Genomic DNA, 60948 nt, shown 5'->3' on the forward strand with positions numbered 1-60948 from the left:
CCATGCGTATTATTTAAACTCGCACCTTTCCTATATTTCAAAACGAATAACAAAGGACGAGGTTGAAGAGAAACTTTCCGTTTATCACGTGTATTTATGGTATGTAGATTTTTGTATGTGGCTATCACGGTTTTTCATATTCATGACTTGTGTTTAGAAACTCTGAATTAATTTAGTATCCATATTGCACAATCAGAGAAAAACATAGCGTCAACTTTCATTGAAAACAGATCAGAACACATGGAAGAGCCATCATATATATAATCTCTAGTTTCAGATTTTTGAACATAGCGCCCGTTGATACCTTACGCAAAAGAAGCGCCTGTTGCTCCTCTACAAGACCTATATAGTCATACCCCGTGACACTCCTCAGTATTTTTCTCTAGAAGCCCTGGTATAGGCCGACCCCCCTTTTTTTTACCTTTTTTTTTAGAATTTTGAGCTCTAGTTTCAGATTTTTCAACATAGCGCCCTTTGATACCTTGCGCAACAGAAGCGCCTGTTTCTCCTCTACAAGACCTATATAGTCATACCCCGTGACACCCCTCATTACTTTTCTCTAGCAGCCCTGGAATAGGCCGACCCCCCTGTTTTTTACCTTTTTTTTCAAATTTTGGGCTCTAGTTTCAGATTTTTGAACATAGCGCCCTTTGATACCTTGTGCAACAGAAGCGCCTGTTTCTCCTCTACAAGACCTATATAGTCATACTCCGTGACATCACTCATTATTTTTCTCTAGGAGCCCTGGAATAGGCCGACCCCCCTATTTTTTTACCATTTTTTTCAAATTTTGGGCTCTAGTTTCAGATTTTTGAACATAGCACCCTTTGATACCTTGCGCAAAAGAAGCGCCTGTTTCTCCCCTGCAAGACCTATATAGTCATACCCCGTGACACCCCTCATTATTTTTCTCTAGAAACCCCGAAATAGACGACCCCCCTGTTTTTTACCATTTTTTTCAAATTTCGAGCTCTAGTTTCAGATTTTTTAACATAACGCCCTTTGATACCTTGCGCAAAAAAGCGTCTGTTTCTCCTCTACAAGACCTATATAGTCATACCCCGTGACACCCCTCATTACTTTTCTCTAGCAGCCCTGGAATAGGCCGACCCCACTGTTTTTTACCATTTTTTTCAAATTTTGAGCTCTAGTTTCAGATTTTTGAACATAGCGCCCTTTGATACCTTGCGCAACAAAGGCGCCTGCTTCTTCTCTACAAGACCTATATAGTCATACCCCGTGACACTCAAATTATTTTTCTCTAAGAGCCCTGGAATAGGCCGACCCCCCTATTTTTTTACATTTTTTTCAAATTTTGAGCTCTAGTTTCAGATTTTTGAACATAGCGCCCTTTGATACCTTGCGCAACAGAAGCGCCTGTTTCTCTTCTACAAGACCTATATAGTCATACCCCGTGAAACTCCTCATTATTTTTCTCTAGAAGCCCTGGAATAGGCCGACCCCCCTTGTTTTTTACCTTTTTTCAAATTTTGAGCTCTAGTTCCAGATTTTTTAACATAGCACCCTTTGATACCTTGTGCAACAGAGGCGCCTGTTTTTCTTCTACAAGACCTATATAGTCATACCCTGTGACACCCCTCATTTTTTTTCTCTAGGAGCCCTGGAATAGGGCTACCCGCTTTTCTTCAAATGTGTATGTTAGTTTAATTAAACAAGACATCACAGGTGCGATATTTTACATGGTAGGACTACTTCTACATACGTTCTAAATTGAAGTGGGTGTATTGGTGACCCTACACCTACATATAATCCGTTGAAAGATGCAGATTTACTGTGGTACATGAATATTAGCCTTACGGAAGAGATGTGACTTGTTTAATCAATAAATGGTATAAAAAAACCATTTCAAGATTGAGTTGCAATTGCAATATTTGGACTGATTGTCTGCCTATTTGAATATTTTTTTTATTTAACGGCCGTTGCTGTCTTATTCATTTTTTTGGTTTCTCGATATATCGCCTTATTGTTCGCTGGCTTATTGTTCGCTAGCTATTGTTCGCTAGCTTCTGCCTGATGGAAATTTCCAAAGAGTTCACCAGTGATGATTTTTTGGAATTAAACTCAAAAGCAATTTCTTTTTTAAATGAGTACAATGTTTCAGAATATGATTTTTATTTTTTATTTATCAATTAATCTACACCTTTCTCATAAACACACACATGAAACTATCACCCCTTCTAATCACTCTCACTTTTGTACAATAAATTAGAGGCACCCACCTCTCACATTTCTCACACTGTGTCCACTTTGTAAAAATCAAGCTGCTACTCTGCCTCCTGTACAAACTCTTTACACATACAGCACTTTTCATCCTCTCTTATTTCAGACTCACTCTCACTCTCACTGCCAATTGCCCACTCATTCACACATCTACTCACTCCACTGGTTCCTGGCTTCTGAGAATCACTCTTTAAACATTTTATCGTTTGTTTCTTCTCTTGCCCTCTCTTCCTCTTACTTCCCACAGATCCATTCTGGCCTTTCTCACAACTTGTTTCACACTTTCACTTGCATTCTTCCGATGATTCTTACTCACGTGCTCTTTCACCCTCTCTAACACATCATCCTCTGTCACAGTCTTGCCACTGATGATTCTACTCAACACATTCCTCTTTTTTTTCTCACCTTTCACTCTTTTCATGTGAACTACTTTCTGTACAAAAAAAATCACTCTTACTTCCTTTGTCTTGCACTGCTACATCTATCCTTCTGTCGACCACACTCACAACACTGTCATTCTCCTAATCATTCTCAACTTCCTCTCTATAACTCACACCGCTCCTACCTACCTCCAAACCAATCTCTCCTTCACTCACAACACCCACATTATCCTCATCACTCACAACTTCCTCTCTTTCACTCACATTCTCATTTTCTCTGACAAACTATCAGTGGCAATTCCATAATAATGTATTTTGTGAAAGGATAAATGCCTGTTTTTCTAAAAGCTGACTGCATATTACTGACAGATAAGGCATTTCCGTAAGCTTTGCATGCCATGCTGCAAACATCATAACGAGTTAGTGCATATTGTTTTGTTCTGATAGATCTATGACAAAGGCTGTTGTACATATGTTGCAAAGGACCATAACAACCTACATCAAATGGTTGCTAAAGATGACTGGTGTGTGCTGGAAGTAACTGTATTACAATGTTATGACGCCTTGCATATTCAATTGTGCTTACAGCAACATGAGATTTATGTCCATCTAACAATACCATCACATGCCCATTACCTGGATCAAATTTCTTGAAATGATTGCTGAGAAAATCCATAAACAGTTCCGAATTAGACCACCCCGTCTTAGAGACAGTGCCTGTTCCTGGTGTAGACCTCTCCAGCAACTGATCATTCATTCTCTGTCCTAAGAGACAAAATAAGGGGGTAATGCATTGGCAATTGTTTTTCCAAACCCTAAGATAGTCACGGTGTCACCCTTCCCAGATGAACCTCCTGCGGTGATGTCTCTACTCCTGACACTATCTTTGATGGGTTGTGGTTGATGGTTACACCCTTCTTATCAACATTGTATATCAAATGAGGTTTGTCCATAAGATCATATTACCCTTCTACAACGAAATTTGTTGTACATGCACACGTATAAAAATTGCGGTTTTTATCCAACGCAATCATAGGTTTGAACGTAGTTTTCAATTTAGACTTGTTTATATTTTTTCGTTTGGGCTTGTATCATATTTTCCCTCCTGTTTATATGATCCGTTCATCCTATATTGACTCTTAAAATTCAAGGGTCTATCTCAAATTGAGGGTAAATTACTAGTATATGGCTTTCCAAATACCGTTTCGATGAAGAGACATTTATTGTCGAAATCCGGATCCGGTGTAGTGAGCAGTGATGGTGATACATGGCTGTGTACATAATGTATATACAACTCGTCTAAACATCAACCCTACAATGTTAGATCTGTAAATTTGCTTTCGCAAATGGTTGTTCTTCCCTCTCCGGGATTCGAACCCATGCTGTTGAGATATCGTGACACCGAATCGCCTGCACTGTAGCCGTCCCGCTAGACCACACGACCGACCGGGCTTCATAAAAATGAAGCTTTCGGTGGCCGGGTGTTACCTTTCCATTTCAGTTTTAATCTAGCGTCGTACTACAGTACATGACGTATAAGGCATGGAGATGTAGATGCATTGTAGAAGGGTCTAAATACAGCACAAACAACATTTTCCAAAAGACCAAAAAAGTGAAAAAGTATATTTAAACAACACCCATTTGACTAACAGATCGAACAACTAATATTCGTTAACCCTGCTGGCTGCCATTGGCGATTGCTAAATAAAATTGATCACAAGATGAAACAAAATGGATCTTAATATAAATTCGATACTAAATAGAAAACAATAAACTTGTGGCCAAGATGTTTTATATATATGCACAATGACATAAGCTAAGCAAATAAATAGAAATAAAAGCAAACAATAAACAGAACATAGGGCCAGAAGATTCCAGCTCTGAGAACAGCAAAGTTAATGTCTACATGAGCTACAGAGGCAGTTTTCTAAAGAACACCATTAGAAATAAAATGTTTGAACTGTTCCAAAGTTGAGAGGCTCCGTGCATGGTAAGGCAGGGAGTTCGGGAGTTCCACAACTTTGCTGCCTCAACGCTAAAAGTTCTTTATATATTAACATATCTCTGCATTCACAAAGTGTTCTTCATAACTATATGTTCAAGTTAAAACAAAAAATCGTTTTTATGAAATTTTATATATTTTGTCATTTCAAAATGATGTTTTTCAAATGATTTCTCGGATCGTTTTTTAAATATAGCTGGGAACAGTATATCTAAGATTATAAGTTCCTGAATATAGAAAGTCCTTTCTCCAGGCGAGTGTGCAACGTCTAATAAGCCATGGACGTCAAGTTGGTTACCTATTCCCCATTCCCTATTCGTTACCTATTCCCTATTCCCTATTCGTTACCTATTCCCTATTCCCTATTCGTTACCTATTCCCTATTCCCTATTCGTTACCTATTCCCTATTCCCTATTCGTTACCTATTCCCTATTCCCTATTCGTTACCTATTCCCTATTCCCTATTCGTTACCTATTCGTTACCTATTCCCTTTTCCCTATTCGTTACCTATTCCCTATTCCCTATTCGTTACCTCTTCGTTACCTATTCGTTACCTATTCCCTAAATTTAGAAATATCAGTTAGATAAACAATGTTTTTTTGCCATGTTAAGAGACTTTTAAAGCTTACTATAGGCTATGGATTTTGCTCATTGTTGAAGGTTGAAAGGTGACCTACAAATTGAATGCACAATATTTGAACTCTGGTGGATATAAATCTCAGTGGCAATCAAACCATATCTCATTATTCCAATAATTATAAGCATTCAATGTAGTGATTATTTTGCAGAATCATATTAGGTACACTTGATAGTGCTCTTTCTTCATGCTCTTTGGTTTTAATATTAAAATGCAATTTTTAGGATAAGTGTTTCTAGTTTCAAATTGTATTTTTTAAGGGGGTTTTTATGTCAGAAATAAACAATGAAAACGAAATACATCAAATAGATACAACAAATTTATTTTCATGGTATTGTCAGAGGCAGATTTAGAGGGGGGCCAGGACCAGGCCTCCCCTTTTCTGGAAAAAAATTTGGTTGATTATATAGGGAATCACTGAAGCATGACTGGAGTGGGCCAGACCCCCTCTTAGGCAGTCAGTGGGGCCCAACTTATGAACATTTCTGAATCTGCCACTGATTGTGTGATAAAGTGCTTATTAATGTACTGGAAACAAATTAGAAATATCTATTTTAAATCGCACAAACACCATACTAATTGTCTATTTAAAACTTTAAAAAAAGTACTTGCTACTTCATTCAACAATGATCTTTGTCATTTGTTTTTTTCAACATTCTACTCCATTTATAACAAAATAGTCTTTTTAGAAAATCATACAACCAAAATAACAAATGCAATTTATTAAGAAATGAGTGGCATTGACGACCAAGATGATAATTCTGTGGATGCTGTAATGTATTATTATATGATACATGTACTACAATGTAGTATGGACATCAATTACAACTATTGCACAAGTATTGTAAGCACAGTTGGTCAAATGGTGTCTACTCTTGTTTCTTGATTTCTTCACTAGTTTCTGAAAAACAAAGTAAATTCTGTGGTTATAATCAGACTACACAACATTTTTGGTAATGGATATCATGAAGTGGCTAATTGTTATTACATGTACAATTGTTACAGAAATATTAAGTTAATAAAGTCAATCAATAATCACCAATCAACTGATAGAAGCCAATTGAGAATTTCACTAACATTTTCATTGCAATTAACCCCACCCCACATTGTAACTTTGGATCTCTAAGTGTCTTCCCTGTATACATGCATGTATGTTTAAATGGAAAAGCCTTAAAGCAATATGTCATGTATGTGTTACCTGTTAGATTAATTTGACCTGTCACCATTATCAGGACTGTTGTTCTTTTTCTTCCGAGATGAAATACATGTATTGGATGGCAAAGCCTTTTGCTGAAATATAATTTGGCCAAGATTAATAAAATGCAATTTGTATGAGACTAATGTCTACAATTATACATTTGTTTAGAAATTGTACTAAATAAAGAGAAATGAAAAGTAATTTAGCAAAACTAAGAAACAAGTTCAAGTAGATATGCAAGGTTTAAAAACATTTAGTCTGACTTCATGTATCTGTATTGGAATAAAACCAAAGCAATTATTTTTCTTATTGGTAATTCATGTCCTACCGGTATTAGGGTACAAAAAAAAATATTCTTAAAAAAACCTTTGGTACAATATATTCAAGATATATTTCATATGCTAAAAAAAAAAGTCAAAAAGTGATAAAACATATATATAGTGTATGACATTTAGTTAAGTTCACATTATATGTCTGATGAACATGTCAGTAACTGCTAGAAGTCCTTTGTAAATTTATGTATCGTAATTTTGCTTAGTTTGTTTTGTTTACTATTCTGACATAGGACTAAATATGACTTCTTTAAACTGAGATTTACTGTGCCTATTGTTTTTGTTTTTCTACAATGGCTAGCTGGATAGGTTGAGATCTTGCAAAACATGTTCAACCCCTACGCATTTTTGTGCATGTCCCAAGTCAGGAGCCTCTTGCCTTTGTTAGTCTTGTATGATTTTTAATTTTAGTTCATTTATATATTTCGTAGTATAGTATAACATTCATTATCACCTTGACCCCATGTTACCAGGAGTAGTACACATTTTTGTTTAGGTGGCAGCTGAAGCATGCCTCTGTGTGCATGATTTTCTCAGTGTGTTGTAGATCTAATGGTGGTCTTTGGCTGTTTTCTGCTCTTTGGTCAGGTTGTTGTCTCTTTGACACAGTCCCCATTTCCATTCTCAATTTTTTATTAATAATAAAATTACCCAATGACAGTCAGTTATATGTGAGGCCTCTTCATTCCTCTATATACATTTGTACTAGGTTTGTATTCTCCAGCCATTCAATACAGATAATTGACCTGGAAAAGATATAATGTCAGTATTTTACTATATCAGATGCAACTCAATGCAGATACTTTATACATAGATTACAATGCACATAGATTATAAATAGTTATAATATACTGTATTCTGTTGGTCATATTTGTTATTTCATTCTCAATACTAATCAGCCTTTTATGGCAATCAACAATTGTTACAACAGTAATCCTGTATTTGTTTAATTGTTAGTTTCATTAAGTGCATTCTTAATGGCATAATCTATATATATAGCATGAGGATAAATTATCTTATTGTAAGAAGAATTTCATATTCTCTTGCACCGTCCCTTGCATTGATGATCTTTGTGCTTACTGCAGATTAGTCATATTAAATATCCTTTATTAAGTATCCTTGTGATTTGCAGTATACCTCAAGACTCAAGAGTCAAATGTGTGGTAGTTATATTAAGATTTCAGCTGAGACTACTGTGTTATAGTAGTCTAAGATTTCAGTGATCGATGCATGAGGTAAAATATTCAAAACTTAACTACATACATTGTACATGTACCTAATACAAACTGTCAAACATTTTATTTTATGATACTACTACTAGTTGTTACAAGGATTTTGCAATTTTGCAAACTAATCCTTGGTTGTTTCAACCTACTGTTTTTGTACATAAAGGTGTACAAAAACAGTAGGTTGTAACAACCAATGATTAGTTTGCAACAACAACCCCCACCCCACCCCCCTTTTCTGAGTTATGTGTAAAAAACTACCTTTTCCCTATCCTATTAAAAGAGACATTCGTAAACATGAACCTTGATAAGTTAATTGTCTAGTTTCCACGCTGTTTAAACGTTTCATTTTACACTGAAACTCAGAACTCTGGTCAACCACTGCCGCATGTTATCGTCAAAATTCCTGAAGTTTTTACTTTCCGGGAACATGTGGTCAAGGTCATTACCAAATTTTAAAACGCCATCTATGAACGAAATCTAAAGACACAAAAATCAAGACGCTATATTCATAATGCATCTGGGTGATCGAGACCACCCAATCCTATACCTTTTAGCTTATAATATAAGAAATGTATTAGGTTTTTTAGCCTTCTTATATAACTAACAAATTAAGACCGTGGGACCATACGGTCTAACAAATGTCTTATAGAAGCAATAATAAGTATCATAATCCGTACTTCACCAGCATAACTGTAAGACGTTACCGCATCCGTTTTAACTTTTATATGGTTTTATATGAGCAAGCTGTCGCCATTATCACGAAGACCAATAATATAAATGGCAGTATATTGACAGGGAGAAACAGATAAATAGTGAATATAGTTGTAAATTATACTATAAATTATAATTCAGTCGAAAATAACACCTTGAGGATCGAGATTGTTTAGTCTGCATAGTGGGTAAATAGTTTCGTGAAATCGGTAAAACTAAAAAGAGCAACGTGCAAGAATTTTTTTATTCCGTTCTGTGTATTTTTTTGTGGACCAAAAGTCTAATAAGAGAGAGCCCGCTGCCCTTCGGAAATTTGTAATGATTCTCGTTACTGACTTTACAAATGGTGTACTCTTAAACTTAAGATTGTAGAGAGACATGATTACATAGGCGGATCCAGGGGGGGGGCCTGGGCCCCCCCCCCCTTTCGTGGGAAAAATTGGTTGATTATATAGGGAATCATTGAAGCATGACTGGAGCGGGCCCCCCTTAGGTTAGTCAGCGGGCCCCCCTTAGGAAAAGTTCTGGATCCGCCACTGGATTATGTTTTATTGTATGGCATTGGATCTGTCAGCTGTCATGCATGTTGTTGAAGGAAGTTTAGGATTATTAATTAACCAATTTTAAGCATTGTACAAATATACTTCCCCAATTCAAATGCATTGATCTTCAAAAAAGGGGGAGTTCCAACCTCCTGAACCCTCCCTCTGGATCCACCACTGCCACTGGTATATATGTATATTCATGATATCTTTTAAAATTGTATTGTTAATAAGGGTAATTTACAAAATGTAGGCTACACAACTGAGTATATAATACCAGAACTCCATTACTAGAGGAGTCTGCAAGCTGTGTTATATATAGTCCGCAGGCAATTAGGTCACATTGTCCCAGCCTATTCACAGTGGAAATCATTGTACAATTTACATGATGTAGGTGGCCCTCCAAAATCTTGTTTTGCTACTTATGAATCATGGGTTTAAAATATTACCATAAAACAGACAGTTACTAAATAGTCTCTCTCAGTTTTAAGCTCACCTTTCCTAAAAAAAACATGGGTGCCAAAGCTAAATACATGTATAGAACATAGGGGTAAAATGTAGTTTTGGGATTATATCTGAAAATTAAAGCATTTAGAGCAAATCTGACATGGCGTAAAAATGTTTATTAGCTGTACATCTATCACTAATCAGCCCTGAAATTTTCAGACAAACCTGTCAACTGATTGTTGGGTTGCTGCCACTATATTAGTAATTTTAGGGAACATTTGCAGTTTTTGGTTATTTTCTTGAATATTATTATAGATAACGATTAACTGTTCACAGCAAAAATGTTCAGCAAAGTAAGATCTACAAATAAGTCAATATGACCAAAATTGTGAATTTATCCCTTAAGGAGTTATTGGCCTTTAAATATAAAAAAGAAGATGTGGTATGATTGCCAATGAGACAACTATCCACAAAAGACCAAAATGACACAAACATTAACAACTATAGGTCACCGTACGGCCTTCAACAATGAGCAAAGCCCATACCGCATAGTCAGCTATAAAAGGCCCCGATAAGACAATATAAAACAATTCAAACGAGAAAACTAAAAGCCATTTTACACAGTTTGTTCATTATGTTTGTTAGCTTTCAAAAATCTTCTCTGAAACTACTGAACAAGTTGCAGGCAAACTTATTCTAAATGATCCTAAGTGTTTAATTTTGTGTTTTGTAAAAAAAAACATGGCCACCATGGCTAAAAATAAAATAGAACATTAGCGGATCCAGGGGGGGGGTTCCAGGGGTTGAAACCCCCCTTTTCTTTTGGCTGATCAATGCATTTGAATGGGGACATATAGCTGGAACCCCCTTTTTATCCTGGGTTTGGAACCCCCCCTTTTTAAAATGGCTGGATCCACCACTGTAGAACATAGGTAACAAGAATGTGTCCTTAGTACACGAATGCCCCACTCGCACTATCATTTTCTATGTTCAGTGGACCGTGAAATTGGGGTAAAATCTCTAATTTGGCATTAAAATTAGAAAGATCATATCATAGGGAACACGTGTACCAAGTTTGAAGTCGATTGGACTTCAACTTCATCAAAAACTACCTCGACCAAAAACTTTAACCTGAAGCGGGACAGACAGACGAACGAACGGACGGACGGACGAACGAACGAACGGACGCACAGACCAGAAAACATAATGCCCCTCTACTATCGTAGGTGGGGCATAAAAATGCAGTTTTTGTCTTATGTTTCAAAAACTGAAGCGTTTGGAGCAAATATGTTATCAAAATTCAATTGTTCATTAGGTCAAGATTTATCAACCCTGAAATTTTCAGATGAATGGAACAACCAATTGTTGTGTTGCTGCCACTACATGTATATAGTAAATTTTGGAAAAATTGCTGTTTTTGGTTATTTTCTTGAATATTATTATAGATAAAGACTGTAAACAGCAAAAATGTTTAGCAAAGTTAAAAGAACAAAATTGTCAATTGACCACTTAAGGAGTTATTGCCCTTTAAAGACAATTTTGCACAATTTGTTCATCATATAAAATTAAAGATGTGGTGTAATTTCCAATGTGACAACTCTTCACAAAAGATCAAATGACACAGAAATAAACAACTATAGGTCACCATAAAGCCTTCAACAATGAGCAAACCCCATACTACATAGTCAGCTTTAAAAGGCCCAGAAATGTCAAATGTAAAACAATTAAAAGGAGAAAACTAACGGCCTTATTAATTTACAAGTAAATGAACGAAAAACAAATATGTAACACAGCAACAAACAAGAACCACTGAATTGCAGGCTCCTGACTTGGGACAGGCACATACATACATGATGTGACAGGGTTAAACATGTTAGCGAGATCCCAACCCTCCCTAACATAGGACAGTGGTGTAATAGTACAACATTGAAACGAACAATAAAAATCAGTTGAAAAAGGCTTAACTCATCAGATGGATACAAATAGAAATATACCTAACAAAAACATAGTGAAAGTGGCTGGGCACTTATACATCCGAACAACAAAAAGACCATAAGTACAGATCTGAGAGTACTCACAGTTACTGACAGCTAGTTCAAAGCCATTAACAATTAATAAAAAAAATCATGCATCTAAGACTAAATTATCAATCATTACACATCCAACATCACATGGATTTAGTGTAAAGACGTCATAAACAGTCAGAGAAAAAGATGACCTTGTGCTATGCTAAGATAAGGTATCAACAGATTGTAGATCCATGAATGTGCATATATGTATATTATATATAACAATAATATTTAGTTTGCTTTTAGTTTACTGATAACAAAATCAATATTAATACCAATTCTTTTAGAATAAGTTTGCTAACTTTAAATAATCTTAATATTCCTCTGAAATTACTGAACAAATTTCAACCTAACTTGAGGTGAATTATAATTAGGGTATCTCCAATAAAGTTTATGTTTTATTTTCTGTTTTCCCGAGAGAAAAAAACATGGCCACCATGGCTAAAAATAGAATATAGGGTAGAATGCAATTTTTGGCTAAATAATTAATTATTTCAAAAACTAAAGCATTTAGAGCAAATCAGAGAAGGAGTTAAAGTTTAATTCATTAGGTCAAGGTCTACCCGCCCTGAAATTATCATCAGGGTAACAGATGTTTAGGTTATTGCCCCTGAATTGATCATTTAAGGAAAATTTGCAGTTTTCAATTATTATCTTGAATATTATTATAGATAAAGATATTAAACTGTAAACAGCAAAAATGTTAAGCAAAGTAAGATCTGCAAATAGGTCTTCTGAACTAAATGTTCAATTTACCCTTAAGGAGTAATTGCCTTTTAAATTCCATTCTCAATTTTATTATTTACAATTTGTTCTCTTAAATATTAAAAAATCTTCTCCTTTGAAATTGCTGAATTAAAATCCGCCAAACTTAGGCTGAATGAGCTTTAGAGTATCTAGTATAAATTTTGTATTCTATTTCCTAGCATATAAAAAACAGCCCTATGGCTAAAAGGAAACTAAGGGGTAAAATGCATTTTTAATTTGAAAAGCAAAAATAATAATTGATGAAGATTTAAGCAAAAAATTACAGTTGAGAGCCTCTTGTTCATTAATTACAATGTATGTATTATATATTCATTAGAATCTGTCATTTTATTAGTGTTTTATAAGCATCCGCTTTTAATTTGCACATTTCCAATTCAATGGACCATGTTTTATCTTTATAAACGTTCGATGTGACTGTGTCACTGTGGTCCAATTAATTCACTGTGTGCTATGCATAAATTATCAAGACCCAGAATTGCAAAAAAAATATTGCTACATGTCATTTTCAATAGCTTTTTTCCCTACTGAGGACTGTCTATAAAGCATGATGAATTTATGTCTTTCCTTTTTTTTTTTTTTAGATAAAATGCCTTTGTTTAGGAAAAGAGGCAGACCTTATGCCCATGTTACATATGAAAGAGGTAAAAGGAAATTAAAGAAAGGTGTTCAGGTCATAAAAAAAAAAATCAAACAGGAAACAAAACCTACATCTGGACTCTAGCTTGCTTCCAAATTTTCAGGAAATGACCTAAATTCAGATCCTCCTTGTTCAAGTTCAGTGCTTTGTATAGAATATTGCCATAAAATATTGGATGTGAAATACCTGAAAGTATAAGATGTCTACATGTTGATCTTTAATTACGAATGATGTTCTTGTACTATGATAACATTTTGTAAATGTTTTGACTTGTTTGTGATATCAAGAACTTTGTAATAATTTTCAATAATTCAGAGATTAATTTTTTTTTCATTAAAATCAAATATTTTGTTACAATACATACAGGAGCAAATCGAACAAGTTGAGATATATGTATAAACACAATAAGATGTTGACAGATTGTTTCTGAATGTTTCTTATTTATTTCTTGAATAAATTCCAGTAGTACATTGTGTACTAGTACTGCTTTTTTCAAAGATAATATTGTAATGGTTTGGGAAAAAAATCCCTCTTAACTATTGAAAGTTAGATAACTATTCACATACATGAATGAATGTTTATTTTTTAGGTACAGATGCCCTTAAAGTTTTTGATGAAGTAAAGAGCAAGATACTATCCCATCCGGCAGTGATACCTTCATGACACTGTATGATTAATTTGACAAAGAATAACAATAGGACACCAACAGTTCACATATGAGAAGATGTTTTAGGGTAAACCACATACTGTGTAGGATTTAATAATGTCCCCTATGAAATGATGTCCAGAGGACATTATTTCATAGTAAATACATGGACAATATTTACTTATTTAGATGTGTCCTGGACACAATTTCCTATGAAAATATGTCCTTGGGTATGAAAAAGTGTCTATGAACATGAACATTATTTAATACTATAATTCTGTACAGGTGGACACTTTTTTTCAGGACATTATATCCATCAGGACATTTTTTTGATATGATCAAAATATTAAATGATGTCCATTGCCTTGTTATTACTGGACATATTTTAACTTTAATACAGTGTTACCGTGACAGAGAGTTGTCTCATTGACACTCATATCTTCCTTATCTTCCTATTTATACTTTTAATATATATATACATGTGTGATGATTTAAATTGAAATAAAAAAGTGACAGATGCTGTTCAGTATTATTTTCCTTGAAGGACACAATTAAATAACAATTACTACAACAAATTGTCCTGTAGGTGGACCATATTTCATAACTGTTGCTGTAAAATGCTGTATACGTAGGGGACAACATTCCATGGCAATGGACAGTGTTTAATACCAAAATTCTATATTTTCTATTGCCTTCTTCACATAATAAATATAGTATAGCTCTATTCATTTGATTTTATACTTTACACTCTTCTTCCTTTTTGTTCTTATCATTAGCTGGGCATTTCTTAAAACTTTAATTTCTCTCTATTTACTTCCATCCTTAATTTTTTGTTTACATATGTATATTAATCAATTTATAATCAATCCTTCAGATTTTTATTAATATTCAAGTGTAATAAAACTTTTTAATGGCCTTTGTATTACTTCCCTTGGAGGACACAATTTAATAGTGACTACTATGACAACTTGTCCTGTAGGTGAACACTTTTTCATAACTTTTGCAGTAAAATTCTGTCCAGTTGAGGGACAATATTTCATGGCAATGGACATTATTAAATACCAAAATTCTATGAAAAATTGTCCACATGGACACTATTATGTCTTACAACTGTACAGAAATTATTTAAATAATTTGAAAAAAAATATTAAGCAAAATTTTTAAAATATCGTTGGGCTTTAAATGACACAGAATTAACCACTATATGTCACTGTAAGCCTTCAACAAAGAACAAAACCAACACCACATAGTCAGCTATAAAAAGCCTCAAAACAAAAAATGTAAAACAAACGAGAAAAATAATGGCTTAATTTATGTAAAAAATGATATGTAACACAGTCACAGCAACAAAAATCCACTACAGGTTCCTGACTTGTGACAGGCACATACGATTGTGAAGGGTTAAACAAGTTTGAAGGCACTAACCCTTTCCCTAACCTGGAAAAGTGGTGTAACAATACAACATAATAACAAAGTATGAAAATCAGTTGAATTTTTTTTTTAACTCAGCTCAAGGATACAAATAGAAATACATCTAACAAAAAAACAGAAAATTGACATGGATGGGTACTGGTACATCCCAACATAAAAATAGGAAAAAAACAGCCTAATTAATGTACAAAAAAAATGAACGAAAAACAAATATTCACAGTTACTGACAGCTAGTTCAAAGCCAATAACAACTTATAAAAAGAATCATGCATCTAAGACTGATTTGTCAATCAATATACATGCACCATCTACTGGATTTAGTAAACAGGTGTCATAAAGTAATTCAGAGAAAAAACATGAACTTGTGCAATGCCAAGATACAGGTATTGACAGATTGTAAGATCCATAAATGTGCATATGTATATAACTATAATATTAAGTTCGATTTTAATTAAATAATAACAAATCAATATTATACCAATAAATACAAAATTTAAAGACCTAATTACAGTGTTGATTTGGTAACCGTTTCAAATAAGTTTATTTAAAGGATCAATAATTTTACCTGGATCGTTTCTAAATTTCTGTGCTCGGAAAACAACATATGATCAACATATACATTTGTACTCATATTTGTTCTTTTTTTCATATGAGGCAGACTTCATACATGTACAGGAGCTTCTAAAGAGGTTTGAAAAGATGGAGATGTGGTATGATTACCAATGTGACAACTAGTCACAATTGATTTGGGTAGAAGGGACAATAAGTAATGCCTTCAACCATGAGTATAAAAGACCAAATCAGGAAAAAATAATGGCTAGATTTAGGACCAAATAAATTGAAAACAGTTTTAATGGAAACCAACCACTCAATTTCAGGCTCCTGGTTCCAGATTTGGGACAGGCACATATTAAATATTTTAATTTGAGATAACTTGTGAGCACTTAACCAAGAAATATTAACAATATGTAACAAAAAATCGCCCCTTTGGCTTACATTCTTGCATAGATTTTCCCATTTGAAACTGACTGAATTAATTAAAAAAATACACATTTATTGCTTTTTATTTTTCTCTTTCTTTATCAACTTTAATTAATTTGCTATCATGTTATTGTTTCTTTGTTATTTTTAGGTGAATGGTTATAGTAATTTAGACAAGCAAAGCATGCATTAAAGACTGACAGTGTTGCTTGGATTTTCTTCAAATGGTAATATCTATAGTAACGTGTTTAATTCATACAAATGTTTTCATTGGCTATTTGTGTTGGCTGATAGATGTATCAATTCGTGCCATTTTTAGCTCATCTGACCCAAAGGGTCAAGTGAGTATTTCTCATCACTTGAAGTCCGTCGTAATTGTCTGTTAACTTTTACAAAAATCTTATCTGAAACTACTGAGCCAAATATAAGCAAGCTTGTCCACAACCATCATTAGGGTATCTAGTCCCAGGACCTGACATGCCAACCATCATAATTGCCATGCATGGTTGTAAATAGTACAGAAGGGCAAATTCAAGTTTTTTTTATTGTCTTAATAATGCTATAGATAGAGAAATTATGGAAATTGCAGAAGTATTTAGGAGATATTGAACTTAAATATAGATTTTAACCATTTGTTTTTATTTATTACACTATTAGTGTTACTTTATGATATGGTTCAAAAATCAACAAAAAAAAACAATTCGTTTTGGCCCCAGAAGACTTTTTAAAATGTTTATATCATTGAAAATGCTCCAACTTATCATCCTTTGGTGAAAAAAATGCCATTTTTTGCATAAAAATTGAAATAACTTTTTAAACTCATCCACCGGTGACCTATATTTTTTTATTATTGTTTTCAAATGAACTGTACTTAAACTAAACTATTGAAAAATTTAAGCAATTTCTGTAATTTAGTTCTTTTTTTATTTTTATTTTACCTTTTTTTCTCCTATTAGTTCAACAGAAAAAAAGTACTTTAACAGAAATACGTTCTTCTTTCAAATGAAGATTGTGAGCTTAAATGAACGGTGACCCCATATTTTTGTTTAATTTTTCTTTTTAGAATAGGATAAAGTTTATTTATAGAAAAGAAAAGCGAAATCCTATATTTTAAAAAAAATGATTTAGACCCGCTAGCCCCCTTATTATAACAAAAGCTATAATAGAAGAGAAGCGAAAGGTACCAAAGAAAAATTTTAAAAGACCAACAGACAACCAATAGTGTATAAAACATGTTACACTAAAGACGGACCCTATTACAAACTGGAGGTGATCTAGAAAGGTAGGCAGATCCTGCTTCACATATGACACCTATATAGATGTAGAGAAAATTTAAATATAAAAACTGGTCTAGTTTCTGGTGTCAAAATTTATGAAACCTGAAACTATTAAATGTTTCTCTATGTTTAGGACAGAATTAGGTATGTGTTTATGTGAATCACTAATTTATGCAAGACAGGCCCTACACCTGACAACCTCACATTTTTTTAGTTTCTTTGTTGATTTCATAGGTATAGGGAAACCATGAATTTAAATATCAATCAAAGTAAAAAATATCTTGTGGTCTGGTGTGTTTTTGTTGCATCGCATATAATATCTGTTATCCCTTTTAAAAGAAAGTTTTCTTACGTTGACAATATTCTTGTTCACAAAATAAAACAAAATATTTTTTCGTATTATACTAAATTAACTACAGCAATCAAAAAATATTTGTGAAATTTTACAGATTTTTTAGATTACTACTGGTACGAGACAACACTATTTTTAACATTTAACCTTTGTTTTTAATTTTGTTAAAGCATAAAATTTTAATTATCACATATATTTTGAAATTGTAATTTAATCTAGAATGTAATGATATCTCATACATATTAAAGTTTTTATTTTAATATATGAAAGTATAAAATTAATGCATAATACAACCACCCACATAAAAACAAAATTAATTACCTTCCCTGGGGGAACATAGTATTTTCTGGAACTGCCCTTAATGTTTTCTTGGGGGATAAAGTATTTTCTGGAGCAGCCCATAATGTTTTAATATAAAAAAATATCTATTTCAAGTTGATAAACACAAAAAAATCCTGTGATATAGTCTATATTACTCCAATCCAGGTTTTACCCTTGTTCTATGTGTATGTTACATACAAACGTATAAAAAAGAAAAGATGTGGTGTTAAGTTTGCCAATGAGACAATTCTCCACCAGAGACCTAATGATGTAGATGTTAATGATAAACCACACATTGAAATGCCTACCTGCTCATTCTGGATATGACATGAAATTTCATTATTGAAATGAAAACAAATGTAGAGTTTAGTATGACGTCCATCATCACTGAACTAGTACATATTTTTGTTTAGGGACCAGCTATTAAAAGCACGCTTCAGGGCGCGGGATTTTCTTCTTGTATTGAAGACCCATTGGTGGCCTTTGGCTGCTTTCTGCTCTTTGGTCGGGTTGTTGTCTCTTTAAAAAAAATCCCCATTTTCATTCTGATTTTTACATTTTACTATCTGTAGCTAACATTGTTTTTATATACTCTTCATAGATAAGTTTTTGCAAATTTAACTATCTATTGCAGGTGGATTCCAGAGTCAGAGGGGAGATGTAATTTTTATTAAGGTCAAGTTACAGTAAATGGGCTATGTCACAGATTTCAGTCAAATTTTGCATATATACAACTCTGGCTCTATGAACTTGTGAAAAGCTAACAAGTAATGCATTTATCTCATTTATCATTTGAAATATTACTGATTGAAATCTTTCAAAATGAGTGAACATTTGTATAGAAAGCCCTTAAAATTGGCAAAAACCTTCCAAAATCTGGCTTAAAATTCATCAAATCTCTGATTCTTCTCCATAGATTTTTTTTTAAAACTATATGTCGTTGATACATAAATTTCTGTTTTGATGTTGCAAAATAAATATAAGGTCACCGACTTCGTTTGTACAATCAAAATCTGCAACATATAAAAAAGAAGATGTGGTTATAATGATTGCCAATGAAACAACTCTCCACAAGAGACCAAAATGACACAGAAATTAACAACTACAGGTCAGTGTATGGCCTTCAACAATGAGAAAAGCACATACCACATAATCAGCTATTAAAGACCCAAAAATGACAATGTAAAACAATTCAAACGAGAAAACTAACGGCCTAATTTATGTACAAAAAATGAACAAAAAACAAATATGTAACACATAAACAAATGAAAACCACTGAATTACAGGTTCCTGACTTGGGACAGGCACATACATAGAGAATGTGGAGGGGTTAAACATGTTAGCGGGATCCAATCCCTCCCCTAATCTGGGACAGTGGTGTTATAGCCCATTTACTGTTCCTTGACCTTAAAATAGATTGATAATTCAAATTGAAAAACTCAATTTTAGCACTAACAGGTTGTTTTGCATTTTATTTATTAAAAATGTTATAATAGCCATGAAACAATGATTTTATTTTCAGTTCATTTAAGAAGAAAATTGATAGAGGAAAGATACAGATATGCAAGAATTTAATATTTGAAATGCACTTAATATTTCTTTTGTATATGACCACCAAATTTTGGCTGTCATTATTATCTCTGCCATATAAACAAATATATCTTGTAAAATTTATTCATTAGAGGAAGTTTAAATAACAAATATCTAACCACATTAGGGGGTGCATATACACATAACTAAAAAAAAGGCTTATTTAGTCCAGTCAATCTAGCATAAATTTGACCCTAACCTGAAAGTAATTGCAACAGAAGATTTTTAAGGTTTAATCTTTAGCATTATACCCCAAATATACAAAGAAAAAAGTCCCATAAAATCTTACTGGAGGAAGACTAAAAAAATCACCATATAAAATTCCTATGGAGATTTGCATTGAAAAGGGATATAACTCTTGCAAAAATGGCAGAAATATCAATAAAAATTGACACAAAATAATAATAATAACTTTGCCGCTTATATTCATCAGAATGTATTGATTCTTGTTTTTTTTAGCAGTCTTTAGAGTATAACAAACAATTCTAAAGGTGTTTTCATATCTTTATCAAGCTATAATCTAGATTTTGTAATTCATTAGTTGACCATTTATTAAATTTTTCAACATGTCAAGGAAAAGAATCTCAAATTTAATGAAAATAGTAAGCATGTATTCTTCTTTTAGTGGTTTAAAGTTTCTTTAGACAAGTAAAATGCTGAAAAAATATAATATACAGATATAAATAATATCAAATTTTTACATTATTTTTTTCAAAATGGTCACAAAGCTTCTAATTTGCAATTTCTTCAATGAAAAATGCACACAAAAAATAAAACTACCCACAACACTTTGGTTTTGTACATTTCATGAGCAGAAGATTATATGATTTAGTCAAAAAACCAACTTATAACCCATCAAAGTTTCATACTTTACAAAAATTTCAAGAAAATCAACCAAAAACTGACCAAAAAAAAGACATTTTTGCGGAGTTATCTCCCCCTTCCAAATTTTAATGCTGATTTTGAGTTTTCCTCAAGTTAGATTTTACGGGACTTTTTTCTGTGTATATTAAGGGCATAATGCTATAGATTGGAACTAAAACATTTTCTGTTGCAATTAGTTTGGGGCTAAATCTTAGTTTGACTGGACTTATTGTAAAAAAAGTTTGAAAATAATGCAAACAATTTTTCGAAACCTTTTTTAAACATGGTATTACATTTGTATATGTGACAAATGCAGTTAACAGCAATTTTGTTGCCAATTTACCAACTGTGTAGACGCTTTTACCACTGTTCCTGCACTGGTACCTAAGTCATCAGAAAATAAAACAACACCACAGAACAAATCAATTACACTACAAATCGTAATTGTAGGTAAAACATCAAGAAGCTGTTGCATCTGTAATACAACGAAGAGCCCACTTGTTAAAATGCCAGACAAGGCCATATTACATGAGTTTGTAACACAAGGTGTTCAATGGCCAACTAATGTATTTAAGTAAGATGTTGTCCAGATATCTTATCTTATAGCCGATAAAACCTTAAAGAGCAGGACAATTACAGATATTCAGAATGAGAAAAACAGCATCCCATTTGAATTTGTTCTATATTATTTGGCTTCTTGGCAAGTAATGTGGTATGGTACCATATGCGCATAAAGGGTGTTAACAATTAAACAAAATCAATATAAAAAAAATCAATAGTCTTGGCCTTGTTTTTTGTAGGAATACCTGTTCAAGGTATGAAAATAGATGATGTGACCTATTTTCAAGTACTATGATTGGCATCTATCTGGTTATTTAAAACATGATTTACCTATCTTATCCAATGAAAAGAACTCTAGGGAAAATGGCCCTAGCTCTTTAGCCAAATTATGAAAAAAATAATGTTTTCACAAAATCCACCTACATTAATGATGTCACAAATACATCGAATGTTGAAAAAAAATTGAAATATATTAGTAAAACATTTTAATTGTATGTCTTCATAACAATATCACACGTATAAAATGATTTCTTTTTTTTTAAGGTTGTATGTTCTTTGTGAGGGTTATCCCATTAAAATGTATCAGGGAGGGAAGTTTAATTATTGAACTTGGGTCATGGGTCGTTATTCAGTATGCGTCTATTAGCATTATGAAGAATTATCTAAAAATTGTTCTTGGTTGTAGGGATATTTTGAAAGTCCCTACCTACCCTCCCACATACAATTAAATGGAATAGCCCTCACAAACTTGTTTTGCTTATTAGCATAGATGCAATAAGAACATTAACTGAATGATTTATTAATTGTAATGTTTGTGGCTCATGTTGACTGAAATGACATTGAATGAAATAAAGTTTGTACCAAAAAATGTTATAACTACTTTGAACCCAGAATTATATGCAAGTTATTAGGCTCTTAGTTAGGCAGTCAAAAGGGGACTATAGGTTTGCACACCGTTTGTCTGTCTATCATATTAAGTTGGTGTATCAAATGATTACAAGTCAGTCTGAAAGCTACATGAACTTGACCACATTTTTCTTGGACGCTGTAAGCAGTAAGACAACGGTATTTGATGTATGGATGTATGGAATGATTATTCGATTGCAGGCTGTACATTATGGTTTAACTGTCATTGACCTCTTTTTTATGGTTTTATTGGTCAATGATTAATTTTCATACTTGCCGGTAATTCAGTTTCTCAGATGTTTTATCAACTATCAGATCTGATGTGTGGAACTATTGTTTGTGTTATATGACCTTGATCCAACAGTGGTCATGGATTTAAGCAACTAATGGTAATCTGACCTTCAACAATAAACAATCGTTACAATAAGAAAACTCTAACAGAGATCATGGATTTAAGAAATTATGGGTAATCTGACCTTCAACAATGAACAATTGTTACATAAGACAACTCTCCAACAGTGATCATGGATTTAAGCTATTATGGGTAATTTGATCTTCAACAATAAACAATCGTTACAATAAGAAAACTCCAACAGAGGTCATGGATTTAAGAAATTATGGGTAATCTGACCTTCAACAATGAACAATCGTTACAATAAGACAACTCTCCATTGGTGTATGACCTTTTTATAGGGTATATACCCATTGAATAACTGTCACATTTGTATATGCACGTTATTTAGGGTATATCTACTAGTGTTGCATTGGCATATGCACGTTAAAAGGATTTGCACCCATCAAATAACTACGTCTGGCTCGTTGGTGTAAGAACTATGTATAGGTATATACCCATTGAATAATCATTAGTATATGAACTTTTTATAAGTTTAAGAATCGTCGAATAACTTTGTCTCAATTGTGTATCAACTTTGTATAAAAGTTATTAAAAATACCAGGATTATAATGGCTCGTTGGTGTATGAACGTTGTATAGGTATATACCCATTGAGTAACTCTGTCTCATTGGTATATGAACGTTAAGTAGGGTTAATACCCATCGAATAACTTTGTCTCAACGGGTAATCAAAGTTGTATTGTGTTTATACCCATCGAATAACTGTCTCATTGGTGTATCATCGTAAAATGGCATATACCTTTGTCTAATTGGTGTATGATCGTTACATAGGGTATATACCCATCGAATACCTGGCTGTGTCTCATTAGTGTATGCACGTTGCATAGGGTCTATACCCATCGAATAACTTGGTGTATGCACATGGTATAGGGTTTATACCCATCGAATAACTTTGTATCATTGGTATATGAACGTTGTATAAATTTTAGACTCATCAAATAATTTTGTCTCAATTGGGTATCAACGTCGAATAAGGTCTAAACCCATCGAATAACTTTGTCTCATAGGTGTATGATCATTAAATGTTTGTTTAATTTGTGTATGCACGTTGTATAAGGTATATATCCATCAAATAATTCTGTTTCATTGGTGTGTGACTATTGTGTAGGCTATAGGCTATATACCCATCGAATAACGTTGTCTCATTGGTGTACGAACGATGTACAATTTTTAGACCCATCGAATAACTCTGTCTCAATTGTGAATCGACGTTGCATACGGTCCATACCCATCGAATAACTCTGTCTCATAAGTGTATGGACGTTATATAGGGTCCATACCCATCGAAAAACTCTGTCTTATTAGTGCATGCACGTCATATAGGGTTCATACCCATCGAACAACTCTGTTTCATTAGTGTATGAACGTTAAATAGGGTCCACACCTATCGAACAACTCTGTCTCATTAGTGTATGCACGTTATATAGGGTCCACACCCATCGAAAAACTCTGTCTTATTAGTGTATGAACGTAATATAGGGTCCAAACCCATCCAAAAACTCTGTCTCAATGGTGTATGAACGTTATATAGGGTTCATACCCATCGAATAACTCTGTCTCATTAGTGTATGAACGTTATATAGGGTCCATACCCATCGAAAAACTCTGTCTTATTAGTGCATGCACGTCATATAGGGTTCATACCCATCGAACAACTCTGTTTCATTAGTGTATGAACGTTATATAGGGTCCACACCCATCGAAAAACTCTGTCTTATTAGTGTATGAACGTTATATAGGGTTCATACCCATCGAATAACTCTGTCTCATTTGTGTATGAACGTTATATGGGTCTATACCCATCGAAAAACTCTATCTCATTAGTGTATGAACGTTATATAGGGTTCATACCCATCGAACAACTCTGTCTCATTAGTGTATGAACGTTATATAGGGTTCATACCCATCGAATAACTCTGTCTCGTTAGTGTACGAACGTTATATAGGGTTCATACCCATCGAATAACTTTGTCTCATCAGTGTATGAAAGTTATATAGGGTTCATACCCATCGAATAACTCTGTCTCATTAGTGTATGAACTTTATATAGGGTTCATACCCATCGAACAACTCTGTCTCATTAGTGTATGAACGTTATATAGGGTCTACACCCATCGAACAACTCTGTCTCATAAGTGTATGAACGTTATATAGGGTTCATACCCATCGAAAAACTCTGTCTTATTAGTGCATGCGCGTTATATAGGGTTCATACCCATCGAACAACTCTGTTTCATTAGTGTATGAACGTTATATAGGGTCCACACCCATCGAACAACTCTGTCTCATGAGTGTATGCACGTTATATAGGGTCCACGCCCATCGAAAAACTCTGTCTTATTAGTGTATGAACGTAATATAGGGTTCATACCTATCGAATATCTCTGTCTCATTAGTGTATGAACGTTATATAGGGTCCATACCCATCGAACAACTCTATCTCATTAGTGTATGAACGTTATATAGGGTCCACACCCATCGAACAACTCTGTCTCATAAGTGTATGAACGTTATATAGGGTCCATACCGATCGAAAAACTCTGTCTTGTTAGTGCATGCACGTTATATAGGGTTCATACCCATCGAACAACTCTGTTTCATTAGTGTATGAACGTTATATAGGGTTCACACCCATCGAACAACTCTGTCTCATTAGTGTATGCACGTTATATAGGGTCCACACCCATCGAAAAACTCTGTCTTATTAGTGTATGAACGTAATATAGGGTCCAAACCCATCGAAAAACTTTGTCTCAATGGTGTATGAACGTTATATAGGGTTCATACCCATCGAATAACTCTGTCTCATTAGTGTATGAACGTTATATAGGGTCCATACCCATCGAAAAACTCTATCTCATTAGTATACGAACGTTATATAGGGTTCATACCCACCGAATAACTCTGTCTCGTTAGTGTACGAACGTTATATAGGGTTCATGCATACCCATCGAAAAACTCTGTCTTATTAGTGCATGCGCGTTATATAGGGTTCATACCCATCGAACAACTCTGTTTCATTAGTGTATGAAAGTTATATAGGGTCCACACCCATCGAACAACTCTGTCTCATGAGTGTATGCACGTTATATAGGGTCCACACCCATCGAAAAACTCTGTCTTATTAGTGTATGAACGTAATATAGGGTTCATACCTATCGAATATCTCTGTCTCATTAGTGTATGAACGTTATATAGGGTCCATACCCATCGAAAAACTCTATCTCATTAGTGTATGAACGTTATATAGGGTCCACACCCATCGAACAACTCTGTCTCATAAGTGTATGAACGTTATATAGGGTCTATACCCATCGAAAAACTGTCTTGTTAGTGCATGCACGTTATATAGGGTTCATACCCATCGAACAACTCTGTTTCATTAGTGTATGAACGTTATATAGGGTTCACACCCATCGAACAACTCTGTCTCATTAGTGTATGCACGTTATATAGGGTCCACACCCATCGAAAAACTCTGTCTTATTAGTGTATGAACGTAATATAGGGTCCAAACCCATCGAAAAACTTTGTCTCAATGGTGTATGAACGTTATATAGGGTTCATACCCATCGAATAACTCTGTCTCATTAGTGTATGAACGTTATATAGGGTTCATACCCATCGAAAAACTCTGTCTTATTAGTGCATGCGCGTTATATAGGGTTCATACCCATCGAACAACTCTGTTTCATTAGTGTATGAACGTTATATAGGGTCCATACCCATCGAAAAACTCTGTCTTATTAGTGCATGCGCGTTATATAGGGTTCATACCCATCGAACAACTCTGTTTCATTAGTGTATGAACGTTATATAGGGTCCACACCCATCGAACAACTCTGTCTCATGAGTGTATGCACGTTATATAGGGTCCACACCCATCGAAAAACTCTGTCTTATTAGTGTATGAACGTAATATAGGGTTCATACCTATCGAATATCTCTGTCTCATTAGTGTATGAACGTTATATAGGGTCCATACCCATCGAAAAACTCTATCTCATTAGTGTATGAACGTTATATAGGGTCCACACCCATCGAACAACTCTGTCTCATAAGTGTATGAACGTTATATAGGGTCTATACCCATCGAAAAACTCTGTCTTGTTAGTGCATGCACGTTATATAGGGTTCATACCCATCGAACAACTCTGTTTCATTAGTGTATGAACGTTATATAGGGTTCACACCCATCGAACAACTCTGTCTCATTAGTGTATGCACGTTATATAGGGTCCACACCCATCGAAAAACTCTGTCTTATTAGTGTATGAACGTAATATAGGGTCCAAACCCATCGAAAAACTTTGTCTCAATGGTGTATGAACGTTATATAGGGTTCATACCCATCGAATAACTCTGTCTCATTAGTGTATGAACGTTATATAGGGTTCATACCCATCGAAAAACTCTGTCTTATTAGTGCATGCGCGTTATATAGGGTTCATACCCATCGAACAACTCTGTTTCATTAGTGTATGAACGTTATATAGGGTCCACACCCATCGAACAACTCTGTCTCATGAGTGTATGCACGTTATATAGGGTCCACACCCATCGAAAAACTCTGTCTTATTAGTGTATGAACGTAATATAGGGTTCATACCTATCGAATATCTCTGTCTCATTAGTGTATGAACGTTATATAGGGTCCATACCCATCGAAAAACTCTATCTCATTAGTGTATGAACGTTATATAGGGTCCACACCCATCGAACAACTCTGTCTCATAAGTGTATGAACGTTATATAGGGTCTATACCCATCGAAAAACTCTGTCTTGTTAGTGCATGCACGTTATATAGGGTTCATACCCATCGAACAACTCTGTTTCATTAGTGTATGAACGTTATATAGGGTTCACACCCATCGAACAACTCTGTCTCATTAGTGTATGCACGTTATATAGGGTCCACACCCATCGAAAAACTCTGTCTTATTAGTGTATGAACGTAATATAGGGTCCAAACCCATCGAAAAACTTTGTCTCAATGGTGTATGAACGTTATATAGGGTTCATACCCATCGAATAACTCTGTCTCATTAGTGTATGAACGTTATATAGGGTCCATACCCATCGAAAAACTCTATCTCATTAGTATACGAACGTTATATAGGGTTCATACCCACCGAATAACTCTGTCTCGTTAGTGTACGAACGTTATATAGGGTTCATACCATCGAATAACTTTGTCTCATCAGTGTATGAACGTTATATAGGGTCCATACCCATCGAAAAACTCTATCTCATTAGTGTACGAACGTTATATAGGGTCCATACCCATCGAAAAACTCTATCTCATTAGTGTATGAACGTTATATAGGGTTCATACCCATCGAAAAACTCTGTCTCAATGGTGTATGAACGTTATATAGGGTTCATACCCATCGAATAACTCTGTCTCATTAGTGTATGAACGTTATATAGGGTCCATACCCATCGAAAAACTTTATCTCATTAGTGTACGAACGTTATATAGGGTTCATACCCACCGAATAACTCTGTCTCGTTAGTGTACGAACGTTATATAGGGTTCATACCATCGAATAACTTTGTCTCATCAGTGTATGAACGTTATATAGGGTTCACACCCATCGAATAACTTTGTCTCATCAATGTATGAACGTTATATAGGGTCCATACCCATCGAAAAACTCTATCTCATTAGTGTATGAACGTTATATAGGGTTCATACCCATCGAAAAACTCTGTCTCGTTAGTGTATGAACGTTATATAGGGTCCATACCCATCGAAAAACTCTATCTCATTAGTGTACGAACGTTATATAGGGTTCATACCATCGAATAACTTTGTCTCATCAGTGTATGAACGTTATATAGGGTTCATACCCATCGAAAAACTCTATCTCATTAGTACATGAACGTTATATAGGGTTCATACCCATCGAATAACTCTGTCTCATTAGTGTATGAACTTTATATAGGGTTCATACCCATCGAATAACTCTGTCTCATTAGTGTATGAACTTTATATAGGGTCCATACCCATCGAACAGCTCTGTCTCATTAGTGTATGAACGTTATATAGGGTCTACACTCATCGAACAACTCTGTCTCATTAGTGTATGCATGTTATATAAGGTCCACACTCATCGAAAAACTCCGTCTCATTAGTGTATGAACGTTATATAGGGTCCATACCCATCGAAAAACTCTGCCTCGTTAGTGTATGAACGTTATATAGGGTTCACACCCATCGAATAACTTTGTCTCATCAATGTATGAACGTTATATAGGGTCCATACCCATCGAAAAACTCTATCTCATTAGTGTATGAACGTTATATAGGGTTCATACCCATCGAAAAACTCTGTCTCAATGGTGTATGAACGTTATATAGGGTTCATACCCATCGAATAACTCTGTCTCATTAGTGTATGAACGTTATATAGGGTCCATACCCATCGAAAAACTTTATCTCATTAGTGTACGAACGTTATATAGGGTTCATACCCACCGAATAACTCTGTCTCGTTAGTGTACGAACGTTATATAGGGTTCATACCATCGAATAACTTTGTCTCATCAGTGTATGAACGTTATATAGGGTCCATACCCATCGAAAAACTCTATCTCATTAGTGTATGAACGTTATATAGGGTTCATACCCATCGAATAGCTCTTGTCTCATTAGTGTATGAACGTTATATAGGGTTCATACCCATCGAATAACTCTGCCTCGTTAGTGTATGAACGTTATATAGGGTTCACACCCATCGAATAACTTTGTCTCATCAATGTATGAACGTTATATAGGGTCCATACCCATCGAAAAACTCTATCTCATTAGTGTATGAACGTTATATAGGGTTCATACCCATCGAAAAACTCTGTCTCGTTAGTGTATGAACGTTATATAGGGTCCATACCCATCGAAAAACTCTATCTCATTAGTGTACGAACGTTATATAGGGTTCATACCATCGAATAACTTTTTCTCATCAGTGTATGAACGTTATATAGGGTTCATACCCATCGAAAAACTCTATCTCATTAGTGCATGAACGTTATATAGGGTTCATACCCATCGAATAACTCTGTCTCATTAGTGTATGAACTTTATATAGGGTTCATACCCATCGAATAACTCTGTCTCATTAGTGTATGAACTTTATATAGGGTCCATACCCATCGAACAGCTCTGTCTCATTAGTGTATGAACGTTATATAGGGTCTACACTCATCGAACAACTCTGTCTCATTAGTGTATGCATGTTATATAGGGTCCACACTCATCGAAAAACTCCGTCTCATTAGTGTATGAACGTTATATAGGGTCCATACCCATCGAAAAACTCTTGTCTCATTAGTGTATGAACTTTATATAGGGTTCATACCCATCGAACAATGCTGTCTCATTAGTGTATGGACGTTATATAGGGTCTACACCCATCGAATAACTTTGTCTCATCAGTGTATGAACGTTATATAGGGTCCATACCCATCGAATAACTCTGTCTCATTAGTGTATAAATGTTATATAGGGTTCATATCCATCGATTAACTCTTTCTCGTTGTATAGGGTCTATATCCATCGAATAACTCTGTTGCATTCGTGTATGTACGCTGTTATAGTGTTTATGCATTTTGTATAACTGTGTCTCATTGGTATCTTATCGTTGTAGGGTCTATATCCATCTAATAACTCTGTCTCATAGGTGTATGAACGTTATATAGAGCATTCGTCTTCTAGTTAAGGCTAGATTGATTGATTGATGTTTGTTTTACGTCCAGTGACAAATATTTCATTCATGTTCAGGACGAATCATATTATCGATGATTACAATAGTCAGGTTATTCTACCTCTAGTCTCTGTCCGTTCAATAAACGATTTAAATCCAGTGGCAAATATTTCATTCATGCATATAAATTGTGTTTAAGAACCATTATGTATACACCTATGAACCGCAGATAAAATTTACAGACTGTATATATAAGAACCAGACAATACTTACAGACTGTACGTTAGAACAAACTATACTTACATACTGTACGTAAAAACAACAGGCTATACTTCAAGACTATATCTAAATACCACAGACAATACTTACAGACTGTATCTAAGAACCACGGACAATACTTACAGACAACATCTAAGAACCAGATAATACTTCGACTGTATATAAGAGCCACAGACAATATTTACAGACTATCTAAGAACAACAGACTATACTTTAAGACCCACAGCCTATACTTACAGACTGTATCTAAGAACCATACACAATACTTACAGACTACATCTAAGAACCACAGACAATACTTATAGACTATCTAAGAACCACAGACAATACTTACAGACTGTATCTAAGAACCACAGACAATACTTACAGACTGTATCTAAGAACCACAGACAATACTTAGAGACTAAATCTAAGAACCAGACAATACTTACAGACTACATCTAAGAACCACAGACAATATTTATAGACTATATCTAAGAACCACAGACAATACTTACAGACTGTATCTAAGAACCACAGACAAAACTTACATACTACATCTAAGAACCACAGACAATACTTACAGACTGTATCTTAGAACCACAGACAATACTTATAGCCTCTGTATCTAAGAACCACAGACAATACATACAGGCTATTTCTAAGAATCACAGACAATACTTACAGACTACATCTGAGAATCACAGACAATACTTACAGACTACATCTAAGAACCACAGACAATACATACAGACTGCATCTAAGAACCACGGATAATACTTACAGCCTCTGTATCGAAGAACCACAGACAATACTAACACACTGTATCTAAGAACCAAAGAACCACAGACAACACTTAATTCACACAGAAAGTATCCTGATCTAGTTTTACTTGGTTAAAATAGTAAAGTTATCATTTAATAAAAAAATCCTTTCACATATGCTAAGATACAATACCAAGTCCAATTCAGGCGTTATATTACACTCAATTCTTTGTGTAAACAGGAAATGTGACTTTGATTATGACAGTACAATCCTGTTGAAGCAATTGTCTCTCTTGTTTTCTTTCTTTTCCTCCTTTATTTTCTTTAAAATGCAAGTTATATTTAAAAGCCATATCTATTATTGGAACAGCTTTCCTTTTTGGAGAAGACATTACTAAGTTGAAAAACTTGTGTCTAATCCATTTGTAATTTTTGAACAATAAAATATGTTTAAACTAGCTTTCCTTTTAATATACATATTGGATAAAATCAAATCAATCAAAACAAATTTAACTAATTTTGTTCTTTTTATTATCATAAAACTTTTAATTTTTCCAAATTTGCATATCGTTAATATATTTTTCATGCATAGCATTATGGTACAAAATAGACAAAAATGTAACCAATTAAAACATATATAACAAGAGGTCACAATGTGGTTTCAAGAGATTTTTTTTAATAGAAAGACTTATTCAATTGACATTTTTATAAACATTCTATTCTATTATAGACCAATCAAATTTACTTGTGACTTTTGGACTTTCTGTCTTGTAACTCTTAGTCCTTTGACTTATTACTGTTTTCAACACATAATGTCAACAATCAACGAGCATAACATGTGAACAGTCAATTCCAGTTTAAATATTCATTATATTTAAAGTTAAATTATTTGTTATAATGAAGTTTAAGCATATCATAATCATTATGTTTGCTTTCTGTATTCACAACATTTAAGGGCATACAATACAGTTTTGATCCCGTATTTACAGTTTGAGGAAAATTTCAATATACTGTAGGCTATTTTTCGCCTAATTAAATCAAATATGTAATAAAAAATATACCTTCATGTGCTATTTTTTGAGTTAAATGAGGTCGAAATTTTGTATATTTGCCCAAAATTAGGATTTGTGGTCGTATTTTCCCTTTCGAGAGAAAGCCATAACTTTTTTGTTTTAAAAGATAAACACAAATTGTTTTTTGTTAAATAATTTGTAATTTCTGTATTTTATAAGAATCCTAAAAAATTGTGCATTTTTTATTCAGAAATAACTCATATTTATCAAATGGTCATGAATTGAGAAAAAAAGTAATTTTTTTGCTGCATATTTATCAACATTAAAAAAATTGCACTATTTACAGTTTTATAAAATTTGGTTCACATAATCTCCCTGCAAAATGAAACAGTATGTTGTTTTAAAAAATAGGGGTCCATGCACTGGTTTTCAAATTAAATCAGTTTGAATGATAAAAATCAGTCGAAAAAATGCATCTTTTCCCGATATGTCACAGTTTGACGTCGCGAAAATAACATTTAACGTTAGCAATGTCATTACCTCCCCTGTAACTGTATCGTATGCCCTTAACAATTATATTGTGAATATAATACATCAGATGATAAAGCATCCTCTATGCAATGAAGAAAGTCCCCAATGAAAACTGAGATTTAGAGTTTACCTGAATTATACCAGAAGAATCACTGGTGTGATACTTTCCAAAGTATTTTTGAATGGAGTTTTCATACATATTTTTTTCTTTTGAAATTCGTATTTAATCTTTATTTAGAGAGCCATTCATTGTTGACCGACCTTATGGATTTTTTTTTTTACAAAACTAAATATATTTTTTTTTTTGGGGGGGGAGAATAATACTACACATATCAAAGAAGCAAGAAGTTCATAACTACAAGGTATTCAAGTATGACACCTTAATATAATGAAATATTATGAAATACAAAACCCAAAGAAAGTAACCTTACTAAAAACTTCAAATAGTTGTTAATGCTACTCCAGTAGGAAAAGGTATAAAAAAAAACCTGTCTAAAATGTATCTAAAAAGGAGTAATTACAAAACAGATATATCAGAAAAAAACAATTCCTGAATTTTACATTACTCTATCATAGTGGTAAAAATATAAAACAAAAACTCAAAACTAAGTGCAATAAAACAAGTCTTCTCTGTTCTTTAAAATTGTTCTTGCCCTTCACTCTTTGACACTTGTATGGCAAGCACTAAGAAGTCTTGATAAACCTAAAATAAAATTACCTTCATGTAAAATTCACAAAATCTGGTTTAATTATTGAAATAAACATTATGAAAGAAAAAAAAAGTTTAAACTATTATTAATACATTTCCACAAGATGACTGGCTTTCCAAATGATATATTAAACTCAAGTTGGTATGGTGTCTTTTCCTAATCTTCTGGTTTGGACATGTCGCAAAAAAAAACTTTTTTTGGCTTAAAAATATTCTACCAAGTATAATTCATTCTGGACTGGAAAATCTCTAGCTTGCAAGGTAGATCCAACTTTCAAAACATTAAGTGTAATCAAACGTATTTAAATTTAATTAGAAAATAAAACACTTTTATAATCAAGGGCAGATAATTACATTGATTTGATAGGACAATTTGTGTTTTGTTCTAATGGACAGACAGACAGGGTGAGTCCTATATTCACCCCAAAAACTCAATAAGTTGGATAAGGATACGATTATATCATGGCAACTGTTTGGAGCAGCATGTCCAGTCTGCCTTACTTCACTAGAGTACTAAGCAGATTTTCCATTGGCCAATAAAACATAAAATCTCCATGAAAAAATGTTAAAAAGATGAATTGAAACTATGCCTTAATTAAATGGATTTTAATGAAGTTGTAATATGTATATGTCTCATATTAAAAGGTGTTTTTTTCAGATCAAATAATCCTAAATTTCTTTCAACATCACCATACAGCAGTACCTGATCGCTTTAATCTTCACTGTTGTTAGGGTAGATGTTCTTTTGGTTAAAATACTACTCACAACTTCAATACACTCTGAAACAATATACACATAGATATATCTTTATATCATTAGATACAGAACAGAGAAAAAGAGTTTTAATTTGCAATATACACACACTCTTTAACTTGATTGACATACTCAGATAAATGAAAAAAACAGTAAAATTCTTTTTTTCAAAACTAAAGTTTGCTTTAACAAGTACATAAAGAGTGAATGATGAACTGCAATAACAAGAACTTTTTACAAACATCAATCACCATGTTTGAGATTTTTTTTATAAATTTATAGATAAATTATACTCAAAATTAAGACTTTCAAAGAGGCAGTATATGCAGAAATAGCATTTTTCTTGAAAGAAAACAAACTATCAACATAATTTTTATGTTCAAATGTAAATAATGCATCAAACTTAATTTAAAATAAAAGTCTGTTGTCAGATTGAAAATGGTGACATTTTGTATTAGAAAATATTGTTATTTATCAGGGCTTCCAAAAAATCTTTGAGCCAGCAGGAAATTTTGAGTCTTATAACCATATATACGGATTTTAAGACTTAGTAACAAAAGACAACCATGGTAATCAGTTGGCCATCATAAAACCAATGATTGACAATTAAAAAAAAACGATATTAAACTTTACTTTGAAATAAATTCAATGTTCTAACGTAAAGTGTTAAACTGACAGTTCATCATTTGAAGTGAGCAACATCAGTGTACTGATATCTGCCTGAGCATGGATAGATTATTAAATTTCCCACCTGCGCACATGCTCACTAAATCAAACAACATGGTTTTGACGACCTTTTAAAAATCTTCCTCAAATCATATTTATAAAACATTTGTTAACACATTTCGAATAACTTTCATCTTTTTGAAAAAAGAAATTAGATATAAACCGCTGAAATGTAGGAACTTCCAAATTTTTTGGTAAATTATTTTAAAATGACCGTCTCTTAAGAAAGCTAAAAAGTAGATGACCGTATCATACTTATCCCAGACGAACAATGTCTGGACAAATTTCATTTGTCAGGAATATATGACCGTTTTGGAAGTCATGTTATTTATTGTATCCAATTAAATTTTTTTTTAACTTATTATTATACACTACCAAATGCTCTATGTATGTGTATCATTCTCATCACAGAAACTCCCCTCTTCCTCAACAGGATTTTCTTAAATCGGTATCTAATAAAAAGAAAAAGCAAATCATATTGAAACTAACCACCCACTCTACATAATACTTTTATATAATGTATTGAAAACAAAAGAATTAAATGCTTGTTGAAAACTGTATGTCCTTTTTTCCACAGGTTCAAATTCACGTCAGGCAAATAAAGGTCCAAATTTTCGTACTTTTGTTCAAAACGTTTTTGTATTTTTCTTAAACTGCAAATATAGGCAAGTACATTGGGTATAACAAACTACCGGTGGGATTTTTTTAACCCACAAATGGAAGGTCATGATGGACCTAGAACCAACCTTAATTTGAACCTCTGTATTCTAGTGTATATCAATTTTCCTTAAGTTCAAATATAAATAACACCATACAGCAGAATTAAATCCATATTAATGAAAGATGTTTGCTAGTCAAGTTTTTAAATTTTGCCAGATTTCTTAATTCCTCTATAGTTCTATCCATTTGAAGATAAAAATGTAACATTCATTTTTCTTTTCAAAATCTTACATTCGGAAAGAAGTCATTTGTAAAAATTTTAGCTTCCTAGCATTTTGTAATAGTGTTTGCAAAGTAAGACTTGTCAATATCAGATTAAGATATCGAAATTCAAGAGAGAGTTTTTCCAACAAATTTTCAATAGCCTATATCTCATGATATATCTCAAACAAAACAAAAACACAAACAAGACAGTCCTTTAATTGTTTTTTTGCTCTTTTGTCCTTTATTAATCACCTATCAATATTTACCAGTTTTATGAAAAGCTGAGTAGCAAACATCCTTAAAGTAATTTACCATATTTTCAAATGGTGCACGATGAATTCTGAATGTATATAACTAACCTCAAATGTAGAATCTCTGTCTGTTTGAATGTTGCTTACAAAAATAAATGAAGGCATAAGAACATAAATTCTTATTTATTTTTTGCTTATAAGAATAAAAAATAGTGCACATTGAAGAGCCATTGGCGGCCTTGGGCTGTTTTCTTCTCTTTGGTCGAGTTGTTGTCTCTTTGACACATTACCCCTTTCCATTCTTTATTGTAAGTCAGTCATTCAATAAATGTGACAAGCCTTAGAAAATCAAATCTATTTTTTCATGTTAGTAGCCTGTTGTCTATTTCTCACATTAAGAAATATTTCTTGCATTACACTGCATATATATTTAAATAAATGCATTCAAGATACATTGTAATGGAGTCTAAATATATTCTTTATATGATTTTGAAAGCAACACTATTAATGGATGGAAATGCAGAGATCTAATATTTATGCAGTTCAATATATATATTTATATACATCGGCACAAGTTATTAAATATATACAACAATACCTGATAAATACTATGTAAACCTTTGTTTGTTAGGATGACAGTCACATCCACGGTGAACTCAAACACTAGATCACTCGTCTATACCCTATATCTATAAAAAAAAATGCAATATATTAAATATGAGATGAAAGTACTAAAACATTCAACAGTCTTGAACTAAAAGAGAAGGGATTACAGTAGTTGTACAATTATTAAGTAATTTTGTTGGTAGTTATTTTTTTCCGGCTCATGTGTAAGTGAGTCCACTTCAAAATTATATCAATGTATTATCATGTGATGTAAAATATATATGTTGTGTCCAAAAGTAATTTATGAACAGGAGTTTTTGTACAAGCTATCAGTTATTTAACACACATCTCCTTTCAAAAGATAATGCAATTTTATCCTATATAATTAACCAGTTTATTGTTTTTTTCATATAAATATTATAAACTTTGTAAAAAATCTGAAAATGATACCATGCATGATGATTTGGGTCAATTGCTTTGTTTCTTACAATCTTATCATTTTTAAATACTGGTTTACTAAAACGAGCTATAAAACCAGATTAAATCTAAGAAATGACTGCACTTAGTCAGGAATATGACAGTTGTTTTCTTTTTGCTTGATGTATTTCAGCTTTTAATTTCGCTATTACATTTTTAATTTTCCTCAGAGTTCCATATTTTTGTTACTTTACTTTTTACATGTAACTTGCATATCTGTCTAATTTCAATATCATATAATTCCTCTTGAAAAATAGATGCATCTTCTGTAATAGGGCCATGTTTCTAGACTTACAAAACAATAACAGCATGCATTGTTGTAAGGGATTTTCCAGTAAAAAGTATAAAGGGGTTCAGAAATACACATTTTAAGGTTTAATGGCAAAATTATGTAGGTAAACTGTTTTTTTTTTTTTTTTTTCTACCAATCTCAACTGAAGACACACTCCTCTTTTTGGCAGGGGCTCCCATTGGTTTCTTCATTTCTATACACTGGAAACAAAATTCCAATAAAATGAACTTTATTAACCAATAACAAAAATATGATATATATTACGATATTAGTATTCATTCATGTGATATCTACACTTCACATAAAAACTGCATTTACAAATAAGAAACGTGTGTAACCTGAATAAACTAGAACTGCAAGTCAACTCACACAAATCCCCCATCCAGCACTATTATTTTTATATTTATTAAAAATCTTTATTTCGAGTTACGAAAGTCAAAATGCTTGAAAATGGGGAAAACTATTTTCATATTTTTTTTGTGTATCTCTTAAACATTTTTGAATGATGATTGCTTATAGAATTGTATACAGTATTGTTGATTCGTGTAATAAAAATGTAATCTCTACACAAAGTATGTTTATTTTCTGCAGAAACAGATAGCCTTTTGAAATACTGCGGATGGCTTGTAGTTTAATTATCATCATTATCATTAAATTCATAGCCACTATATAAAAGACGATGTGGTATGATTGCCAATGAGACAACTACCCACAAAAGACCAAAATGACAGAGACATTAACAACTATAGGTCACCGTACGGCCTTCAACAATGAGCAAAGCCCATACCGCATAGTCAGCTATAAAAGGCCCGGATAAGACAACACTGTCAGTGTCATTTCAAACGTAAAGAGAGATAGTAACTAAAACTATAGCACATATATATGTAAAAGATCTCTTCTGCTGCAAATTTCGTTAAGAGTGGGCTTTTTGGGGCAGCTGTAGAGGCAATATTTGTTCTGGCAATTTGCAAGTATATTTTATTTGTCTACATGATTAATTTTCTTATGCTTGATTTGTTCAGAACAGTATACATTTTGTCTTGTATCTACAGTTTATACCGTTTTGTTTTAGAAAATGAACAATGTCACTCTCATTAAAGAATTTTATGGGTGCATTACTTTCTAACATATACAATGTAGCCTCTTATAAATAATTATCACATAACTTTTTCAAATCCTGCAATCAAAATACCGGGACCCTTCCTTGTGTAATGTATAACTAAGCTTGGGTAGATCTATACTTTGTTTATTAAATGTAAAGTAAATCTACAAATTCTGTTCAAAAAATCAGACGCCACAACTGTTTTAAGACTTGCTGTATATATAATTCTAATAAGAAATTAGAGAAACATAATATTTTTGTTTCTTGCTACTCGTCTGTCATAACTTGCCCTTAATAACTCGACTATCCTAACTCGCCTATACACCTCGCTGATAAGAAACCCAATGTTTTTTGCTGTGTAATGTCATCAATTTCAGCAGTTCTGAGGGGTTGCACTTGCAAAAATTATGGACATACAGATGGATGATATAGGGATTTCTATGTATATCCCAAAACTTTGTTTGTAGGGACTAGGGGATATAAAAACAAAAAGTGACATTCAACCGGAATATATTCCATTCATTCTTATAATAATAGACATCATTTTCATACCTTTATATCAAAGGTGGTCTAAGTTTGGTCTCCTGTTACATGCATAGGAAGTCTCACCACTTCAGCATAGGTCATCTTTGATTTTAATTGTAGCCCCAGGTATGCACAGTATTCTAACTGGGTCTTCCATCATTTCCATTGGTACAACTTGCTTCAGGTTGGAATCTCCTAAAATTAAAATGCTTCTCAACCTTTTCTGAAGTTTTTAAATCATATCTAAATAAATATAATCCGTATAAAAAAGTTTGTCCGATCCACCATACATGTAGATTAGAAAATTTTTCCATTTTATAATAATGAAGCATAAATGCATGTAACTCAAGAACAGTAACAGTGACAGTCAAATTTGAACATAATCTGTGTTTTGTTGTTATAAGCAGTGTATAAGTTTTATAACATTTGTTGAGACAAATTAAAGTTAGAAACTAGAAAAGAGGTTTAGCAATTGGTCTGAGGACACAGTTATCGTTCTTCCATTTTGGTTGTCCACATATATATTCCCTAGTGTGAACAGTGTATTACTTGCCAATTTTTTTCATACCCTTTCCTAATTTATTTCTTGACATTTTTTGACATTTTATGCATGTAATATCGAGAAAGGGGATGAAATTACATGATAAAAAAATTTGGGTGTTGAGTTTTTATGTTAAGTAATGATTTGGTCCAGTTACAAAAGGTCTAAAATTGGTATGTCTGAAGCTGTCAAACTGAATTTTAGACCCCCTAAACACAGAATTGTCAATATTTTGAGTTAGAGCTGGTAGAAGTTTCTAAAATTTTGCTATTATTTGTCCCAATAGTAGTACACTACACTGTAAAATCGTTTTGAGATTGAACTGGTGAGATTTTTTTAATTTGAATCTATTGTCTAAAAGAAATGCACTACGAAATAACAGTTCTCAGGCCTAAGAGATGAAATCAGTAAATGTAGATTCTGTACTTTGGCAACTTCCCTGAATAGTTTGCTGGTTTCAATTTGTCAAACTCAATAAAAGTAAAGAATTTAAATCTTTGTTTGATAGAAATTTTGTCATTTTGCGGCTAAATAAGCATTTTAAAGCAGTTTCCATGTTTATGCATAAGAGGCATGCTGACTTTCTATCTGAAAGCTTTTAATGCTTTGATATTTGTGTTTCTGTACACAATTCAAATTATATAACCCATTAGTGAACTTTGAATCTATAAAAAAAGTAGATTTTAACACAGAAAAAATGTGCAAAATATGTTGTATTTCATGGCCCTGGTTAAACAACCTGTTTCATGTATGTGTCCATCTGTAGTCAATCATAAATATTTTACTAAATCTATAAAAAAAAAAAGCACTTTACAATGATCAGTACACCTTATTCATTTCATATGCCACCTTCAATGTCTTCTTTAGGATAGTTAGTGGTTCAAATATATGCCAATTGAGACTCAAACTGCATGCAAGTTTTCCTTGAAAAGTGAAAAAACTGTGCATCATGCTGTCTGCAAAAAAAGTTGAATGCAATCCTGAGTATTTTTGCAATTAGACTTCTTGTATCATAACATCTTAGCATAGAAATAAACAAACAGTAACAAATTTCCATTTCAGATAGCTTCTGTATGCATTTTTATATGTAAATATGTGCTACGGCCTAAATCGACTCTAAATAATCTTTAATCTTACATGGCCTAAGACCATTTTATACTCATGTGGTATGCTTTTTGTAACTTTTCTTTACATTTAAAGTACATTTAATATATATGGAAGAATAATTTATGGTAAAAAAACTTCAAAAACTTAAAATTGTGTGAAAAAATTGCATGTTTATGCATTTTGTTATGTGACAACAGTAAAAGTTAATGACCACTTCTACAAGCAGTGGTCTTGAAACAGTATATTTTAACCATGTTAACAGGAAATGAATCTGATAGGCTCTTCAGTATAAAATTGAACAAAATCTTTGACCTCTGCGAGACTTTGAGAGATTAATGGATTTTAGTGGCGTCTTACAGAAAAAAACGTTGAAACTGCTGAGGCTATGCATTGACCACATAATTCTAAAGTTTTATCATAAAGTAAATATATTTTGTCATATAAAAGGGATGTCAAAAATAAGTGTGATTTATAAAAGTGTTTTATAATGTTTTTGAATTTGGACTGCAATCGGCGCTGTTTTTTAATTACCCTGTTTGCATTCTGTGATAAAATGAATGTGGTTATAACGAATTTAAAGTGACAGAATATAAGTTTGATACCCTGGCATCACTATAGTTTGAATGACATTTGATTGATATTATCGGAAATTATTAGGATAAAAGTTAGTACTTTTTTTAACACATGTATGTCTGGTACTGTATTGTATCTTTATTACCTACATGTATAGCACGACAATAAAATCAGCTACAATTAGGTTGTGTCTAGTCCCGCCAAAGAACATATGTTCCTGTGGTGCATAAAAAAAGTTATAATTATATTTATCTATTCATTCTGTCTTTGGTTATTTATTTCAAACTCTATCTATTTATATTATTTGATTGGTGATTTAAAAAAAACAGACACATTATCTAATGCATGAAAAGATTGTTACTAAATACAAAACTGTGGCAAAATATTTTTTTATAGACCAGATCACAGACACTTGTTTCTATCCATGAGAAGACCCACAATCAACGTATATTTACGTAAATTTATGTTGATAGTGGGTCTGTAACGGAATCATCTTCGCTATAGCCAAGGGTTAGAAGAGAAGAGAGCGGGAGTGGATCGTAACCCTTGGCTAGCGAAGATGTCACGGAATATACATTGTAAGTTCCTTCATCATAAAATAAGTTCCAAAAGAAATAAATATTCTGGAATATTATTTCCACAGGAATATATATTAGTATTACAGTATATGTTCCAAACGGAATAAATAGTATAGAATATTTGTTCTAACAGGAATAGGTATTATGACATTGTTTATAATAAAGTTTCTAGAGGAACTTCTGTTAGGCGGAATAAATATACGTTGACAGGTCTTCCCATGGATAGAAACAAGTGCCTGTGAACCAGATACATAATCAAAGACGGAAATAGATTGCCACTAAATACTTAGCTCTATAGAGAAAAGATACAGCTCTTAAACGTCTTCTGTACAGTAATGAAAAATATAGTGCTCTAGCAGGTCCATGGTGATTTTAGTTTGACAAACCGCAGTCCCGGTAGCATACTTTAATTTATTAATTCTAGAACTGAATCTGCTTACACTTTTATGCAAGAATTCTTAAAAATATGACAATCTTGCAAAAGGTACTAAATATCTGCCTGTTTATTTTAACAGCGTATATAATAACACTATTTCAAAAGAGAGAAAAAAAGAAACTTTTTGATTGTTTTCGTATTCATATATATACCTTTGCTACCTCAAACGTAGAGAGCTCAAATAAAAATATAAAATAAAATCAAAATCGGAATCCTTCCGGAGTCCGTGAAAATCTCTATACACGTTGGCGTTTATGTACGGTTGTTTTATCACGTTTGCAAGCACATCATACACCGTTCAAATTTATGTTCAACTTGATGTCTTTAATGAAATTGAAGGATACGGCGTTGCAAACAACACTAATGTAAAACCGAGTACATCGGGAAAACTTGTGTTGTTTAACATTTTATAAAAAGGATTTCATTACCCTCAATATCATTACCAGTAGATTACTATGACCAATCTGAATGTCATCATGATCTGGATATGTCTGTTTTGTTTCATGGACTTATAAAAATAAACTTACTAAATAAGATCTTTGAAAATAACTTCTGTAACAAAAATGGCGAAGATAGCAATGATGTCAGGAGGATCAATATCAGCGATTGGTTTATTTAAAAAAAAATTGTTATCAGTACTAAAAGATTTTGTTAGACCGTACTTGCTAGAATTCAAAGCACTATGGTATTATATGTTAACGTTATAGTGATTGGTTGATCGCACTGTTCAGTTTTTGTTAACGATATTATCAGAAATTTGTTAGACCGCACGGTCTCACGGTCTTACTTTGTTAGTTATATAAGAAGGCTAAAAAACCTAATACATTTCTTATATTAAAAGATAAAAAGTAAAGGATGGGGTGTCGAGACTATGTCCTTAGTGCAAAAACTTTCTTCTTAGTGCACTAAGGAGGTCCTTTGCGGTATTTCTACACACCGTGCAACACATGCAGGTTAAACATGTTAAAGATATTGGCCTGTAGTTCACGGGTTTGTATTTTTTTCCCTTTTTGAAGGCTGGGGCTACACACAGGCACTAGACGTTCTGTCAATAGCATGAAAATATTGGCAATGGGAAGAAAATAGTGTCCATATATTATTCTTCCCATTGCCAATATTTTCATGCTATTGACAGAACGTCTAGTGCCTGTGGGCTACATTAGCATGTTTCCAATCCTTATGTGTTTCTCCAGTTTCAAGTCACTAGCGGATTTAGGGGTGGTTTTTTTTGTGGGGGGGGGGGGGGGGGGGTGTCGGATATACTTCTTCTTCAAATTGTTTTTTGATGATGGTGATGTGTTTGTATATCTGACTTTACTGAATATTCTTGCTGCTTACAATTATCTCTATCTATAATGAACTTGGTCCAGTAGTTAAAATATTTTGTAAAAATTTACAAAATTTATGAAAATTGTTAAAAAATGACTATAAAGGGCAATAATTCCTTAAGGGGTCAATTGACCATTTTGATCATGCTGACTTACAAACAACGGGCTGCAACTTGCCTGATTGGTCTGAAATTTTTTTGTAGATCTTACTTTGCTGAACATTATTGCTGTTCAAAGTTTATCTCTATCTATAATAATATTCAAGATAATAATGAAAAACGGCAAAATTTCCTCAAAATTACCAATTCAGGGACAGCGACCCAACAGCGGGTTTTCCGATTCATCTAAAAATTTCAGGGCAGATAGATCTTGACCTGATAAACAATTTTACCTCATGTCCGATTCGCTCTAAATGGTTTGGTTTCGGAGATATAACCCCAAATCTACATTACATTTAACCCCTCTGTTCTATTTCTAGCCATGGCGGCCATCTTGGTTTTTTAAAACTATATACCCTATTGATGATTGTGGCCAAGTTGGTTAAATTTGGCCCAGTAGTTTCAGAGGAGAAGATTTTTCGTGTAAAACTTAACGACGACGGACGCCGGACGCCAAGTGATGATAAAAGCTCACTTGGCCCTTTGAGCTAGGTTAGCTTAAAATAAAATGATAATTGAATGAATGAAATAAATAAATAAAGGAGATATTAAGTCTACTGTATGTTTTAAGCCTGTTTGATTTTTGGGATTTTCTAAACAACAATTAAATGATTAAAAAGATGTGGGATAAACGTCAAATAGACAGCAACCAAACAACACACAAATATCTACTGCCGTGTCCTTAAGTATTATATTTGTTGATCGGGTTATTTCTGTTTGTTTAAATGTTTTTGTAAAGCTTTTAATTAGCTTTGGTGGTAGAATATAGTCTCATATGTCTGTCATATCAACTTATTTTTGTGTTTGAAGAATTATTTCAATGGTATTGTAAATTGGTATGATTGTCAATGAGACAACTCTCCAGTCTCCTTTTTTTTCTGTTAACTGTTCTTGTATAATGGAAAGAAAACGTAAAATAAACCCGATGAGACAATCAAGTATGGATAACCATAGATATAAAACCTGGTAACTAGACATAGAAGTTGTATATAAAATGCATTTATCTTCGAATTACAATACATATTTACTTTGGTGTTATTAATGTCGGAAGACCAGTACTCTTTGCCTGGATCACCATATATGATATCGGGCAAGACAGGAATACAATACAAAATAATAACGTATTTTAAAGACTTCGATTCTTTACTGAACAAAAAAAAAACATAACACTCCTGAAGTCATAAAATAACGAACTCAAAACCTGTAATCCATAATAAAGTTTGCATCAAGATACGAACGATGTAACGATGTTAGATTTGGTGTGACTGACTTTGGAGATCTCACTTTTTTGTTAAAGTCATCGTGTTTTTTTAATATACACTGGATTCTGCAGTGATAATGCACATTCTGTGGCTGCAGTGTGAGTTTTAGCTGTCCGTCCATGTTAAAGATTCTGTACTCCTTTTGGCAAATAATGTCATACGGTGGCGGTGGAACATGTGGAGGCAATCTAATTGGCTGCCCACAACCATAGCATGAACGAATCTGAGTACCAATCAAGTATTTTAAGTAATATCCATCGTTATCATTATCGTCTTCCATAGATGCTTGTTTCACTGTGCTATGCTTTGAACCAAAGTCTCTAGTAGGTTTTCTTTTATTTGACCTGGGTTTTTGATTCGGTTTTCTTTGTGGGTGTTTTGGCATATTGACCTTTGATAACTCTTGAAGATTAGGTGCCGACTGAGTTTTTCGAAGATATTTTATAAGTTTTTGCAGCTTTCTTCCACATTCAGAGGCCGCCAATACATGTGAGCATATGCTTAAAATTGAAATTTTCACAATTGCAAGTGCCCTTCCCGCTTTCTAAAAGACGTACAAAATGTGGATCTTTTCCAGAGGTACTAGCAACCATAAACCCGTTTTGGACACCAGGCGCTTTATTTACCAAACCAGAATTAACAAGCGACTCTGCTTTTTTCCAAATCGGCTCATGAATTGTGGGATCAAGATGAGTATCTTCTAGTGAAATAAATAAACTTTTATGATGTGGTTGTGGGTCAAGAGATGTTCCTGAAGTTCCAGGCTGTTCACCAACGGAAATCCGTATTGATGACCTAAATTGCGACGGTTTAAGTGGAGCCTTTAGGAAGGCTGTTATATGCTTGCTGCGGGACGACTCGGAAAGTTTAAACCAAGCATGACTTGGCTGCACGTGTTCTATGTACTCGGTACGGATCTGACAGGGTCCCATACCAATAATTGCCTTCTTTGTGTCCTTTTTCTGCTCGTCAGCAAGTTCTCGCATTTTGGTGCAGAATACGGTAACTTCGTTTTCTTGGTAATCCGTCTTTTGTTTTAATCTGTTATTCAAACTTTCGTTCGCATTTGTTGTGTAATGCGAAAAACCGAACCCACAACTAATTCTTAATGGAAGTAATAAGCAGTTTTGCACTAGGTTTTTTTTATACTTCAAAAACCATGTATAAAACGCTGGCTCCGTCGTTTTTCTCGATTCACATTCTCTCAAGTTTCAAATTGGCTTCAATACCAACAATTTATTTTCGAAGTCAGTGTCAGTTAAACAATCTGCAAGTCCAACTTTTTTATCAAAAATATCTTTAACGAACTGGTTTGTATATGGATTATTTATCCCTAATGTATGCAACTTTCTCTCAAGATTTAATCGCACATGACGCCGGCACTGCATATTTTTGGAAATTGGCATGTACCTACTAAAGCTGTTAAAAATCGAACATTCATCATCTGTTCCTATAAAGAGTGCGTCAGCTAAAGTGTTTCGGAGGGACACAATTGAAGAGGCAAAGAAATCAAAGGCTCTTTCCGTTTTGGTTTGATGAATAAGCACTGGTCCCAAAAACGTGGGACATTCACCTGTTCTGCGATGAATTAGCTTTAAATTCTTGTACACAATGGGCGTTACTACGAATTCGCCGAGGTTAAAAGTTGGGTCTATTCCCATAATTGTACACTCTGAGGGATTAGTAAGAAACATATCCATTTCCATAAGTTGCAAATCTGATGAAGAAATACAGCAGAATTCAGGTGCACATTGTACTACTCTAATGTACGGATCTGCAAACGGTCCTTGCATGCTTTTATCAGCTGAAACATACTGTCCCTATCCTTTCCGGCAACTGCGCTTTTCTGTGTTTGCTTTACATTGTAAATCTGTTTAGTGTTTCTCGGCAATTATAAAGGGCTACTGACATGCATCATACCACCTGCATCTTCAAAAATCACATCGAAAGTTTCTTTTGCACGTTTCCCAGCGTCAAGATGTTCACCTATATCAGCCAGTACTCGCTTACTTGTAGGTGTCAGACCACCAATTACTCCCTCCAATTTAGAACGTATGTAAAAGTAGTCCTACTTTGACACAAAATAGTGCTTTTGATGTCATTGTTTACTTAAACTAACCAACAAATTTGCAGAAATGAAACTTTTGGTGAAATGGAAGTATATTTAGACCATTTTGAGCCAAAATTCACTTGTCTATGAGTTTGCATTAAAAATTCAGGATTAATGCGCTACATAGTACACTAATTTAAGATTTCCAGAAAACCGGGAGTTATTTTGGTAGTACCTGTCTTTTCAAAATCAGAAATTTGTTACAAGACTTTAAACATTGGTTGAAAATTGGCATGTAGGAAGGTGATACATGTACAATTCAGGATATACCTGGTTTCCTTGAAGTTAAACTTAAGGTAAAATATTTAGAAAGCTGTGAAAATTGCAAAATTTGGTTGAACAGATAGGGATTTTTAATTGGTGGTCTGACACCTTTAAGGGAAATGCGGTGAAACCCCAAATTCAGAAAACAATTGATTTTTTTTACTTAACTGATCATATAAAGTGATAGTAGTCACATTTCAATCTTTTTGGGGGCAAAAAGTCACATATTGCAAATTTAGAGCCTTAGACATGAATTTGTGCTATTTTTAGCTTTTCCCACCCTGACAATATGCTTTCACATAAAAAAATGTCCCAAATTGTTATAAATGCACAGCAAGATGTTTCTGTGGTATTAACATTAAAACATGGTTATTTTACCACCAAAAAAAGTTCTTGTCATCAAGATTTAATGAAATTATTTGATTTTTATCCCTTATATCATTGCGTCATAGCATGTATTTGGCAGATAACATAGCCTGATGTAAACATTGCAAAAACTCACAAAAATCCCATTTATTATCTCAAATGAAAGTTTTATGCCTTAAGTTGTATTAACTGATAGAAAATAAAAACATTTAAATGACCATGACTGCACTTTTGATCATTTAATAGTCCCATTACTTACACCAGGTGTAAAAAAGGGGGGTCAATATTCCTTGACTCTTCAATACCTTGAATTTTTTACTTAACCCATTGTAAAAATTGTGGAAAGTCTTTTAAGAAGTAGAACAAACCAGAAAAAAAACAACAAAACTGATCTTGATATTGAAAGTTTATGTTCCTGTAGTCCAAAATGAAATTTTCAAGTATTTTCTATCAAAGTCATACATTACAGTCAGTTTAAATTGAGCTGTGAAATTTGTAATATAAGTCACATTATGCTCAGATAGGATGTTTCTGACTTCAAATTGACTAAGGATTAAGAATAAAGCAAAGCAAAGATTTCTGAGCAACTTTTTTGGCTCTTTAAGGGAAATGCGGTGAAACCCCAAATTCAGAAAACAATTGATTTTTTTTACTTAACTGATCATATGAAGTGATAGTAGTCACATTTCAATCTTTTTGGGGGCAAAAAGTCACATATTGCAAATTTAGAGCCTTAGACATGAATTTGTGCTATTTTTAGCTTTTCCCACCCTGACAATATGCTTTCACATAAAAAAATGTCCCAAATTGTTATAAATGCACAGCAAGATGTTTCTGTGGTATTAACATTAAAACATGGTTATTTTACCACCAAAAAAAGTTCTTGTCATCAAGATTTAATGAAATTATTTGATTTTTATCCCTTATATCATTGCGTCACAGCATGTATTTGGCAGATAACATAGCCTGATGTAAACATTGCAAAAACTCACAAAAATCCCATTTATTATCTCAAATGAAAGTTTTATGCCTTAAGTTGTATTAACTGATAGAAAATAAAAACATTTAAATGACCATGACTGCACTTTTGATCATTTAATAGTCCCATTACTTACACCAGGTGTAAAAAAGGGGGGTCAATATTCCTTGACTCTTCAATACCTTGAATTTTTTACTTAACCCATTGTAAAAATTGTGGAAAGTCTTTTAAGAAGTAGAACAAACCAGAAAAAAAACAACAAAACTGATCTTGATATTGAAAGTTTATGTTCCTGTAGTCCAAAATGAAATTTTCAAGTATTTTCTATCAAAGTCCTACATTACAGTCAGTTTAAATTGAGCTGTGAAATTTGTAATATAAGTCACATTATGCTCAGATAGGATGTTTCTGACTTCAAATTGACTAAGGATTAAGAATAAAGCAAAGCAAAGATTTCTGAGCAACTTTTTTGGCTCTTTAAGGGAAATGCGGTGAAACCCCAAATTCAGAAAACAATTGATTTTTTTTACTTAACTGATCATATGAAGTGATAGTAGTCACATTTCAATCTTTTTGGGGGCAAAAAGTCACATATTGCAAATTTAGAGCCTTAGACATGAATTTGTGCTATTTTTAGCTTTTCCCACCCTGACAATATGCTTTCACATAAAAAAATGTCCCAAATTGTTATAAATGCACAGCAAGATGTTTCTGTGGTATTAACATTAAAACATGGTTATTTTACCACCAAAAAAAGTTCTTGTCATCAAGATTTAATGAAATTATTTGATTTTTATCCCTTATATCATTGCGTCACAGCATGTATTTGGCAGATAACATAGCCTGATGTAAACATTGCAAAAACTCACAAAAATCCCATTCATTATCTCAAATGAAAGTTTTATGCCTTAAGTTGTATTAACTGATAGAAAATAAAAACATTTAAATGACCATGACTGCACTTTTGATCATTTAATAGTCCCATTACTTACACCAGGTGTAAAAAAGGGGGGTCAATATTCCTTGACTCTTCAATACCTTGAATTTTTTACTTAACCCATTGTAAAAATTGTGGAAAGTCTTTTAAGAAGTAGAACAAACCAGAAAAAAAACAACAAAACTGATCTTGATATTGAAAGTTTATGTTCCTGTAGTCCAAAATGAAATTTTCAAGTATTTTCTATCAAAGTCCTACATTACAGTCAGTTTAAATTGAGCTGTGAAATTTGTAATATAAGTCACATTATGCTCAGATAGGATGTTTCTGACTTCAAATTGACTAAGGATTAAGAATAAAGCAAAGCAAAGATTTCTGAGCAACTTTTTTGGCTCTTTAAGGGAAATGCGGTGAAACCCCAAATTCAGAAAACAATTGATTTTTTTTACTTAACTGATCATATAAAGTGATAGTAGTCACATTTCAATCTTTTTGGGGGCAAAAAGTCACATATTGCAAATTTAGAGCCTTAGACATGAATTTGTGCTATTTTTAGCTTTTCCCACCCTGACAATATGCTTTCACATAAAAAAATGTCCCAAATTGTTATAAATGCACAGCAAGATGTTTCTGTGGTATTAACATTAAAACATGGTTATTTTACCACCAAAAAAAGTTCTTGTCATCAAGATTTAATGAAATTATTTGATTTTTATCCCTTATATCATTGCGTCATAGCATGTATTTGGCAGATAACATAGCCTGATGTAAACATTGCAAAAACTCACAAAAATCCCATTTATTATCTCAAATGAAAGTTTTATGCCTTAAGTTGTATTAACTGATAGAAAATAAAAACATTTAAATGACCATGACTGCACTTTTGATCATTTAATAGTCCCATTACTTACACCAGGTGTAAAAAAGGGGGGTCAATATTCCTTGACTCTTCAATACCTTGAATTTTTTACTTAACCCATTGTAAAAATTGTGGAAAGTCTTTTAAGAAGTAGAACAAACCAGAAAAAAAACAACAAAACTGATCTTGATATTGAAAGTTTATGTTCCTGTAGTCCAAAATGAAATTTTCAAGTATTTTCTATCAAAGTCATACATTACAGTCAGTTTAAATTGAGCTGTGAAATTTGTAATATAAGTCACATTATGCTCAGATAGGATGTTTCTGACTTCAAATTGACTAAGGATTAAGAATAAAGCAAAGCAAAGATTTCTGAGCAACTTTTTTGGCTCTTTAAGGGAAATGCGGTGAAACCCCAAATTCAGAAAACAATTGATTTTTTTTACTTAACTGATCATATGAAGTGATAGTAGTCACATTTCAATCTTTTTGGGGGCAAAAAGTCACATATTGCAAATTTAGAGCCTTAGACATGAATTTGTGCTATTTTTAGCTTTTCCCACCCTGACAATATGCTTTCACATAAAAAAATGTCCCAAATTGTTATAAATGCACAGCAAGATGTTTCTGTGGTATTAACATTAAAACATGGTTATTTTACCACCAAAAAAAGTTCTTGTCATCAAGATTTAATGAAATTATTTGATTTTTATCCCTTATATCATTGCGTCATAGCATGTATTTGGCAGATAACATAGCCTGATGTAAACATTGCAAAAACTCACAAAAATCCCATTTATTATCTCAAATGAAAGTTTTATGCCTTAAGTTGTATTAACTGATAGAAAATAAAAACATTTAAATGACCATGACTGCACTTTTGATCATTTAATAGTCCCATTACTTACACCAGGTGTAAAAAAGGGGGGTCAATATTCCTTGACTCTTCAATACCTTGAATTTTTTACTTAACCCATTGTAAAAATTGTGGAAAGTCTTTTAAGAAGTAGAACAAACCAGAAAAAAAACAACAAAACTGATCTTGATATTGAAAGTTTATGTTCCTGTAGTCCAAAATGAAATTTTCAAGTATTTTCTATCAAAGTCATACATTACAGTCAGTTTAAATTGAGCTGTGAAATTTGTAATATAAGTCACATTATGCTCAGATAGGATGTTTCTGACTACAAATTGACTAAGGATTAAGAATAAAGCAAAGCAAAGATTTCTGAGCAACTTTTTTGGCTCTTTAAGGGAAATGCGGTGAAACCCCAAATTCAGAAAACAATTGATTTTTTTTACTTAACTGATCATATAAAGTGATAGTAGTCACATTTCAATCTTTTTGGGGGCAAAAAGTCACATATTGCAAATTTAGAGCCTTAGACATGAATTTGTGCTATTTTTAGCTTTTCCCACCCTGACAATATGCTTTCACATAAAAAAATGTCCCAAATTGTTATAAATGCACAGCAAGATGTTTCTGTGGTATTAACATTAAAACATGGTTATTTTACCACCAAAAAAAGTTCTTGTCATCAAGATTTAATGAAATAATTTGATTTTTATCCCTTATATCATTGCGTCATAGCATGTATTTGGCAGATAACATAGCCTGATGTAAACATTGCAAAAACTCACAAAAATCCCATTTATTATCTCAAATGAAAGTTTTATGCCTTAAGTTGTATTAACTGATAGAAAATAAAAACATTTAAATGACCATGACTGCACTTTTGATCATTTAATAGTCCCATTACTTACACCAGGTGTAAAAAAGGGGGGTCAATATTCCTTGACTCTTCAATACCTTGAATTTTTTACTTAACCCATTGTAAAAATTGTGGAAAGTCTTTTAAGAAGTAGAACAAACCAGAAAAAAAACAACAAAACTGATCTTGATATTGAAAGTTTATGTTCCTGTAGTCCAAAATGAAATTTTCAAGTATTTTCTATCAAAGTCATACATTACAGTCAGTTTAAATTGAGCTGTGAAATTTGTAATATAAGTCACATTATGCTCAGATAGAATGTTTCTGACTTCAAATTGACTAAGGATTAAGAATAAAGCAAAGCAAAGATTTCTGAGCAACTTTTTTGGCTCTTTAAGGGAAATGCGGTGAAACCCCAAATTCAGAAAACAATTGATTTTTTTTACTTAACTGATCATATGAAGTGATAGTAGTCACATTTCAATCTTTTTGGGGGCAAAAAGTCACATATTGCAAATTTAGAGCCTTAGACATGAATTTGTGCTATTTTTAGCTTTTCCCACCCTGACAATATGCTTTCACATAAAAAAATGTCCCAAATTGTTATAAATGCACAGCAAGATGTTTCTGTGGTATTAACATTAAAACATGGTTATTTTACCACCAAAAAAAGTTCTTGTCATCAAGATTTAATGAAATAATTTGATTTTTATCCCTTATATCATTGCGTCATAGCATGTATTTGGCAGATAACATAGCCTGATGTAAACATTGCAAAAACTCACAAAAATCCCATTTATTATCTCAAATGAAAGTTTTATGCCTTAAGTTGTATTAACTGATAGAAAATAAAAACATTTAAATGACCATGACTGCACTTTTGATCATTTAATAGTCCCATTACTTACACCAGGTGTAAAAAAGGGGGGTCAATATTCCTTGACTCTTCAATACCTTGAATTTTTTACTTAACCCATTGTAAAAATTGTGGAAAGTCTTTTAAGAAGTAGAACAAACCAGAAAAAAAACAACAAAACTGATCTTGATATTGAAAGTTTATGTTCCTGTAGTCCAAAATGAAATTTTCAAGTATTTTCTATCAAAGTCATACATTACAGTCAGTTTAAATTGAGCTGTGAAATTTGTAATATAAGTCACATTATGCTCAGATAGGATGTTTCTGACTACAAATTGACTAAGGATTAAGAATAAAGCAAAGCAAAGATTTCTGAGCAACTTTTTTGGCTCTTTAAGGGAAATGCGGTGAAACCCCAAATTCAGAAAACAATTGATTTTTTTTACTTAACTGATCATATGAAGTGATAGTAGTCACATTTCAATCTTTTTGGGGGCAAAAAGTCACATATTGCAAATTTAGAGCCTTAGACATGAATTTGTGCTATTTTTAGCTTTTCCCACCCTGACAATATGCTTTCACATAAAAAAATGTCCCAAATTGTTATAAATGCACAGCAAGATGTTTCTGTGGTATTAACATTAAAACATGGTTATTTTACCACCAAAAAAAGTTCTTGTCATCAAGATTTAATGAAATAATTTGATTTTTATCCCTTATATCATTGCGTCATAGCATGTATTTGGCAGATAACATAGCCTGATGTAAACATTGCAAAAACTCACAAAAATCCCATTTATTATCTCAAATGAAAGTTTTATGCCTTAAGTTGTATTAACTGATAGAAAATAAAAACATTTAAATGACCATGACTGCACTTTTGATCATTTAATAGTCCCATTACTTACACCAGGTGTAAAAAAGGGGGGTCAATATTCCTTGACTCTTCAATACCTTGAATTTTTTACTTAACCCATTGTAAAAATTGTGGAAAGTCTTTTAAGAAGTAGAACAAACCAGAAAAAAAACAACAAAACTGATCTTGATATTGAAAGTTTATGTTCCTGTAGTCCAAAATGAAATTTTCAAGTATTTTCTATCAAAGTCATACATTACAGTCAGTTTAAATTGAGCTGTGAAATTTGTAATATAAGTCACATTATGCTCAGATAGGATGTTTCTGACTACAAATTGACTAAGGATTAAGAATAAAGCAAAGCAAAGATTTCTGAGCAACTTTTTTGGCTCTTTAAGGGAAATGCGGTGAAACCCCAAATTCAGAAAACAATTGATTTTTTTTACTTAACTGATCATATGAAGTGATAGTAGTCACATTTCAATCTTTTTGGGGGCAAAAAGTCACATATTGCAAATTTAGAGCCTTAGACATGAATTTGTGCTATTTTTAGCTTTTCCCACCCTGACAATATGCTTTCACATAAAAAAATGTCCCAAATTGTTATAAATGCACAGCAAGATGTTTCTGTGGTATTAACATTAAAACATGGTTATTTTACCACCAAAAAAAGTTCTTGTCATCAAGATTTAATGAAATTATTTGATTTTTATCCCTTATATCATTGCGTCATAGCATGTATTTGGCAGATAACATAGCCTGATGTAAACATTGCAAAAACTCACAAAAATCCCATTTATTATCTCAAATGAAAGTTTTATGCCTTAAGTTGTATTAACTGATAGAAAATAAAAACATTTAAATGACCATGACTGCACTTTTGATCATTTAATAGTCCCATTACTTACACCAGGTGTAAAAAAGGGGGGTCAATATTCCTTGACTCTTCAATACCTTGAATTTTTTACTTAACCCATTGTAAAAATTGTGGAAAGTCTTTTAAGAAGTAGAACAAACCAGAAAAAAAACAACAAAACTGATCTTGATATTGAAAGTTTATGTTCCTGTAGTCCAAAATGAAATTTTCAAGTATTTTCTATCAAAGTCCTACATTACAGTCAGTTTAAATTGAGCTGTGAAATTTGTAATATAAGTCACATTATGCTCAGATAGGATGTTTCTGACTTCAAATTGACTAAGGATTAAGAATAAAGCAAAGCAAAGATTTCTGAGCAACTTTTTTGGCTCTTTAAGGGAAATGCGGTGAAACCCCAAATTCAGAAAACAATTGATTTTTTTTACTTAACTGATCATATAAAGTGATAGTAGTCACATTTCAATCTTTTTGGGGGCAAAAAGTCACATATTGCAAATTTAGAGCCTTAGACATGAATTTGTGCTATTTTTAGCTTTTCCCACCCTGACAATATGCTTTCACATAAAAAAATGTCCCAAATTGTTATAAATGCACAGCAAGATGTTTCTGTGGTATTAACATTAAAACATGGTTATTTTACCACCAAAAAAAGTTCTTGTCATCAAGATTTAATGAAATTATTTGATTTTTATCCCTTATATCATTGCGTCATAGCATGTATTTGGCAGATAACATAGCCTGATGTAAACATTGCAAAAACTCACAAAAATCCCATTTATTATCTCAAATGAAAGTTTTATGCCTTAAGTTGTATTAACTGATAGAAAATAAAAACATTTAAATGACCATGACTGCACTTTTGATCATTTAATAGTCCCATTACTTACACCAGGTGTAAAAAAGGGGGGTCAATATTCCTTGACTCTTCAATACCTTGAATTTTTTACTTAACCCATTGTAAAAATTGTGGAAAGTCTTTTAAGAAGTAGAACAAACCAGAAAAAAAACAACAAAACTGATCTTGATATTGAAAGTTTATGTTCCTGTAGTCCAAAATGAAATTTTCAAGTATTTTCTATCAAAGTCATACATTACAGTCAGTTTAAATTGAGCTGTGAAATTTGTAATATAAGTCACATTATGCTCAGATAGGATGTTTCTGACTTCAAATTGACTAAGGATTAAGAATAAAGCAAAGCAAAGATTTCTGAGCAACTTTTTTGGCTCTTTAAGGGAAATGCGGTGAAACCCCAAATTCAGAAAACAATTGATTTTTTTTACTTAACTGATCATATGAAGTGATAGTAGTCACATTTCAATCTTTTTGGGGGCAAAAAGTCACATATTGCAAATTTAGAGCCTTAGAAATGAATTTGTGCTATTTTTAGCTTTTCCCACCCTGACAATATGCTTTCACATAAAAAAATGTCCCAAATTGTTATAAATGCACAGCAAGATGTTTCTGTGGTATTAACATTAAAACATGGTTATTTTACCACCAAAAAAAGTTCTTGTCATCAAGATTTAATGAAATTATTTGATTTTTATCCCTTATATCATTGCGTCATAGCATGTATTTGGCAGATAACATAGCCTGATGTAAACATTGCAAAAACTCACAAAAATCCCATTTATTATCTCAAATGAAAGTTTTATGCCTTAAGTTGTATTACCTGATAGAAAATAAAAACATTTAAATGACCATGACTGCACTTTTGATCATTTAATAGTCCCATTACTTACACCAGGTGTAAAAAAGGGGGGTCAATATTCCTTGACTCTTCAATACCTTGAATTTTTTACTTAACCCATTGTAAAAATTGTGGAAAGTCTTTTAAGAAGTAGAACAAACCAGAAAAAAAACAACAAAACTGATCTTGATATTGAAAGTTTATGTTCCTGTAGTCCAAAATGAAATTTTCAAGTATTTTCTATCAAAGTCATACATTACAGTCAGTTTAAATTGAGCTGTGAAATTTGTAATATAAGTCACATTATGCTCAGATAGGATGTTTCTGACTTCAAATTGACTAAGGATTAAGAATAAAGCAAAGCAAAGATTTCTGAGCAACTTTTTTGGCTCTTTAAGGGAAATGCGGTGAAACCCCAAATTCAGAAAACAATTGATTTTTTTTACTTAACTGATCATATGAAGTGATAGTAGTCACATTTCAATCTTTTTGGGGGCAAAAAGTCACATATTGCAAATTTAGAGCCTTAGACATGAATTTGTGCTATTTTTAGCTTTTCCCACCCTGACAATATGCTTTCACATAAAAAAATGTCCCAAATTGTTATTAATGCACAGCAAGATGTTTCTGTGGTATTAACATTAAAACATGGTTATTTTACCACCAAAAAAAGTTCTTGTCATCAAGATTTAATGAAATTATTTGATTTTTATCCCTTATATCATTGCGTCATAGCATGTATTTGGCAGATAACATAGCCTGATGTAAACATTGCAAAAACTCACAAAAATCCCATTTATTATCTCAAATGAAAGTTTTATGCCTTAAGTTGTATTAACTGATAGAAAATAAAAACATTTAAATGACCATGACTGCACTTTTGATCATTTAATAGTCCCATTACTTACACCAGGTGTAAAAAAGGGGGGTCAATATTCCTTGACTCTTCAATACCTTGAATTTTTTACTTAACCCATTGTAAAAATTGTGGAAAGTCTTTTAAGAAGTAGAACAAACCAGAAAAAAAACAACAAAACTGATCTTGATATTGAAAGTTTATGTTCCTGTAGTCCAAAATGAAATTTTCAAGTATTTTCTATCAAAGTCATACATTACAGTCAGTTTAAATTGAGCTGTGAAATTTGTAATATAAGTCACATTATGCTCAGATAGGATGTTTCTGACTTCAAATTGACTAAGGATTAAGAATAAAGCAAAGCAAAGATTTCTGAGCAACTTTTTTGGCTCTTTAAGGGAAATGCGGTGAAACCCCAAATTCAGAAAACAATTGATTTTTTTTACTTAACTGATCATATGAAGTGATAGTAGTCACATTTCAATCTTTTTGGGGGCAAAAAGTCACATATTGCAAATTTAGAGCCTTAGACATGAATTTGTGCTATTTTTAGCTTTTCCCACCCTGACAATATGCTTTCACATAAAAAAATGTCCCAAATTGTTATAAATGCACAGCAAGATGTTTCTGTGGTATTAACATTAAAACATGGTTATTTTACCACCAAAAAAAGTTCTTGTCATCAAGATTTAATGAAATTATTTGATTTTTATCCCTTATATCATTGCGTCATAGCATGTATTTGGCAGATAACATAGCCTGATGTAAACATTGCAAAAACTCACAAAAATCCCATTTATTATCTCAAATGAAAGTTTTATGCCTTAAGTTGTATTACCTGATAGAAAATAAAAACATTTAAATGACCATGACTGCACTTTTGATCATTTAATAGTCCCATTACTTACACCAGGTGTAAAAAAGGGGGGTCAATATTCCTTGACTCTTCAATACCTTGAATTTTTTACTTAACCCATTGTAAAAATTGTGGAAAGTCTTTTAAGAAGTAGAACAAACCAGAAAAAAAACAACAAAACTGATCTTGATATTGAAAGTTTATGTTCCTGTAGTCCAAAATGAAATGTTCAAGTATTTTCTATCAAAGTCATACATTACAGTCAGTTTAAATTGAGCTGTGAAATTTGTAATATAAGTCACATTATGCTCAGATAGGATGTTTCTGACTTCAAATTGACTAAGGATTAAGAATAAAGCAAAGCAAAGATTTCTGGGCAACTTTTTTGGCTCTTTAAGGGAAATGCGGTGAAACCCCAAATTCAGAAAACAATTGATTTTTTTTACTTAACTGATCATATGAAGTGATAGTAGTCACATTTCAATCTTTTTGGGGGCAAAAAGTCACATATTGCAAATTTAGAGCCTTAGACATGAATTTGTGCTATTTTTAGCTTTTCCCACCCTGACAATATGCTTTCACATAAAAAAATGTCCCAAATTGTTATAAATGCACAGCAAGATGTTTCTGTGGTATTAACATTAAAACATGGTTATTTTACCACCAAAAAAAGTTCTTGTCATCAAGATTTAATGAAATTATTTGATTTTTATCCCTTATATCATTGCGTCATAGCATGTATTTGGCAGATAACATAGCCTGATGTAAACATTGCAAAAACTCACAAAAATCCCATTTATTATCTCAAATGAAAGTTTTATGCCTTAAGTTGTATTAACTGATAGAAAATAAAAACATTTAAATGACCATGACTGCACTTTTGATCATTTAATAGTCCCATTACTTACACCAGGTGTAAAAAAGGGGGGTCAATATTCCTTGACTCTTCAATACCTTGAATTTTTTACTTAACCCATTGTAAAAATTGTGGAAAGTCTTTTAAGAAGTAGAACAAACCAGAAAAAAAACAACAAAACTGATCTTGATATTGAAAGTTTATGTTCCTGTAGTCCAAAATGAAATTTTCAAGTATTTTCTATCAAAGTCATACATTACAGTCAGTTTAAATTGAGCTGTGAAATTTGTAATATAAGTCACATTATGCTCAGATAGGATGTTTCTGACTTCAAATTGACTAAGGATTAAGAATAAAGCAAAGCAAAGATTTCTGAGCAACTTTTTTGGCTCTTTAAGGGAAATCCGGTGAAACCCCAAATTCAGAAAACAATTGATTTTTTTTACTTAACTGATCATATGAAGTGATAGTAGTCACATTTCAATCTTTTTGGGGGCAAAAAGTCACATATTGCAAATTTAGAGACTTAGACATGAATTTGTGCTATTTTTAGCTTTTCCCACCCTGACAATATGCTTTCACATAAAAAAATGTCCCAAATTGTTATAAATGCACAGCAAGATGTTTCTGTGGTATTAACATTAAAACATGGTTATTTTACCACCAAAAAAAGTTCTTGTCATCAAGATTTAATGAAATTATTTGATTTTTATCCCTTATATCATTGCGTCATAGCATGTATTTGGCAGATAACATAGCCTGATGTAAACATTGCAAAAACTCACAAAAATCCCATTTATTATCTCAAATGAAAGTTTTATGCCTTAAGTTGTATTAACTGATAGAAAATAAAAACATTTAAATGACCATGACTGCACTTTTGATCATTTAATAGTCCCATTACTTACACCAGGTGTAAAAAAGGGGGGTCAATATTCCTTGACTCTTCAATACCTTGAATTTTTTACTTAACCCATTGTAAAAATTGTGGAAAGTCTTTTAAGAAGTAGAACAAACCAGAAAAAAAACAACAAAACTGATCTTGATATTGAAAGTTTATGTTCCTGTAGTCCAAAATGAAATTTTCAAGTATTTTCTATCAAAGTCATACATTACAGTCAGTTTAAATTGAGCTGTGAAATTTGTAATATAAGTCACATTATGCTCAGATAGGATGTTTCTGACTTCAAATTGACTAAGGATTAAGAATAAAGCAAAGCAAAGATTTCTGAGCAACTTTTTTGGCTCTTTAGGTGTCAGACCACCAATTACTCCCTCCAATTTAGAACGTATGTAAAAGTAGTCCTACTTTGACACAAAATAGTGCTTTTGATGTCATTGTTTACTTAAACTAACCAACAAATTTGCAGAAATGAAACTTTTGGTGAAATGGAAGTATATTTAGACCATTTTGAGCCAAAATTCACTTGTCTATGAGTTTGCATTAAAAATTCAGGATTAATGCGCTACATAGTACACTAATTTAAGATTTCCAGAAAACCGGGAGTTATTTTGGTAGTACCTGTCTTTTCAAAATCAGAAATTTGTTACAAGACTTTAAACATTGGTTGAAAATTGGCATGTAGGAAGGTGATACATGTACAATTCAGGATATACCTGGTTTCCTTGAAGTTAAACTTAAGGTAAAATATTTAGAAAGCTGTGAAAATTGCAAAATTTGGTTGAACAGATAGGGATTTTTAATTGGTGGTCT

At 32.7% G+C, this 60948-nt stretch overlaps 3 long non-coding RNA genes across 7 annotated transcripts; 1 reads left to right on the forward strand and 2 right to left on the reverse strand.

Moving 5' to 3' along the window:
* Positions 1 to 5559: 5559 nt before the first annotated feature.
* LOC143074568 (uncharacterized) lies at positions 5560 to 8438 on the reverse strand. The gene is made up of 4 exons (XR_012977962.1): positions 8280 to 8438; positions 7444 to 7538; positions 6461 to 6552; positions 5560 to 6163 (listed from the first exon to the last, which is right to left on the reverse strand). It is a non-coding gene; the product is annotated as an uncharacterized LOC143074568 (long non-coding RNA).
* Positions 8439 to 8767: 329 nt separating this feature from the next.
* Positions 8768 to 22091, forward strand: LOC143071260 (uncharacterized). Of its 2 annotated transcripts, XR_012976840.1 has the most exons (5): positions 8785 to 8920; positions 13140 to 13199; positions 13785 to 13929; positions 16405 to 16480; positions 19726 to 22091. It is a non-coding gene; the product is annotated as an uncharacterized LOC143071260 (long non-coding RNA). The 2 variants fall into 2 exon arrangements; XR_012976844.1 differs by lacking the exon at positions 13140 to 13199 and having other exon boundaries at positions 8768 to 8920.
* A 9690-nt stretch (positions 22092 to 31781) lies between these two features.
* Positions 31782 to 43236, reverse strand: LOC143071267 (uncharacterized). Of its 4 annotated transcripts, none has more exons than XR_012976848.1 (6): positions 39204 to 43236; positions 36773 to 37749; positions 36283 to 36316; positions 35375 to 35451; positions 34224 to 34299; positions 31782 to 33514 (listed from the first exon to the last, which is right to left on the reverse strand). It is a non-coding gene; the product is annotated as an uncharacterized LOC143071267 (long non-coding RNA). The 4 variants fall into 4 exon arrangements; XR_012976846.1 differs by lacking the exon at positions 36283 to 36316 and having other exon boundaries at positions 36773 to 36863; positions 37683 to 37749; positions 39204 to 43222; XR_012976845.1 differs by lacking the exon at positions 36283 to 36316.
* Positions 43237 to 60948: the final 17712 nt, after the last annotated feature.

Source organism: Mytilus galloprovincialis, chromosome 1 (assembly GCF_965363235.1).
Source record: "Mytilus galloprovincialis chromosome 1, xbMytGall1.hap1.1, whole genome shotgun sequence".
NCBI classification, from domain to species: domain Eukaryota; kingdom Metazoa; phylum Mollusca; class Bivalvia; order Mytilida; family Mytilidae; genus Mytilus; species Mytilus galloprovincialis.